Source organism: Diadema setosum, chromosome 19 (assembly GCF_964275005.1).
Source record: "Diadema setosum chromosome 19, eeDiaSeto1, whole genome shotgun sequence".
Lineage (NCBI taxonomy): Eukaryota > Metazoa > Echinodermata > Echinoidea > Diadematoida > Diadematidae > Diadema > Diadema setosum.
Window position 1 is genome coordinate 31,425,482 of NC_092703.1, and position 72,089 is coordinate 31,497,570.

The 72,089-nt window shown below is 38.4% G+C and overlaps 3 protein-coding genes across 4 annotated transcripts in view; 1 reads left to right on the top strand and 2 right to left on the bottom strand.

Moving 5' to 3' along the window:
* Positions 1-279: 279 nt before the first annotated feature.
* Positions 280-46,465, bottom strand: LOC140243144 (aminopeptidase N-like). Its single transcript, XM_072322872.1, is given in 19 exon segments — positions 280-872; positions 1,999-2,080; positions 3,975-4,118; positions 6,579-6,746; positions 7,466-7,573; positions 11,394-11,470; positions 12,967-13,170; positions 14,393-14,499; positions 15,684-15,820; positions 16,646-16,827; positions 17,186-17,251; positions 17,754-17,819; positions 22,204-22,338; positions 27,212-27,325; positions 31,098-31,252; positions 34,733-34,853; positions 39,118-39,391; positions 42,756-43,325; positions 46,298-46,465. Coding segments are annotated over 19 exon segments (3,006 nt in total). The 5' UTR covers positions 46,444-46,465; the 3' UTR covers positions 280-722.
* Positions 46,466-61,629: 15,164 nt separating this feature from the next.
* Positions 61,630-67,384, top strand: LOC140242947 (S-adenosylmethionine-dependent methyltransferase Rv2258c-like). Its single transcript, XM_072322690.1, has 5 exons — positions 61,630-61,693; positions 63,026-63,226; positions 63,902-64,113; positions 66,224-66,346; positions 66,707-67,384. The coding sequence occupies exons 2-5, from the start codon at positions 63,036-63,038 to the stop codon at positions 67,276-67,278; spliced, it is 1,098 nt and encodes a 365-aa protein (XP_072178791.1). The 5' UTR covers positions 61,630-61,693; positions 63,026-63,035; the 3' UTR covers positions 67,279-67,384.
* A 2,080-nt stretch (positions 67,385-69,464) lies between these two features.
* LOC140242265 (creatinase-like) overlaps positions 69,465-72,089 on the bottom strand; it is an 11,436-nt gene continuing 8,811 nt past the window's right edge. For both annotated transcript variants that reach the window (XM_072322008.1, XM_072322009.1), the window contains exon 5: positions 69,465-71,720. In XM_072322008.1, coding sequence (XP_072178109.1) covers positions 71,521-71,720 — 200 coding nt within the window. In that variant the 3' untranslated portion in view covers positions 69,465-71,520. The remainder of the gene's footprint in view (positions 71,721-72,089) is intronic.

Below are 72,089 nucleotides of genomic sequence, written 5' to 3' on the forward strand. Positions count from 1 at the left end.
ACACGGGACTAAGAACACTTGGACATCGCCCGACAAAGAGTATTGCAGATGTGTCTGAGATACAAATGTTGTGGCATCCTACCACAAGAAGTGTTGTTTGATGTAACAAATATCACGGTTTTGTTTTTGTTGCACCTTGTCTCGCACCACCAACTACTGTAAAAGTGGAAATTTTCGCGGTGTTGAAATTTTTCGCGCATTTCGCGCAACCAGAAACTAGTGCGAAAATAAAATCACGCGAATATTTTGCTTGCCATACGTTCGTATGCATGATGTCTTGATTCCGCGGAATTAAAAACAAGCGAAACTCTTCTGACCCGGCCAAGCGCAAAAAAATTGGTCGCGCGAAAATATCCACTTTTACAGTCCTTTGAATTTGAGAGAGACTGTGCTTTGAACAAGAGTTCATTGACTCTACTTTTACTGTAAAAGTGAAAATTTTCACTGTATTGAAATATTCGTGCATTTCATGCAACCAGAAGCTAAGTCGAAAATAAAAGCATGCAAATATTTTTGCTTGCCACATGTTCCAGTAGTTAATGTCTTGATTCTGCGGAATTAAAAACAAGCGAAACTCATCTTAACCAGACGAGCGCGAAAAAATAAGTCACGCAAAAATATCCACTTTTACAGTATCATCCAGTGACCTTCTGGTGCACTTCTGGTCAATGCCATGCTTAAAGTGGTGGTCCCGAAGAGGAGGTGTTCAAAAGGGGCATGCATTAGGCACTGACCGCCCAATCGAGCCATGCCATGATCTCTTCCTCGTAAGTCTCCATCCACCTGATGTTGGCCCTCGTCTGGTCCACTGCCTGGGCGAAGGCACGGGTCCCCGTCCCCTGCTCGGGATGCTCATCGATGAAATCCACCAACTGCGAGAAAAAGAGGAAAGTAATCACAGAGAGAGAGAGAAAAAAAAAAAAGTTTGTTAGACTGGATGTATCATCAATGAAATTGGCTTCTGGATGTGGTGCATTCTTGCTTTCTCTTATTCTTTCAAACATATTTCTATCTAATCAAAGATGCATACATGAATATGTGAAACCAATATGTACAAATAAGATGTGACAATAGCTGCAGTCACACTGACAAAAGATAACTGGTGAAACAAACTTATTAAGTGATAACGGTTTGCCGCCTTTTTCCATAACAAAATTTTGCTTCGCACTAACAGATGCTCATTTCAACAGCTTAAAAAAGGTGAACATGTGGTTATGACTGGCTATGACAAAATATTTTTCTACATCTATCTCATGATATACAGTGGACTCCCATTACAACGAATTCCTCAGGAACAGCAGTTTTCTTCCGTTATATCGAAATTTCGTTATAACTGAACAAATAGACAATAAAAATAGACAGAGCTGATAACGTGGTCTGAATCTTTATTTCGATGTACTAAAATGAAAGATAAATGAAAGAAAAATGTTTTTCCTCCACAATATAACATGAACAAAAGAGAAAAAGTTAAAAGAAAAAGATACAGTGCTAAAACCAGAAAAAATACTGTTTCTGGGATATAATGGTTGGAAAGCAAGGAGGAGGAGAAGCAGACTTTACATGCCAGCAGTATGGGGGCAGTGTGATATAAGTGGATAAGACTCTTGACTTTCAAATTGTTATCCAAAGTTTGAGTCTTGCCAAGTATTTATGTCCTTAAACAGTTTTCTTCTCTCTCTTTTTTTTTTTTTTTTTTTTAAATATCCATGATGTCCCTCAATAACTCAATGCTGGGGTAATGAAATAGGTAGAGTCCTTTTGACGATCAGTATTAAAGCTGAAGAGGCTACCCTGGACAAAAAGACCTCATTCCTATTACTACAGTGCACTTCCGTTAAAACAAACATGGTTATGACCAGATTCCGGTTACAACACAGTAAAAATTCTGGCCGCAATGTTATCCATGTTTTTATATTGCTTATCTGTTCAATTAAAATGGGAGTCCACTGAGGTGATAGTGTGCCTGCTTCTGGTCAGTATGCACTCCAGCAAACCTACCTCTTGTAGATCAAACTCGGTGTTGAAATGGGCCGTCACTGCTTCAATGAGGTCTGCAAAGGCAAAGAGACTGCTGCCATACCTGGGATGGGAAAGCAGCAATTGGAGCAAAAAGACTCATCGTCACGACGACATGCAAAGAAGCGTCTTAAAGTGATGATTATTTTAAGAACTAATCATGCCAACAATGCTGACATTGATGACAAGGATGACTAGTAGAAGAGCTACACCAATGACTATGCTGATGGTGACGACAAAGATAATGGTGATTGAAGTGACAAAGATGTTTGTAGATGAAGACATTATGATGGTAATGATGAAGATGATGATAAGAGTGATGATAAACGTGATGATAGTGAAGCACCAATGATTACAATGACAAAACGTCTTAACAGATGGCTCGTTGTGCCAAAGGTGAAAACTGAACACTGAATTCTCAACGAGTAATGTCCGTAACTCCGTTTGTTGAACACATTTGAAAAACTGGTCCTGGCATTCTGAAATCTGAGAAAAATAATAACAATGGAAAATCTAGTTAACTCAATTATGCAATGTAACATCTTTTGCTCTGAAAACTTGCTGCACAGCAGCACTACATCAATCAAGAACAAGGAAAAGTAGAAATTACGCGGTGCGTAATATATGTCCCCGCCGGAAGTAGCATTTAGTAGCAAAATGTACAATATAGGTAAAAAGATCAAGGTCAAAGGTCAAAGAAGTCAAAGGTCAAAATTCTATGTAGAAGTTTTGAAGCCCTCACCTAGTGCCATCACATAAAGCAAACGGAATCGAAATCGGGTTAGAAATGGCGAAGGAGTAGCATTTTGTAGCCAATGTACAATATAGGTAAAAAATCAAGGTCAAAGGTCAAAGAAGTCAAAGGACAAAATTCTGTGTAGAAGTTTTGAAGCCCTCACCTAGTGCCATCACATAAAGCAAACGGAATCGAAATCGGGTTAGAAATGGCGAAGGAGTAGCATTTAATAGCAAAATGTACAATACAGGTCAAAAATCAAGGTCAGAGGTCAAAGAAGTCAAAGGTCAAAATTCTGTGTAGAAGTTTTGAAGCCCTCACCAAGTGCCATCACTTAAAGCAAACGGAATTGAAATCGGGTTACAAATGGCGAAGGAGTAGCATTTTGTAGCAAAATGTACAATTTAGGTCAAAAATCAAGGTCAAAGGTCAAAGAAGTCAAAGGTCAAAATTCTGTGTAGAAGTTTTGAAGCCCTCACCTAGTGCCATCATATAAAGCAAACGGAATCGAAATCGGGTTAGAAATGGCGAAGGAGTAGCATTTTGTAGCCAATGTACAATATAGGCAAAAAATCAAGGTCAAAGGTCAAAGAAGTCAAAGGTCAAAATTCTGTGTAGAAGTTTTGAAGCCCTCACCTAGTGCCATCATATAAAGCAAACGGAATCAAAATCGGGTTAGAAATGGCGAAGGAGTAGCATTTTGAAGCAAAATGTACAATATAGGTCAAAGGTCAAGGTCAAAGGTCACAACTGAAATTCTTTATAGAAGTTTCAAAGCTCCCATGTAGTGCTATCATATAAAGCAAACAGAATCAAAATCGGGTTAGAAATGGCGAAGGAGTAGCATTTTGAACATTTTGATCACACACGGACGCACGGACGCACGGACGGACACACGGACGCACGGACGCACGGACGCACGGACGGACACACGGACACACACACGTACGGAGCCCGTTTCATAGTCCCCTGCTCGAACTCGTTCGGCGGGGACAAAAATAAATGCACCATCGCATCAAATTCTCAGGAGAAAATGACTGTAAAAATAAAACTGTTTTCTCTGTTATAGATAAGATAGCAGCAAACACAAAATACTTATGAGAAAGGATTATATCTACCTCTTTAATTATTTTAGGCACTAAAAATCTGTCAACAGGTTACTGTGCTTTCATCATCGGCATCAGCCGAGATGAGCAGGTGTTTCTCCCAGGCTTGTACTCACGTTCTGTAGAAGTAGTCCCAGTTGGACCTGAAGAAATCCCAGGCTAGGCCATAACCTACAGGATTGTAGGCTACGGAGCTGATCACACGCACTGTGTCCTGGGAGCGTATGGTCCCGTTTGCCTCGATGCTCATCTCAAGGTACCTGCGAGGACATCAAAGGAGAAATGTGGTAACCGTAGCAACAGATGAGACTACAATAATCTATCACCTACTATTACATTAATATGATACTAATTAATTCAAAGTGGAAAGTTCAAAGGTCAATTTCTTCGAGCTTCTTCTTGATGAAGTTAGAAATTGACATTACTTCAGAAAGAAGCAATGCTATTTTTCAACATTATCATGATATTGCCAACATTCTTAAGGAGCTTTTTCAACAAGTTTACCAAAAATGGTATATTTGAAGGAACATGCAGCAACACTTCAGATATTTTGATTAACAGAATCCTGAACCCAACAGAATCCTAATCACAACTCCATATTTCATTCTTCCTTGCTGTCAGTATTGACATTAGCATCAAAACTTAAAAGACTGATCCTTTCTTGTTCTCCTTGTTTCTCTACTTTTTGTTTTTTCTCATTCTTTTCATATCCATACACAAACTTCTTTGTCTTTTTCCCTGTCGTACAATATCTCCCGAGTCATATTAACACCACTTTCTGTAACAGGCTAAGTTCAGTCTGAGCGCACAGAATGGGGTTGAATTATAAAATTATGGATTTCAAAATGTAAACAAAACTACACCTCTTCTCCTCTTTCTGCTCTGTCTGATATCCCTTTGCCACAATCCTCCTCCCCCATCATTACTTGGGTACCTAAGGGGGGGTCACCGTGCACCCCCCCCCCCCCAGGACTCCTCGAAACTTACATTTTCAGGATCCTCATGACATACCAAAACATAATCAAGATGTTAACAGGAACGAAAAGTGGCTGTTCTAGGTGAAATTTAATGTATTCTATTGTTTTTCATAACTTCTTATGTATTTCTTTGTTTTTCAACTTTTTCAACTTTTGTTTTTTCTTTGTTTTTCTATTGGAAATTGTCACTGACCACTTTTCTACCATAATTAGCACAAAACTAATCAATGAAAGTGATTAATTGTAAAAATAATCAGGTTTTCATGACCTTCATGACTTTCATGACAGAGCACCTGTTTTCCATAGGAAATGTACACAAAATCACAAAATTGTGCCCGTTTTGGGGAGACATACCATTACAGTAATGGGCGTGACTTCGCAAAAGTATACGCGGATGTTGCAAATTTGGTCTCAAAAGTTGTGCGTGACTTGACCAAACAAAGTCAAGAAGCCTCGCGACAGATTTATAGCGCGAAACTTTGAGGGGGGGGGTGGCGGATCCCCCCCTCCCCCCCCCCCCCCCCCCGTCCTTATGTATGTATGTAATATATATGTGCTTACATGGCATACCTAAGGGGGGGGGGGGGTCACCATGCACCCCCCAGGACTCCTCAAAACTTACTTGACTTTGTTTTGTTCAAGTCTCACGCAACTTTTGAGACCAAATTTGCAACTTCCCCGCATACTTTTGCAAAGTCACGCCCATTTTTGTAACGGAATGTCGTCCCAAAACGGGCACAATTTTGTGCTTTTGTGTACATTTCCTATGGAAAACAGGTGCTCTGTCATGAAAGTCATGAAAGTCATGAAAACCTGATTATTTTTACAATTAATCACTTTCATTGATTAGTTTTGTGCTAATTATGGTAGAAAAGTGATCAGTGACAATTTCCAATAGAAAACAAAGAAAAAACAAAAGTTGAAAAAGTTGAAAAACAAAGAAATACAGAAGAAATTATGAAAAACAATAGAATACATTAAATTTCACCTAGAACAGCCACTTTTCGTTCCTGTTAACATCTTGATTATGTTTTGGTATGTCATGAGGATCCTGAAAATGTAAGTTTCGAGGAGTCCTGGGGGGGTGCACAGTGACCCCCCCTTAGGTACCCGACTACACGTTCAACATGAAGACTGCAGCTGAAATTATGTCTATAGCACAATAAGAGCTTGCTTCAAAGCATGTGACAAGCTAAACTTGAAGTCTTTCAGAGTAGCCTTCTCCTTCCCCTGCATCTATCCTTATCTTTCTCTTTCACCTCTTAATTCTTCCTCCATCATCTTCTTTCTCTCTTCATCTCTTCTTCCCTCCTCTCTCTAAACGGCCTTTTTCAATGTTTCTATCCATTTTGTCCTGTCTATGACCTCCCTTCATCAATCGTTGTGTGTATTATTGTGGCTTCTGTGTTCTCCCTTTTCTTTATCTTTTTTCATGTACACTTGCAATCGATTGAGTGACCCACATCTCTACATACTTGTCTATATGTGGGACTGTCTATCCAAAAATCCAACAGTCTTGTTTGCACGATTTAATGCAGGTGAAACATTTGTCTCTCTTTCTTTTCTGTTATATACTTTCTATTACACTGACATTTTGCTCTCATTGTTCTTATATCTACATATTTTTGTATTACACTGACATTCCATTATCATTGAATTTGAAAGAAATTGTGATCTTGGAAATAGATCTGAATCTGAGAAAGAATTAAAAAAAAAAATCTTTGGGGAGGACAAACAACTTACGTCTGAAGGATCCAAGGAAGTTTGCTGCATCCCATGGCTGACAGCAAGATGGTTTTCTCCGTGGCAACCAGAGTGTTGACGTACTCGGTGTAGGCATGATACCACTCCTCCTGGCCTCCTTCAGCAATGGCAGTGCAGTACACTGTGCTCCTCTGATTGGCTGGAACACTGTCACACAACACCAGAACAAAACAGACTGATGTGTGGGGTGCCGTTTGTTATTCAGAAGGTTCGTTAATCCGAAACACACAAATTCCCTATGCCTAGAGGTTTGTTAATCCGAAAATGAAAAAGAGTTCATTAATCCGAACATTTGTGGCGTTATTCTGAAGGTTCGTTAATCCGAAAATGAAATAGGGTTCGTTATTCCGAAGGTTTGTTCATCCGAAAATGAAATAGGGTTCGTTATTCCGAAGGTTCATTGATCCGACAATGAATTAGGGTCCGTTACTAACCTTAGGAATAACGAGCTTCGTTTCACTTTCGGATTAACAAACCTTCGGAATACCGAACCTTACTTCATTTTCGGATTAATGAACCTTCGGAAGAACAAACCTTATCACATTTTCGGATTAACGAACCTTCGGAATACCGAATCTTCAGAATACCGAATCTTCGGAATAACGAACTTTCAGAGTAACGGACGTTTGAACTAAAGAACCTTCGGAATAACGAGCTGTAACCTGATGTGTGTCGTATCTGGGCAATCAACCCCCCCCCCCCCCCCCCGAGGACAATTACCGAATGGTGCCAATTCGAACACACTGAGATCCTACGGATGATGGACGACAGACAAAGAGCAATTGCAATAGCTCACTTGAGCCTTTGGCTCAGGTGAGCTAAAAAAAGATGATTAAAGAAAAAGAAAGAAAGAAAGAGAAACTTACGCGTTATTGGGATCCTGCATCCACATTGCATACTTTTCAGTAGCATTTGCGACACAATTTGGGTTGCTATAGTCACATGAGAGGCCAATTGCAATCACTCGTCCAAGCCTGGAGAAAAAAAAAGACAACAAAAATAGATTTTGTACCTATCCCTTTGCCTCTGTATGGTACATGTCTTCCTGGAGACTCAAGAGAAAGACAAGAGATGAAGATGTCTGGATATATGTTCCAACTTCATCATGTCATTTTTTTTTTTTTTTTTTTTGACATGGATTCAGCTCAGTTTACAGTGAGGTGACCACCCAGTGAGCAGTATACAGGCAACAGGTTTGAACCTCATTGAAGTTCTGTTTTTTTATTCTGTACATCCACTATTTACACAGATCAGCAAATGTAGTCTCTCTTTATACAAAGAAGTATAATAAACTAGAGATGTCGCTATGGCGACTGGTATGCCTCCGCCATGATGCATGATTCTCCTAATAGGTCTAGATAGTACATGTGGACAATGTGTGATGACATTTTCACAAAATTGGCTAAATATTAAAATGACAAGTTTGTCACAAATGTGTTGAATGTTCACCTTCCGTGACCTAGGTTTAACCCTAAAAGGGCCGGGGGGGCGCGGCGGAATCCGCCCCCCCCCCCTCGACGTTTCGCGCTATAATTCTGTAACGCGAGAAGGCCTCGTTGCGAGGCTTCTTGACTTTGTTTGTTCAAGTCTCGCGCAACTTTTGAGACCGTCCGCGCATACTTTTGCGAAGCCACGCCCATTTTTGTAACCGAATGTCGCCCCAAAACGGGCACAATTTTGTGATTTTGTGTGCATTTCCTATGGAAAACAGTGCTCTGTCATGAAAGTCATAAAAACCTGATTATTTTTTCAATTAATCACTTTCATTGATTAGTTTTGTGCTAATTATGGTAGAATAGTGGTCAGTGACAATTTCCAATAAAAAAACAAAGAAAAAACAAAAGTTGAAAAACAAGGAAATACATAAGAAATTCTGAAAACAATAAAATACATAAGAATTGAAATGAGTTTTGAAAGTTTTTGTGATGTACAATTGTTGAATATGCCAAAACAGATTTACAGATCAAAGATTAGACTCTCAATGCTTTTAATTAGGCTAAAATATGATCTTGAGCTTAATTTGCATAATTAATTAATTAAAATTAGAAATTGCTTGTTTCAAAAAATCTTATGACACAATATTGTAGATTATGACGCGGATCTCACGCATGCCAAATTTCATCGCGATCGCACCACCGATGGCCGAGATCTCGGGGGGGGGGGGGGGGGGCGGAATCCATCCCCCCCGGTCTGAGCATAGCCAAAAAAGCCCGGCCCCTTTAGGGTTAATTGGATGAATAGGAGAGCATACGTATTTGGGATTTAAGGACTTTAACTTGACTTTGACCAATTCATACATTTATGCATTGAGTAATTTCCAAGGTATGGAGAAAAAGTGCAATTTCTGTATTGAATAGTAAATTGTTACCATTTTCATCTGGCCTTTGACCCTAAAATTCATAAGATAATCACTGTCAGGCAGAACATGCATAAATATGTAGAAAGTTTAAAGATAACTTGAGCTACTTCTGAGATATGGAGGAAAAACTTAGTTCAGCACTTTCACTTGATCTTTGACCTTTTGACCCTTGAGGCAAAAAAAAAAAAAAAACTTTCCACAGAATCTCTATTAGGTTATACATGCATACACCAAGTGTAAAAAAAAAAATTAAAAAAATAATCCTGCTGGCATTGCATAAACATGAGGGAAATAGTAAGATTATAAAGTGTTGCCCTTGACCTTTGACCCCATGAACCCTAAATTGTCTAGATAATCACTGCCAGTCACAACGTTCCATGGAGATACCTCGAACAATTTCCAAGGTACGGAGAAAAAAGAGAAGTTTTAATATTTTACTTGACCTTTTGACCTTTGACCTTTGACCTCATGACCCCAAACTTTCATCAGAAAAAATCTTAATTGGGTAATACATGAATACACTAAATTTCAAGAAAATATCTTTAGGCATTGCAGAGATATGGTGGAAATAGTGAAATTTTATGTATTTGACCTTGAGCATGTGCACCCAAAAGTTGATCGGCACAACTTCACCCCCTAATACACATACATGCCAAGTTTCATTAGGATACCTCAAAAGGTTTTTTAGTTACGCTTGCCACAAAATTCATTACGTACGGACGGAAGGACGGATGGACGGACGGACAACCCGAAAACATATTGCCTCCGGCACCACTTCGTGGCGGAGGCATAAAAATATCTAATCATCATCCATTTGCATTGCTTCAGCTTCTGTATTAAGTGATCCACATTTTACAAACTGTGCCTTTCAGTGGACCACTTTTTTCCAGTGTTATATTCACTTTTTTTTTGCCAGTCTTCCAAAGTGTACATTGCTATTCTTAGTTATTTTGCAAAATTGCATATAATAGTTAAAATCATATACTTTATGATCCGTATATTATGTATTCTTACAAAACGATGAAACAATAATTGTGTAATGTATGCTTTGTGTTTTGTTTCAACTTTTTTTTTGGATCGACAGAAATAAATGCCAACTGAACTGAGAACACAAAAATGGCATTATAATGACAACTATAATGATCTTTACTCTGCTGTGGTGATCAGTTAAGATGTCCTGAAGCTTATTGTTGATGAGTAAGACTTATGATTGACCCTCCTCAAGAACCTTTTGGTAAAACAATGGTCTTCTTGCATTCTTATATCTAATCTACTTTGTCTGTCAAAATTACATTGTGAACAACTTTCGGGAGATAAAAAGTATGGCCGCTTAAGGGTGCCTGCAAACTTTGGGTGTTAAGGACATTGATGTCATCAGTGAGCTTAAAGGACAAGCTCACCCAAATATATTTCTGGATTGATCTAATGCATCATTATTATTATAGATCACACCAGTGGAGGTTGATGAAAATCAAATAATCCCTTCAAAAGTTATGACTGTTTGAAGTTACAGTCCTACCACAGCTTGATGAAAAGACTACAACAGTTTGTAATATCACTGCAAGTTAAGTAAATGTAAAGAGAATTCTACAAAATTCAATTTTATTATGAAAAGTGCACATTCCCTTGACTTGTCACTGACATATATCACGGGAATTATTCCCCCTGCTTTCTGAAAGAGGTACGTCAAGTGCTTTTAATTATGGTAGAAAAATGGAAATATGTTGAATTTTCCTGATATTTTCTTCAAATCATTCTAGAATTGCATGTGAGAACAAAAAAATAAAACGTCGTAACTTTGGAAAAGATTCTCTGATTTTCACTCAAACTTTCACTGATGTGTTCTACTAATATTGCTGCACTCACTCAATCCACAAATATATTAGGGTGAATTAGTCCTTTAAACTGCATAACTATGTAGCTTGGCAAATCAACAGTGGTAGACCACTTGATAACTACATCTCAAATGGGAGGTGGGGAAGGGTGGAGTCATTTCTGACATCAAGTAAATCGAAATTTGAAATGCTTAAAGAAAACCCAAACCCAAAGAGAAATGTGGATTGAGTGAAAGCAGCAACATTAGTAGAACACATCAGTGAAAGTTTGAGGAAAATCAGACAATCGATGGAAAAGTTATGAATTTTTAAAGTTTTGGTGTTGGAACCGCTGGATGAAAAGACTACTAAAAGTTATGATGTATTTGTGGACAAAAATATACAGAAAATATAAGGGGAATTCTACAAAAATTTGCTTTTCTAGCATAATGAAAGAGCATTTGACTAACCGCTTTCAGAAAGCAGGGGGGATAATTGCTACCCCTAAATTATGTCAATATCAATTTGATGGAATGTGTAATTTTCATGAAAAATGAATTTTTCCACATTTCTCTTTAGGTTTGAGATTCCCTTTAAATACAGCAGTAGCTTCATACTCACTGGTCAAGATGAGACCCTGTACCGTCATCCCAGCCGACGTAGTTGTAGAACGGCATCACTTGCTGCATCATATAAGTCTGCCGACAATGAAATCAAAATAACATGACATATCACTATGGCTTGAAGGTCAAATATCCCTCATGCAAAAGTCACAAAAGTGTGCATGGTTGAAGAAAAACATCTCCCAACATCACATATAAAATCTTATGGTAGTACACCTCAAAGATTATTGTGGCAAGAATAATGGCTCTGTTTTACTTTGTTTTTTTGAGGTCCGCATGAATTGACGAGAATCTATGCTGGTAGTATTTCTTCCCCCTCCATCATAAAGATGATTCCCCCTTTATTATTCTGATTATTATTCTGATGACAGGTCTTTCTTTGCATGGTTGAAGAAAAATGTCTCCCAACATCACATATAAAATCTTATGGTAGTACACCTCAAAGATTTTTGTGGCAAGAATAATGGCCCTGTTTCGTTTTGTAGGGTTGTTTTTTTTTTTTTTTTTTTTTTTTGGGGGGGGGGGGTATCTGCATGAATTCACGAGAATCTATACCTGTAGTATTAATTCAACCTCCATTATAAAGATGATTCACCTTTTATTTTTCTGATGGAAGGTCTGAATGAAGTACCTCAACAATATACCATCATATGAAAGGAATCTAATATTCAGGGTTGTTAAAGGGACACCTACGTTAGATTCTAACTCTGCCATATTGCCTAGTGAGAATTAAATTTCTGGGCTAATTCAAGGTTGCCGTGGCAATACCCATCATGTATGCCTCTTGCAAAGTTCATTGAAAATGCATGTTTCAGAAAATTGTGAATGTCCATCATCAGGGCAGCATTATTTTATAAAATTCTACAGTTTTCCTTCACTTTCTTTTTGCCTCTTCGGCATAGAAAACATTCTACAAATCCTATGCAGACTGTTGGAAAGAATGTCTGAAATATGATTTGCAGATTGCTGGAAGTAATGTCAGAAATCAGAAAATATGTAATAATGCCCTAAAATGTAGCGGAAAACAAAAAAAAAAAAAGCTGCTGAAAACTGCTTATCTACTAGTGGCAAGCCAATGGAGTAAAATGGAGTCAAAAGGGGGCCCAAGCTTTTGATCCTAGCAGAATCTTTGTCATAGGCAAAATGACCAAAATGAATGCCCTTAAATGAACGAAAACACTCTCTTGCCAGCCTTGAAAAGAGTGTGACACACACCCTTGTCTATTTAATTATGTTTAATACACATGTACAAGTATTGCTCAAATCCACCTAAGGTACTGTAAAGTGTTAAAATTTATTCTTTTATTTCTGAATATGAATCCGAGCTGGAGTGATGGCTGTATTCAAGCTTCACATATTTTCCCTTTATAGTGATTTCAATATATTTGCTTAAGTCATTGCATCACTCCTGACTATACAAACATATACATACATTTTTCTTTTTTGAATAATGGATTCATGAAATCATGAATTCATTATATGAAATTCTGGGTGAGTTTTGGAGAAAAAGGAAAACAACCATCCTCATGTTGACTAATACAAGTTACTGTGCCACACTGAGAGGTACTTACACTGAACGAGCCATAGGCAGGGGACCTGCTGAGCATGAGGTCAACGTATCCCATGACCCTCTGCAGGACACGCCAAGGCACGTAGGCCCGCTCGTCCTCCAGGTAGGAGGTGAGGTTGAAGGCAGTCACCTGGCTCAGGCGGCCGGCCTTGGCCAGGCTGAAGGCATCGCTGATCAGGGCTGCGCGGCTGGAGACTGAGATGTCCTGCAAGATGATCAGGATGACAACATGAATCGAAGACAAAGATTTCATGACATATGTTCTTTTGCATATGTAGCATTCACTTATTCATCAATCAGATAATTCATTAATACATTAGCATAAACAGTAATTTTTCAATAGAAGAATGTAGCCTCCACCACCAAAGCTAGACAGGTGCTAATACCACAGTACCACTGATGCTGTGATTTTTCAGATTATCAAACAATGTTATTAGCAAGTCTCTATGCCGGACTCATTTCAATGACCACATCTCTGTACACATAGTTTTACTGTAAACACCACTTCCTCAAGTCTCTACAAGCCAACATCAGCAGCTGTATCATTTTTCAGAGTACATTGGGGAGTGTCTGCTACGACACTCTCACTCTAGGCGCACTCGTCTTTCATCATCCGTTACCTTTACACAACCACACACGAAAAAACTAGCCGAAGATGCAGCTTTCTCTTCTTGTGCTCCTAGGCTGTGGAATAAGCTCCCTCCTCTTCTCAAATCTTCACCCACACTTGATCATTTCAAACAAAACTTGAAGACTTATTTATTTTGATGTCCCTCTATGTGCACTGGACTTATACTGTCACTGCCTGGTATTTTGTATATATTTTATCTCCTATGGCGACCGGGGATGACATGTCATAGCGCTTTGCATCCAGTGGAAAAAGCGCTCTATAAATGTCTATTATTATTATTATTATTATTATTACTATTATTATTATTATCATTATTTTTGGTGAGGATGTCATTATCGGTCATCGTATACCCAAACTCCTTACTTTCACTGCTCAAGGTGCAATATCTCCAGAAAACACTTTTAAAGTAATATTACCACCATCAGGACAACCTCAGGTAGTAGACTGTTGCAATCTTCACAACATACTTCTGTAACCAGTATCTATTTTAAAAATGAATGCACCTCATGGACAACCCCTTACCACATGGACCATCCCCCCCCCAAAAAAAAAAAATATATATATATAAATAAATAATTACAATAATGGAAGATAGTGGAAACTTTGCCATTTGAAGATAACTTGGTGTTGTATTAAACATAGTCTTGAGAAGTAAATTCAAATAAAAATAAACTGACCACTGATCATTTAGAATGCACTGCCCAGAGAGCTACAAATCTTTGATAATGAGGGAAGAGCGAGATGATTAAGGTGGGGGGGGGGGGGGTGGTGGTGTTGGTATGGGTGTCCTCCTAACCTCGTGATTCTCCCTGAGCTGCTCGCTGAGCATGTCCCAGTTCCTCTCGTCGTAGTTCACCCGGTAGAAGCCGTACGCATCCACGTTGGCCAGCATCCAGTCATCAGCTGTGGTGTTCAAGTCCTGGGCACCTGATGGTGGGAGTGGTCAGGGGAAGGGGGGGGGGCAGTGAGAGTAAGACAAGGAGCACAAATTCAGAGACTCCAACCCTAAGCACCTTCTGATCTGGAGACCTACAATGTGTTTTAGAGATGCTTGTGATATAAAGAAATTGGTAGCATCACTCCCACTCCAATGTGGGCTATTAACCTTATGGGCAACCAAAACCCACAGGATAACCTTGGTCCAAGTGTTTAGGCCCTGTTAGAAATTCCAAATATGATTTTTAATGACATATAAGAGGATTTTGTAATTGGGGAGCAGAGAAACTAATTACTAGTGCTTAAAGTGGAACTTAACAGGCCAGTAAGTTACATCATACAAATAGGGCATACTCTGTGATGCACTATAGGCCATACTGGATTGTAGAACGACAAATACTAAATTATCCCGAGTGCTGGTTTGTTTCACCATGCCTGCAAGCTTCGGTGAATAGAACTGCATAAGGGTAATGTAGTATTTGGAGCTCTATAGTCCAGTACTGGTGCATCAATAGAACATGACCTAATTGTTATAGTAAATATGCCCTTTCGATTTACATGCAATCTCCATACGTCTAGGCCCTAGAAATAGGCCTACTTGAACTAATGTTGGACTCACCGCACCGATCTCTTGCACGCAGAGCAATGATAACTTTGTTAATGTACAGCTAGCACAGCCGTGTATGCATATTGCTGAACAGTGCGTACGATAAACTGCTACGATATGTGCTTTCTGCATCCTGTGCTCTAATATGCGCGCATCCGTTGCAAGGCTTGGCTTTGTCCTACGTCCCTTGCTGTGCAAATCTCTGCATAGACAAGACGTAAGTGCGCTGTAAGCGTTCAGTATAGTGGCACACCCATGCGACTATGCACTGAAGTTTTTCCACAATTACATGACGCAATCCAATTACACACAACGCATATTTTTACTCTACCTAATTACTGTAAGCCCCTATTATTTCTTGTGTGTTGAACAAGAAAGAGGTATAACTTTGTGCTTCAGCTACTAAATCCTCTTATGGGTTAAATTCTTCGTGAAACATCCCCCTCCCCCACCCCTAGAAATTTCAAATTAATTCTCACCACAACAGTGCAATGTCCATGGACTACTGGAGTGGCACATTTGAACACATCACATAACATCAAACAACCCATGACTTTTCAAAATGTGATGGTCGACTTACCCAACTCCTGGTTTGGATCCAGCCAAATAAGTGGAGGGCTTACAAAGTCTAATTCTCCCCCAGTGGTATACTGCAGTGGCACATACCACTCATAATTGTAGCTGTCACAGAGAGAGAGAAAAAAAAAGAAAGAGTTATCATATGCATCTACCATTTGTCATATATGTTAGTCTGGCTAGACAGGCAATTACAATAAGACGATGAGGTCATCAAAGCAAAATCTTTTTACTGGTATGTCCATTAATATTCCATAAAATCACATTTTCAGTCAATTAATATTCTATAAAATCACATTTTCAGTTGATTAATGTTCTATAAAATTACATTTTCAGTCAACTAATTTTCTATAAAATCACGTTTTCAGTCAATTAATGTTCTGTAAAATCACATATTCAGTCAATACTTGATAAAATCACGTTTTTAGTCAATTAATATTCATAAAATCACATTCTCAGTCAATGATTCAATAACCATGACCCTTCTCCTACAAAAGTTGTCCTCACAAGACTTCCATAACATGATGCTAAGTATACACTTTTTTTTCTTAATTAATTCCCGGACAAAAAAAGAAGATTTTGGTAAAGATCTAAGAAATGCGTATAAGGGCATCACGGAGACTTAAAACGCCATGGTATTATTACCAATTGTACCAAATCTAATTCACATAAGTGCTTGCCAAAAAAATCATGATCTCAAAAAAAAATTAGGTGTTGTTTTGTTTTGTTTTTGTTTTTTGTCTTTTTGCAGAAAATATATAAATATATGTACTGATCATAGACATGAACATGTTGTTATTATTTGCTTCCTGCGTATCATACTAGAAAGTGCATATCCAATATCCAATAGAGCTTGTATATTCTGTTGAAAAAAAAAAAATTCTGAATGTGAATTTCAATTAAATTTGATGTCACTATGGGATAACGTACCCACGGCCATCATAGGGAGAACTTGTGTTAGCCTCGGGGTTGATGAGGAATCGGCTCTGATTGAGCTGGAAGGAACCGCCCACGTAGTCCCGGGTCACGTCGACGCTGGGGTAATTCATCTGCTCCGTCCAAGTTCGCATGATTTCCTCGACTGGAACGTCCTTGCCATCCTCCACAGCAGTCTGTAGGGGCAGTTTTAGAGCAAGTCCAGAAAAGGGGTGCGGGGGGTGGGGGGGGGGGGGTGAAACAGGTAGAGGGGAAAGCAGTACATTTATCAAACATGATTCTAAACACGATTCATGTGTGAGTAATTTCTATGAAAAGTTTCTATAAGAAACTTCAGATGAAGGCCATTGATCATGGAAATTTTCAGGTTGATTGGATAATGAAAACTCGCAGAATTGGGCGGCACATAATCTGGACGAAAGAAAGAAGAACCAACAACAACAACAAAAAGAGAGAGTTTGACAATCACAAGAGGTGATACGCTGATGGCGTATCTCCTAATTAACAGTCATGAGAAGAGGCGTGCATACTTACCTCTGTCAAAACTCTCCACAAGTCAGAGTTTTCTGCATTCTGGTACTCATATTCATCCAGGTATTTCTAAGAAAAAGAGAACATAAACAGTTAAGCCTAAAAAAAAGATAAGCCTTACTGTTGCACTAGAAAATACCAAAGAAAAATATTTCTCTTAGACCATGATGGTAATAGTGAATTTCCAGCCAACATCTCGCAATGTAGATGACAAGATAGAGCTCTTATATTACACTGCCATCATTTTAGGATTCAAAGATAGATCATGATTTTTTTTTTCTTTTAAAGGTTGTTGACAGGATATCCCCTAAAAACTACATGCATATGCACGAACTAGTCTATTTTAAGCACAATCAAGCACACACCGTAGGAAAATCAGGGCATCAATAAACTCACACCTTTGGGGTTATGCCTTGTACATTATTCTATTGAACTGGACAAGATTTTTTTGTTTTTTTTGTGGGGGGGGGGGGGGAGGACAAATTTGAGTTATCTAAATGCCACATGTGAACAGTACTCTCAGAAAATACTTTGCATGCATGACGATCACTAAAAGGAAGAATCCACTCACTGCAAGCCCTTTCCGGAATGTGCTCTCTCCAAGGAAATTTTGCAACATCCTGAGAACAGAGGCACCCTGCAAGGAAGAAGATAATGAAAGACCTTTGGCAGAAGCAATCAGACATTAAAAAGCTATTTCAATTTGTACACTGTATATGCCATATATCTAGCGAGTCTATATTTTCACGAATCAGAACTTCCCGATGATTTTGCAAGTGTTTAATTCGCTATCGTGGAGTACTGTACTGGACGGAGAAATGTATACGTACGCATCATGTTCATATGGGGATCAGAGTCGTTATTTTCGCGTATTTTGATTTTGCAAATAGCACCTGACTCGCAAAATTTGCAAAAAATAAAAAAGCTCGCGAAATATTTGGCATACACAGTAATCAATCAATCCAATTTTCCCTCATATCTCATGAATAACAAAAATGTATCAAAGACATTATTGCTCATATTTTTAAAATGTCACCACTGGAAGAAGAATATATCAAACACCACAAATTGGTAAAATATATTGCACCATAATCATACAATTGTGATATATCGATACTGCATGGTGACATGATGTTATTTGACTAAGAATCAGTTTACTGTACATCATGCATGGACAATTATACACAGAAAATATAAAAGAGTATTCAGCAAACCTGCCTTGTTTATGAACAAGAGACCCGCGGGTCTAGCGCTCACCTGAGTATCGTAGGTTCATCTTTAACGCAGTCACTAATCTAAAGTACACACAACTCTACCAAAATTTGACCAGTAAGTTCACCTTTAACGCAGTCACTAATCTTAAGTACACACTGCTCTACCAAAATTTGACCAGGCATTCTCAAGTAAAAGATGAACATGAACAATTAGGGCCCACATTGGGACCCCCCCCCCCAAAAAAAAAAAAAAAAAAACTAAAAAACTAGAAATGTCGCTTTGGCGACTGGTATGCCTCCGCCATAATGCATGATTTTCCCAATAGGTCTAGATAGTACATGTGGACACTGTGTGATTACATTTTCACAAAATTGGCAAAATATTGGAATGACAAGTTTGTCACAAATGTGTTGAATGTTCACCTTCCTTGACGTAGGTTTAATTGGATGAATAGGAGAGCATGTCTCTAGGGATTTAAGGACTTTACTTTTAAACTTGACTTTGACCCATTCATATATTTAGGCATTGAGTAATTTTCAAGGTACAGGTGTGGAGAAAAAGTGCAATTTCTGAATTGAATAGTAAACTGTTACCATTTTCATCTGGCCCTTGACCCTAAAATTCATAAGATAATTACTTTCAGGTAGAACATGCATAATATGTACTAAGTTTCAAGGTAACTTGAGCCACTTCCGAGACATGGAGGAAAAAGTTAGTTCAGCACTTTCACTTGATCTTTGACCTTTTGACCTTTGAGGCAAAAAGAGAGAGAAAAAAAAAACTTTCCAGAGAATTTCTATTAGGTTACACATGCATACACCAAGTGTAAAAAAATAACCCTGCTGGCATTGCATAAATATGAGGGTAATAATAAAATTTTGAAGTCTTGCACTTGACCTTTGACCCCTGACCTTTGACCCCATGAACCCTACATTCTCTAGATAATCACTTCCAGTCAGTACATGTATATACTGTGTTCCATGAAGATACCTTGAACAATTTTCCAAGGTACAGAGAAAAAAAAGAATTTTTAATATTTTTACTTGGCCTTTTGACCTTTGACCTTTGACCTCATGACCCAAACTTTCACCAGAGAATCTTAATTGGGTAATACATGTATACACTAAGTTTCAAGAAAATATCTTCAGGCATTCAATAGATATGGTGGAAATAGTGAAATTTTATGTATTCGACCCTGACCTTTTGACCTTTGACCTTCGACCTCATGACCCAAACTTTCACCAGAGAATCTTAATTGGGTAATACATGTATACACTAAGTTTCAAGAAATATCTTCAGGCATTCAATAGATATGGTGGAAATAGTGAAATTTTATGTATTTGACCTTGACCTTTTGACCTTGAGCATGTGCACCCAAAAGTTGATAGGCACAACTTAACCCCCTAATACACATACATGCCAAGTTTCATTAGGATACCTCAACAGGTTTCGATAGTTACCTTGTCCACAAAATTCATTACGGACAGAAGGACGGACGGACGGACGGACAACCCGAAAACATAATGCCTCCGTCACCACTTCGTGGCGGAGGCATAAAAATACACAAACAAACAACTCATAGTATCAATTTTAGCTCTATCACTTCTGGCTCTAGAGAACACTTTTATTAAGATTCCTTAACCCTAATCCCACCGGGTTTTTTGAGGAACTTGAAACCACCGGGGGGCCTTTTTGGCCCCCCCTTCAGATCTCGATCGTGGATCGCACGATCCTCGCGAAAATTTGCACTGAGGTAGAGGCCAATGCAATCTACAAGACTGTATAGTTGGATTTTTCAAATTTTAATTTATGTATTTTATATTAATCAATTTATGCTAATTTATGCAAAATATTTTTTTTGCTTATAAATCAAAAAATAAAGCTCCAAGACTTAAACAATATTGAAGAAAAATTTGGCTCCATAATCATTTCTTATGTATTTCATTGTTTATTGAATTTCTTATGTATTTCTATGTTTTTTTACTTTTTGTTTTTGTTGGTTTTTTCGTCAATATTTGTTGCATTACTTTTTTAAAGCATAATCAGGCTAAAATAAATCATTATCAGCCATTGAAAGTAAAATTATTTGTTTTTATATGAATTAATTGCAAAAACACAATCTACATTGGATTTGTACACAAAATCATGTTTTTGAGCAATTTTTGGGTCGACAAATTTTTTTCAAAGGGGCGTGGCTTCAAAACGGTATGCCCGGGAGCAACAAATTTGGTCTCAAAAGTTGCGCGATACTTGAAAGAAAAAAGTCATAAAATATTGTGGCGAGAGCATCACGCGTTGTGGAATAATCACGCGAAACGTCGAGGGGGGGGGGGGCAAAATGCCCCCCGTGGGAATAGGGTTAATTTGGGGGGATGGGGGGGGGGGGAGCAGGAGCATGGTGCCTATTTCAACAAATTGAGATCCTAACCCCCTAGGGATGCTACCTGCCAAGTTTGGTGAACATTCATTATGAGGTTCTCAAGAAGATGCACAATTTAGGCCCTAATTTGGACCTCCCTACCCCTCCCCCTGCCTGCGAGGGAGGCACCCCTGGATCTGCTATCATACAAACTTGAGACTGCAGTCATTAATGGACTAACTCATAGTGTTAAACTTAGCTCTATCACTTCTGATTCTGGAAAAGATTGTTAAAGATTCCTTAATTTTGGGAGGTTTGGGTCCCTTGGGGCCCTCCAGGTGGGACATGGTGCCCATTTGAATACATTGAGTTCCTACACCCCTAGGGATGCTACCTGCCAAGTTTGGTGAAAATGGGTAATGGGGTTCTCAAAGAGAAGATGAAAATGTACAATTTAGGCCCCACTAGGACCCCTCCCCACCCCCCTCCCCTGGGTCCCAAGGGGGGCACCCTGATTCCGCCATGAACAAACTTGAAACAACAGTCACCAATGTACTACCCCCTAGTATTAACTTAGCTCTATCACTTCTAGTTCTTGAGAAGAAGATTTTTAAAGATACCTTAATTTTGGGGGGTTTGGGCCCCCTTGGGCCCTGGGTGGGGCATGGTGCCCACTTTAACAAATTGAGATCCTAACTCCCTAGGGATGCTACCTGCGAAGTTTGGTGAGAATCCATCATGAGTTTTCCATGAGCAAACCTGGAACTGCAGTCATTAAATTGTACTAACTAATAGTATTAACTTAGCTCTATCACTTCTGGTTCTAGAGAAGAAGATTTTTAAAGATTCCTTAATTTGGGGGGGGGGGGGGCCTGGGGGCCCCCAGGGTGGGGCATGGTGCCCATTTTACCAAATTGAGATCCTAACCCCCTAGGGATGCTACCTGCCAAGTTTGGTGAAAATCGGTCTTGAGGTTTTCAAGAAGAAGATGAAAATGTAAAAAGTTTATGCACGACGCACGACGGACGAAGGGCTCAGGTGAGCTAAAAATCCATTCCCTCTGCATATTACTGATAATATGTAAAGGGTAATATATATTTCTCCCCCTGTTCTCCAATGAGGAAAGTTCATTTAAGTGCTCTTTCATTATGCTAGGTAAGTGAAAATATGTTTAATTTTCTTAATATCTTTTTAAATATAATTGTTCGTGTAAGACTTCACAAAACATCACAGTCTTCCAATCCTGTGATACCAGCATACAATTTTTCAAAAATGTATAAATTTTCAATGGATTGTCTGATTTTATTCAAACTTTGCGGATGTTCTGCTTCAATACTGCTGCATTCCCTTAATCCACATAAATATTTGGAAATTCTCTCCTCCTCTGAGGTAATCTGTGATCTAAACACTGTTCCATAACACCTCTGATCTGCTGTAAGGGGCTTACCTTCTGGTAGGAGATGGTGTCAAACTGCTGGTTGATATCATCTGGGGTCTCCACGTCAACGATGATGGGGCGTGATGTCACAAGGGAGTCGTAATCCAGAGCTGCTTGGAGGTCAGCTGACACAAACTGGTCCAACTATAAAAGACAAAAAAAAAAGGGACCCAAAACAAAAGAAAATACAATTGTCTTCTTGAGCACAATTAATGGAAAAGGATGTGTATTCCAATATCCTAATTTGAGGAATTTTAAATGTAATGAAACATTATTTTGTGCCTTTCCTGTCTGTCACAGATACACAGGGCTACACTTGCCCAGGTCAACATCATGATAGGACACTCATGAATCATACAGCCCATGAGTCATACAGCATATGAGTTTGACACTGAGCAAAGAAGGTCCATGAATCCAACACTAGGCAAACAAAGCCCATGAGTTTGACACTAAACAAACAAAGCCCACAAGTTTGACAATATGCAAACAAAGCCCACGAGTTCGACACTAAGCAAACAAGGCCCACAAGACTGACACATAAAGCCTGTGATGTAAAGTCAACTTGTGGGTCATTTTGACCTAAGTGTTGAACTTGAGGGCCTTGTTTGCTTAATCTTGAAGTTGTGGGCCTTGTTTGCCTAGTGTCAAACTCATCGGCCTTCTTTGCCTAGTGTGGAACTCACGGGCTGTATGACTAAATGGTGGTATGACTCATGGACCTTAATTGAATGCTGAACTTATGTCATATGACTCCTGGGATGATCCCCATTTACCCTGGCTTGTGAATTACACACACACATACAGCTAGAAACAAGGAAAATACACCAAATGGTTGGTGATTTTGGCCTTGTTTGTTTTTCAATGCAAATTCATGCAACTGGCTATTGTAACTGTTCATACACCTGGAACACAGAAGACTTTTGGGATGAAAATTTTTACTTTCTTAACCTCATGATGGATTCTGTTTATAAAGCATCATGTATCTCCTGATATTGGTAAAAGTTATCATTGTGCCTCGATAGATAAAACTTCTGCGCACAGCTTGCAAATGCTGACATTTCACATAAACATGGTAGGTATAAGCTTCATTTGAACTAAAATAATTCTCTTGACACACAAGCATCCATGAAACATTGACAAAAGTACTGTAAGTCTGGAATATTTTGTGCAGGGTGGAAACATCTTCCCTGACACAAAACAAGATAACAGTGACAGTTCAATTTCTATATATCCACTATATTTTTTATGAGCAAATTTACACTAACATCAGTAGGGTATCAACAGTAATCAATATCAAGAACATGCAAAATTCATATAACAGAACCTAGTGCACAGATACTCCCTTTCAAAGTTACCTATAGACTAGAAATGTTGCTATGGCGACTGATGCCTCCGCCATAATGCATGATTCTCCCAATAAGTGTATGGTACAATGTCTTCACAATGTGTGATGACTGGCAAAATATTGAAATGACAGGTTTGTCAGAAATGTCTTGAATGTTCACATTCCTTGAACTAGGTTATCTATAATTGTCTAAGAGTGCAGGTACATGCATTTGAGGAATTGAGGATTTTTACTCGACTTCTGACCGACCCTTTTATAAGTTTATGCACTGAGTAATTTTCAAGGTATGAAGAAAGAGTGTAATTACAGTATAAAATAGATTTTTTTTTTTTTGCATTTAAACCTGGCCTTTGACCCCCCATACCTTTGACCTTTGACCTTCTGGCTGGGAATTTCCCAGAGAATCTCCATTAAGTAATACATGTACATATCAAGTTTTAAAAATGATAATGCATTGCATACTAGTATATGACTATGAGGGAAATAGTAAAATTTGGAGGAGTTGACCTTGACCTTTGACCCCCTGACTATGACCCATGACCCCGACAATCCCTAGATAATCCCTGCCAGTCAGTAAATGCGTATGTATCAAGTTCCATGAAGACACATGTCTACACTAAGTTTCAAGAAAATACATGGTACCTTCGGACATTGCATGGATATGGGGGAAATAGCAACATTTTTAGCATTTGACCTTGACCTTTTGACTTTTGACCTCTTGCCAATGTCACTAAAATCTACTTAACTAATTGCCCCATCATACATCATCCTTGGATCAAGTTTGGTGAAAGCTGCTTCATCCACTTTTGAGTTATCACGTAAACAGATAAATTTTAGGATTTGACCTTGATATTTGACCTTTGACCTCTGTCCAATTTCACTCAAAAACTAATCAAGTAATTGTCCCATCATACATCATCCTCGGACAAAGTTTGGTGAAATTTGCTTGATCCAGTCTTGAGTTATCGCGTAAACGGATACAATTTCATGATTTGACCTTGACCTTTGACCTTTAGCCTTTGGCTGATTTCACCCAAAATCTAATCAAGTAATTGCCCCATCATACTTTATACTTGGACCAAGTTTGGTAAAATTCCAGTTAATATTACTCAAGTTATCGCGTAAATGAATGCGGACGGACGTATGGACGGACGTACGGACAACTCGAAAACATAATGCCTCCGGCACCACTTCGTGGCGGAGGCATAAAAATCTACATATACTGTATCTGCCATATATTTAGCGAGTCTATTTTTCCACAAATCAGGACTTCCAGATGATTTTACAAGTGGTTAAATTCTTGATCATGAAGTGGATATTGAACAGAAACAGTGTGCGTGTCATATTCATGTCACGATCAAGAGTTAAGATTTTCCTGTGTTTTAAAGTTCGCGAAAGCATTCCATCCAAGAAACAAGGAAAAGTAGAAATTACGTGGTGCGTAATATATGTCCCCGCCGGAAGTAGCATTTAGTAGCAAAATGTACAATATAGGTAAAAAGATCAAGGTCAAAGGTCAAAGAAGTCAAAGGTCAAAATTCTATGTAGAAGTTTTGAAGCCCTCACCTAGTGCCATCACATAAAGCAAACGGAATCGAAATCGGGTTAGAAATGGCGAAGGAGTAGCATTTTGTAGCCAATGTACAATATAGGTAAAAAATCAAGGTCAAAGGTCAAAGAAGTCAAAGGACAAAATTCTGTGTAGAAGTTTTGAAGTCCTCACCTAGTGCCATCACATAAAGCAAACGGAATCGAAATCGGGTTAGAAATGGCGAAGGAGTAGCATTTAATAGCAAAATGTACAATACAGGTCAAAAATCAAGGTCAGAGGTCAAAGAAGTCAAAGGTCAAAATTCTGTGTAGAAGTTTTGAAGCCCTCACCAAGTGCCATCACTTAAAGCAAACGGAATTGAAATCGGGTTACAAATGGCGAAGGAGTAGCATTTTGTAGCAAAATGTACAATTTAGGTCAAAAATCAAGGTCAAAGGTCAAAGAAGTCAAAGGTCAAAATTCTGTGTAGAAGTTTTGAAGCCCTCACCTAGTGCCATCATATAAAGCAAACGGAATCGAAATCGGGTTAGAAATGGCGAAGGAGTAGCATTTTGTAGCCAATGTACAATATAGGCAAAAAATCAAGGTCAAAGGTCAAAGAAGTCAAAGGTCAAAATTCTGTGTAGAAGTTTTGAAGCCCTCACCTAGTGCCATCATATAAAGCAAACGGAATCAAAATCGGGTTAGAAATGGCGAAGGAGTAGCATTTTGAAGCAAAATGTACACTATAGGTCAAAGGTCAAGGTCAAAGGTCACAACTGAAATTCTTTATAGAAGTTTCAAAGCTCCCATGTAGTGCTATCATATAAAGCAAACAGAATCAAAATCGGGTTAGAAATGGCGAAGGAGTAGCATTTTGAACATTTTGATCACACACGGACGCACGGACGGACGCACGGACGGACACACGGACGGACACACGGACACACGGACACACACACGTACGGAGCCCGTTTCATAGTCCCCTGCTCGAACTCGTTCGGCGGGGACAATTATACTTAAATAAAAACCTCATGAAATATACAGAATATAGAGTAATACTATGTTAACATTGGAAGATCACTTGTCAACATTGCAGCTATGTTCATGAAATTTACGTTATTTACGTCGATGTAGGGCAATTTGTCAATCAGTTGCAATAAAAACATCTCGACGGAAGAATTTACTCAGTAATAAATTTGAATGATTATGCAGTACCCGCTGCATGCAATGAGGATAAGAACCAACACTTGCTGCCGGGCAGAAGCTTGGTGGTGTGGTGGAGATGACGCCTGTCGGGAGATCAGGAGGTCATAGGAGGAGGTCTTGCTTGAGCATGTACTCCCATGATTTCTTTCATCATGGCTACTTGTCAGTGCTTACTAATGTCAATGTAGGGCAATTTGTCGGTCAGTTGGAATTGCAACTAAGTATTTGTCTGAAACATGCACAGCCAATGCGCAGAAAATGCTCCCAGTATTGCCACAAGAGGGCGCTTCCACCATTATCCTAAAAAAATCAACAAACCCCAGCATATCGTGGTTTGATCGCTTCAAATCTTCTCTCGTGATTGTATCTTGAGCGTTTTAGAAGCTTGAAGGGTTGCAGCCACCATAGCTATGGTCACCACCAAGTTTTGAACATGTCCAAAACTTTTGCAGCAAACACTTCATATCGGTTTCATTTTATATATGTATTTTTCTCAATCCCACAAGAATGAAAAAAAAAATGTATCAAAACAAAAAATGTAAAAAAATGTAACAGCTCTAAGCTGTATAATTTGTCATGGTGGGAGATATTATTATTCCAAGTTACACAAATGTATAGTCTTTTGAGTCTGAAACCTCTGAAGAAACCATGACAGCACATTGGTCCATATTCATGAAGGTGGTTTAAATCAAAACCGTGGCTTAAATTAATTACCAGTAGTCTATGGACCGATATACGTGTGAAATAGGCATACCTTTCACATCTCTATATCAACACACAATTATTTTATTGAATATATCTGTTGGCATGATCAATATATCACATGCACTTATGCAGAAAGAATTTGCATAAACCATGGACTAAATCTAAACCACCTTAGCTACGGACCAGTGTGCCTGGCTGATAACATAGTAAATCTCAATGCCTCTTACCATTCCCCATTCCGGTTCCGTGGCGTTGACTCCAAGGTACTCAACGTAGGAAGCAAAGCCCTCATTCAACCACGTATCATCCCACCACTTGAGAGTGACCAGGTTGCCAAACCACTACAAAGAACAACAATGACAGAAAAACAACAACCAAAATTGTAAACAATGATACAAATGAAGACAAAACAGAAAATAACTAGAAATGTCGCTACAGCGACTGGTTATACCCCCGCCAAACAACATTTCATAAGCTTTGGTCAAAACAACATTTCATAAGCTTTGGTCAAAAAACTGAGGAAGTAGTTAAATCCGCAAGATCTTTCCTTGATCTTCTGCCATTAATATGCCGTTACCATGGCAACGTACTTTCGGGTACTGTCGAAAAATGCGTCTTGCACATCTACAACCAAAGGCTCACATCTGTACCAAGTTTCATGGAAATTGGGCAAAAACTGAGGAAGTAGTTTGCAACACAAAATTTTCCATCATTTTGGCTCATAATATGTGAGCTGTTACCATGGCAACATACTTTTTGTCACTGTCAAGAAATGTGTCATGCTGACCTATATCCTAAGACAAACATTCAATATGAATTCAATGAGAATTGGAAGAACACTGATGAAGCAGTTTTGCCATGAAGCATTTTGCCCTATATTTTACCAATAACATGCCGTTACCATGGCAACGCACTTTTTGCCACTGCGGAAATATGTGTCTTGCACATTAACATATTCAGATGAACATCTGTACCTAATTTCATAAAAATTGATCAAAAACTGTGGGAGGAGTTCGCGACGCAAGATTTGTACCCATTTTTGCCCATCATATGCCGTTACCATGGCAACATACTTTTGGGTACTGTCAAAAAATACGTCTTGCACATCTACAACCCAAGGCACACATCTGTGCCAAGTTTTATGGGAATCGGTTGAAAACTGAGGAAGTAGTTCGCAACGCAAGATTTGCAACGGACCGACCGCTCGACCGCCCGCCCGACCGACCGCCCGACCGACCGTCCGCTGATTCCTATATACCCCCTTCAAACTTCGTTTGGCGGGGGTATAACAAAAAACGACTATAAGTACATCTATATGTAAATTCATTACTCATCCATTAAGTTTGTTTTTCTTTGAGGGATCCAGTGCATTACAAGTTTCACTTTTCAGTGGGTCTTCCATTTACTACTGAACATGATAGATATTTGTAAAGTCTTGTAAGATTAAATGCACATTACCATACTACTACACATACTCATGGTACTTTATTCTCTGGTACCGTTGCACATATATACATATACAAATAAATGTATGGAATATAAACTACAATATATTATGACACTACAGTATGCTATGCCATTTATGTAATTACACTGCCATCCCTCTTCAAATGTTCTCTAACTACCTTAGCTATCGACAAGTTTCAGCAGCATTTACTTGACACAGTGACCAACAAAGTTACAGTAAGCAGGTCACTCTGCTGCTTTGCGGTCAGTGTGCACACCTGTCAGGCGTCCAGTGGAAACTAACTCAGTGGTCACTGGTCGAGATTAGACAGGTGCTCGCTATACACTCGTTCTGAAGTGCACACTTTCCATGTGGGGGATTTGCATGAGGTGCACAGACTCCAAATCTCCTGCTTTGAGGCCATTTTCTCCAAATCTCACACTCTTTGGTTGAGGTTTAATTCCTTCCACTCTAGCTGCATGTTTCCCACTCAAGTTGTATTTTCTCTTGCTCAAAATTTAGATGTGTCCCTCCCAAATTTAGTTTTAATTGTCGTATATTAAAAAAAATAAGGCTATAGGACAAGCTAGCACCAGAGACCATCTACAACCCTAGAGCTTTCAGACCATAACTACGAGGGATGTTTTGCTTCACATTCGTGTGAGTATATGTTTCCACACAATCAAGTCTACAGTCTAGCAACTAGGGGATTTCGGTGGAAGAATCTCCTCTTTAACCCATATCTGCCGATCTACAGGATATCCTGTTGTTCATGCAAATGCAATGCTGCAAACACCAATCTACAAGATAATCCATACTCGAAACAGCTTGGATGATGATACATCTAACAGAATAAGTCTACATCTACATAAGATCAAACACTGCCGTACACATGCGTACTTTACTGTAGTCCCATCCATAGCATTTAAGAGTTAGACCACACTAGCCCACAGCCATCTATCTGGATCTGGATCTGGATCTGGATCTGGATGAATACGCTGAAAAACTCTTGATAGAGTATCACTCAGCACTGTGGTGTGATGTGCAGCTAATCACAACGGAGGTGACGCTGGAGCGCTTCTTCAAATGTGTCAAATTTATGAATCTGCTTTATATTACTCGGCAGATTATTCAAATCCTTCGCTGTTCTATGGAAGAAGGAGTTGGCGAGAGCAGTTGAAGAACCGTGTGAAGTAGAATAATCATCAGGATGATAACTTCGGGTTGTCATACCTCTCGGTGCTTGAGCGGAGCTGATATAATCCTCAAGCTTTAAATCTGTTTTCATTCAATATATCTTCACATTTGTAAGCATATTATAACGTACGAGTTATATATCATTGGAAAGCTAATATTAAGAAGATTTCAAAATTGATAATTGTTTACCTGTATAAACACTAAGACATACCTGCCAACCTTGAGACTTAATAAATCTGAACAAATATAGAAAAATTATTTAAAAATCTGACCTTTTATAAACTTCATATACCTAACTACAATGTATTATCAAATATTTTCAAAAAATCAGAACACACTGAAATTAATGCATTTTCTTTCAGTGAAAAATCTGAATATTCAGACTAAATCTTAACAGTTGGCAGGTATGCTAAAAATATTTTTCATACTTGGTTTCTTAAATAAGGGATATGATTATTTATCTTTTAGTGATCGTGAATTCTGTAATCTCATTGGTCAATCAACCACTGAATATATCCCGTATTCGTGATGAGGTCATATTGTCCGCATGCGCTAAATCCGCCACTAAATATTTTCCGTATTCCGTAATGTGATGACCATGATATCACATAGCTAGCTGCGCGTGAAAGTGCGCGCTAATCCTGTACAAAACAAATAGAAAGCATGTGGTCCTCAAGAGTATTATGCACATCACCCGAGACCACTCAAACACGCTTGATAAATGACAGCACCAACAACAACTTCAAAGACAACGCGTCTCAGGGGATGTGCGTCTTTGCCTGAGACGTGCTGTCTTTGAAGATGTTATCTGGCTACTCCTATGGCACGTAAATTTGTATGTATGTGTGCATAATCAGCTCACAAGATGTAAGTCAACATGGCTGACAGCCGGCAATTTCAACATCATTCACGAGAGGAAATCAGCAAGAAGGATAGCACTTACACTTAAAAAGATAAATTCGTTACCCCCTGCTTGTTCTTACGAAATATCTACGGTCTGGTGCCATATTCCATTCGGCCTCCGGCCTCATGGAATATGGCACCAGACCGTAGATATTTGCCCGCAATTTCGTGAACAAGCAGGGGTAACTTCTATTATAAATGTGTAATTCAAACATAGATATTCATATCATCTGACCTTAAAAATCATCACATGACACTGATTTACATTTTATATCAAAGACTATCAATTTCTCTTTCAATCGATATATAAAATATTTTAGTTTTCCATGGTTTTCTTCTCATAAGTGTTGGTGACATCACCTTGAATTTGAGACTGCACAGTTAAGTGAACTTGCATGAAATAGCCTCTGGTACCACCAGCTTATAAACTGCATTACGGAACTAGCGGATGTGGCTTAAGAGATACTTGAGGTTGGAGTCTCTGGTGATGGGGGTTATCATGGGCAGGTGGATGGTAATAGACAGGTGGTAGCTACAGAACAGGTTTGACGATTACTGATTATCACCTGATGGGCCAACTCGTGAGCAACGATGGCACAAATACTCTGCTTGTCGCTGGCCGAAGTTTGCCCCTCCGTGTACAGCAACCTTGCCTCACGGTATGTGATGAGTCCCCAGTGCTCCATGGCTCCAGCCGAGAAATCAGGTAGAGCAATCATGTCTGTACATGCCAACATGGAACACGAAGAATGAAAGATGCAAGTAAAATATGACGGTACTGTAAAACGACGAATATTCGTGTGCACTTTAATTTCGCGATTTTTGCGAGACTCAAGATTCGCAAAATCAAAGTGCACGTGAAAGTTCTCATCTACACTACACGCATTGAATGTTAGAGGTATTTCATAAAAATTTCATGTCGCTAAAAAGGCCGTCGGCTCCAATTTGTGAAAATTTCATGCTGCGAAAATATCATGCTTTACAGTTTGTAAAATACGACGGTAATCAAAAAAAAAAAATGAAGAGATAAGAGTGAGCTAGAAACAGAACACTGGGATCGATAATGCTAACCTGAGAACAGGCTGATTTTCTGCAACATGCATTTTCCATCGACACCTGCCAAAGCGTATTCAGGACTAATCTTCAAAAGGTTAAACACCCTAACTAGCATATCTGAAATTGTTCCTTTGTGTGTGTGTGTGTGTGTGTGGTTCTTGAAATAAGAAAACGGATGAAGAGTAAAGCCGAAAGAATATAGACTTGTTCAAAGACCATGTCTCAATTAGAAAAACAGTAATAAACAAAATATGCAAAACAAAGCAAACTGAATTGACATACTTTGCAAATATAGAATAGCTAGAAATATATGTTTAGTGATGCATGATGCAAAAGAGTCATCAAAATACAATATCAATACATACAGATATCCCTAAAACAAATGACGAAACACACACAAAAATATGACACAACAACCAATGCAGAGATCAGAGGGATTTCAATTTTGTTAACAATGACAGACAAATGGACACACAGGACAAGCAGAGATGATAAGAGAGAGACAAGTACAGACAGATACGGACAATGCACAACAGCCAAAGTGTGAAATACGAAGACTGTAGATTGAATGTTATATAATGAATTCAAGAAGAACCACATTTATATAATTTTTCAGGCACATGAGTGGTAACGACGATATGAAATGAAAGTATGAATTATTTGAGGAAATGCTAAACATCACACAGATCAGATATACTGAATGTTACATTCTCTACAGCATATATTAGATGCAAATCAAGGCTTGGGGGATTTTCATCTCAGAAATCATCATCTTGCCATCATTAACCGTTCCATAATGAATTCTGAAATGCTCATGGCTTAATACGTAGGCCACCAGGTTCCCATAAGAAAGGGTTAAATTGTCAACTGCAAATTTCACCTCAAGGTCTATTATGGAGAAAGATAGCACAAAACTGGTCAATACAATCTGCTGGACAACCCCCCCCCCCCCCTCCAAAAAAGGAAAAAAAAAAAGAACAAGACTTTGCAAATTAGAGAGAAAAACACAAACTTTAATCCTAAAAAATGAATAAAATGTTGCCTAAATTACTGACTTAGCAGATTACATTCAGAAAATTCTTCAGCGTAAAACAGTCAATCACACACACACACACACACACACACACACAAAGGCAACAATGGCCCAAATATGAAATGCTATTACAGTTCTTGTTTGTTTTATTCCTCTATTTGTACAAACAAAATGATGACAAATCAGCAACATTTATATTTTTATGAGAGCATGGCTGATTTTTTTTTTCACAACGATCTCATTTGAACAAGTAGAGCAATAAAGCAAACTGGAACTAAGAGTGTTGATGAATAGTACGCATTCAAATAAAAAGACGCAGAGGATTGCTTCAGGGACTCATTGTATATTGAGGGACATTTCTTGAGGTTTTCATTTTCAGGAATTTTGCAAGAAGGGAGCTATCTGTGAATCTGAATGGCAAAATAATTTACATAATTCTTATATTTCATGAGGTTTTTATTTTCAAGAATTCTGCACGTAGGGTGCTATTCATGAATCTATGATGTACTGTGTATGTATACATCTGTTTTATGGTGATTGGGACACAGGTGATATTTGCTGAATGTGCACTATATAAACAACAACATAATGACATTAGAGCTTACTCTGTCAAAAACTATTTGACTACGACTATGATGTCTGCACAGTATGGCCTCTGCAAAAAGTTTGCTTGATCTGATTAACCGGCAGCAAAACAACTCTTGAGAATGCAGCCAGATGCCAATTTCTGCTTGTCATGATTTTGTTAATGATTTGTGGCATGTTTGCCCACGCATGATAAGCTTCCATTATTTTTTTGCTAACATAAAAAGCCATACGTCGGGGCGCGTATCTAATGGTAATATCTTCAAAATATGCTCAAATTATAAGCGAGACAATGGAGTACACAGTGAACCTTGGCATTCAGTGCTAACTACCGTAGATTACTAGTACTATCAAAGTTCTTTGACTTGGGACAGTGTGTACAATGCTACGCAAATTTGTTTGGCAATCACCTCTCAAAGTATACAAGGGGTTAAATCATTCAATGAGTTATACACACATATTTGTACACAGATACACAATGCATTTTTCAAATATATATGGATTAACTTTCATTGGGTGAGTCTAATAAATACTAATTCTAACTTTTGTTTTGAATTGATTTTCTGCAGTGTCCTGTTAATGAGAGTAAGAGACATGAGCTTGCTATGAAAAATGAAATCTAATTTTTCCAACTTTAAGGTCAGCACTAAATAACATTGAAAACTAAATAACATTACCAACAAGGCCCCTTCCATTCAAAGAGAAACTGATCACGATAGCAATCTCATGTACTAGTATTCAATTATCTCTCCTTTACTGGAAAAATACTGACCATAATTATACTTCTTATCTTTTTATGTTTTGTATACACAGTCTATTGTATAACATTGTTGCCTATAGATGTTTTTCTACTTGTGTAATATTTTATGATTTTAATCATTGTATTTATCACTGTTTGTACATTTTGTATTTGTTTAAGTGTAGAAATACATCATAAACCAAACCACACCAAACTCTCCAACCAGAAAGCTTAAGATGAAAGTTCTAGATGAAGAGTGTTTTAACAAAACCGCTAACAAAACATATCTATTTGTCAAACTTGTACAACATGCCAATGTACTAGTGCATAGATGCCAAGTTCAAAAAATTTCGCCGCGTGCGCACATGCGTGAGCGAGGGGAGGGTTTGGGAGGGGGGTGTCCGCCCTCCCACGGTAGGGAGCTTCTTCAATTTTTAGCTCTTACTGGTGCAAGCTGGTGCATACCTAAGTGACTATCATTTACTTATTTTGAAAGACAAAAGGGAAATATGCCTTCAATTGCAACTCTCACTTTAATCCTTTAGGCTATGCTCCCAATGCATCAGAAAAATGGGTGTCATGCATGAGATCGTGAGACAGAGCCTAAATGCTTGAGTCTCACTCACAATGCGTGAGACTTGGTAGCTCTGACTTGTGATGGTTCAAGATTACAACATCTATGCTTGATTTCTTTAGATTTTGCTGTCAATTATCTGTTCATGTTAATTTGGCTGAGAGAGTAAACAGATAGAGTAAACATCAAGAGCACACAGCTCAATGAATCTTACCCATCTTAGGAAGCGGGAACTTGGTTCCAAAGTATTCGTCAAAGTAGTCCAGGACTTCCACACCTTTCTGCACAGCATACTGAACAGAGTCCAGGGCGTCGGGCCTGGCCCAGACTCGCAGCTAGAAACCCCAGAAAGAAAGTGAGAAAAAATGGAGAAAAAATTTGCTTCACTGTCACAGGCTAAACAGGCTAAACTGTCACACACACACACACACACACACACAAAATCCCAACAACACACATTTTGACAAAATAGTTATATGTAACAAGTAGAGTAGCGAAAGTCTGAGCAAAATTGAACATTTATGACCCAGGCCTCGAATTACACGGGAGGCAAAAGGCAATTTGCCACAATGCCCTATCTACTTGCCACAATGCCTCTCTCAAAATTAACATGCTTACTGCAACTTTTCCTTGCTGCCCTTAAAACATTTTGAGAGAGAGTGCCCCTAAAACCAAAAATTGCCTGTCCCTAAAACTGGCGAAATTCGAGGCCTGATGACCCTGCACCACAAAACAAACAAAAAGTCGCCAGACATGGATTTTAAGTTTAGGACACATTCTGAAAGAGAAGATTCTAAGCTTTAAAATGATGCATAACTCAATTCAAATGGACTCTCCGAACCTATCTAAATATTGGAAAGAAAGCGCACACTCTGGAAAAGTGCAAACCGAGAAAAGAGGCTCTTAAGTACAAGGTCTATCTGTCTATTCAAGCATTTAATCTTTAGCAAACCTTGCTAGCTGTGCGACGAATGGGACCAAAAAAAAAAAAAAACCCAGTAAGTACACCACTGGAGCAACAACAATGAAACGATTACCAGATTAAATTGAAATTGAAGATGCTCCATTAGCACATTTTGTCCATGATATTAATGCCAATTTTCGAAGTAGTAGCATTATCCTTTCAAAAGTTATCAGACTTGAAAGTGAAGAGTGCGCAAAGGGTTATCAAGAAATGAAAGGGGCCTCTATTAAAGACATACCTGATCTCACTACTCTATTAAAAAAAGATCGCAGAAAAACTACTGAAAAAGCACTTTCCCATTCATTTTATGATCCCAAACTTAAGAATAATGTAGAAGAAGGGTAGCTCTTAAAGAAAATATGAAAAATTGAATATTGACTTGATTGACCCATTTCACCTTTTTTGAGTCCTCATATGGAATCAAGGGGTGCGACTTTTTGTTCGTTTTGTGATGCACGGTCACATATACACGACAAGATTATTTCAAATGTTTTAGTATCAGTGCATAATCTGATTCCGCAGAGGTATTATTGTATTACATGATGAGAATTATAGTCATGTCACTTATGACGAGATTTCACACTTTAGTACCAGTATCATATCATCTGATACAAGTGGAGGTACCATGGATGCTGTGTGGAGTACATGCTACAATTCCAGCATTCTAGAGTTCAAGCCTTTCCATATCTCAATGGCTTTTGTGCTTTTGAGCAAGACAATTCATTGACAATGCCTCTTTCAACCGAGCTTTAAATAGAAATATATAGTCATCAGCTTGAAAGATGAATGCTAACTGTGTTTGGATTTACCATATGGGCACTAAAGGGTGCGTTCGAGCGCTCTAAAGCGAACCAAAGCGAACTGAACTAAAGCGTACCGTACCGTACCATGCCAATTTTGGAGCGTTCGAGCGCTCTGTGGAGAAAGCGTACTCACGAGTTATTTTTAGAAAGGTCACGCTTGTTTGTAGCAAGAATGTCATTCACCCCTGGCGCTTGACCTACTTACAGCTGTCCCGAACAAAGAGAATGATGTCTTTGTATTGTGACGTATGCGCATAAATACGCGCATGCTTTACAACGAACTTTTGGTACGCTTTGGTACGCTTTTGGAGCACATTGGGAAGTGGTCCACTTTTGGCTCGGTACAGTACGGTACGGTACACTTTAGGAGCGTTCGAATGCTCCTCTGGCGCGGGTACGGTACGGTACAGTTCGCTTTAGGAGAGCGCTCGAACGCACCCTATGAGAAAGCTCTTCAAGTATGGGCTTGATTCCAGCGACTAAAACAACTAGAAAAGCACTCTTAGAGCACAGAACTCCACCAAGAATGCAGCTCATTTCCATCACTGATCTTGTTCTTCCATAGAGATATCAGTGATTTCCACCAATGCGTATTTATACTTCATGCTGAAAGTGTTTATAATAGTGTGCTGAAAGTCTCCCGATTTCTCAATATAGAAGCCTTTGCTACGTCATAAACCCTCAGCTGCACAGCGCGCCTCGCCCTAGCAGAAACTAGAGCACGCACTTTAGTGCGCGCATGCAAACCTCAAATACGCTTGTACACGCAGCCTGAACTCCCAGGTTCATTGACCCTACCTGCCAAAATATCAAAAATCCTTCATAAATTCCCCAAAAATCTGGGATCACTACCAAAAGTTAATCGTTTGTTACTTGTATCAATCTAAACCTTTCCTGCAAGTTTCATCCAAATCCATTCACTACTTTTTGAGTTATTTTGCACACGGACAAACGGACAAACGAACAAACGAACGAACGAATGAATGACCAAACCAATGGTAATGAAAACATAACCTCCTCCCTTGGCAGAGGTAATAATTTGTTCAGCTCATTGGGCACCACAAGAGGTGGCTTTTAAAAGTCAACTATTATTCCTATCACATGCATTTGGACCTTTCAAATTTGCTGCCTTGGTCACTATACTTATTTATGTATTCAGATTGTTTTTTTGTTTTTTGTTTGTTTTTTATTTTTTATTTTTTACTTCATTCAGAGGAGAACAGAGAATAAAGGAGGCACAGGAAACCAGCAACATGTTGGTTCTAAAACAGTAACCCATCCAGCCCTAGGGCAATTTTTGCTGCAGAAATTATCATCTTTTCATCATTAACCCGTTGAGGACGAGTCCCAAGTATACTCGGGCAAGGGTCTATGGGAAGTATGTGTTGTAGCAAAATCAAACCGTCCTCAACGGGTTAAATTTCACTACAAATCACTGTAATAGGCCATGTAAGAGAAGGTCAGATGGAAATGGTTGAATCTTCACATACTCAGAAAGACATTTACAAGTAACTGCAAACGTGAGAGATGAACAGAAACTATAATCTTTGAGAATATGTCATGAGTTCCAGGATGAATTTGTGCATCAAAGAAAAGGATGTGTACAGTTCTGGTCGAGGTGAGGATTTAGCTTTTAACTTTTTGCAAGATATTCAGAAACCACTCAATGAGATGTCAAAGAGCATGCAGTTCTAAGGGGTATCAAAAGTTTATTCGATGAAAATCGGTTTTGAAATGGCTGAGATATCCAAAAACAAGGTGAAACAAAGAGATCATAATAAAGTTGTGGCATGTCGCCTTTTATTATTGGCACTTTTTGGGATATCTCAGCCATTTGAAAACCAATTTTCATCAAATAAACGTTGAATCCTTCTTAAAATTACATGCTCTTTCATATTTCATATGAGGTTTCTCATTATCTCACTTAGGAATGTTCAAAACATGAATCCCCACCTCAACCAGTACTGTACAGTCCCTTTAAGCGACCACACAAAACCAGCAAAGTGCAGTTTCTTGAACTTGATCTATTGACTTGTACAAGAGGATAGGGTCACTCAGCAGTAGTCAATCGAGCAGTACACACGGAAGGTTGTCATGATCTTGCTTGTGTTGCCAATTTGAATACTAACTGAACTGAGTTACGAACTATGATTCCTTGCCCTCCTGTGTACAATTCCTCGTTTCATCTCTGTACAGAAATGCATACACACACACACACACACACACTACACACACACAACCACCGACAAAACATCAGAGCCCAAACTGGATAATGTTTTGATGTACTTGAAAATGAACTTCCTCAATCATTTGGGGAATGTACACAGACAGCAAGATATACTTTTGGCAAAATCACTTCCTTTAGAGGAAGAAATGGACACGATAACTGCTGGTAATAATTCATTATTTGGCATGCAAGCCCATGCATCTGCTACAAGCACAAAATTTTATAGTCCACAGGATGCAGTGATACAGCTCCAAGTCCAAGTTTCACTTCCCATAATATCAATCTCCTTTAAAAAGCTTGTAAACACTTTAAAATAACATACACGTACACATGTGCATGCAAAAAGCGAACTAGGCATAAATTCATCAAATGTGTGCATGAGCGAAATCTGACGTCAAATATGGACATTGAAGGTCAAGGTGAAAAAGGTACAGCGGGATGGTCAGTGGTAAAAAAAAAGATAAGATCGCTCCGACTGCCCCCACACCGTGGGACCTGGTGTGAGCACCAATAAGGAAAGCTTCAGGAAGAATCTTTTGTAAGAACTCTAAAGATATATTTGAAAACTGGTCTGCAAAGAAGCAGCATGTGTCTGGACCACTTACCGTGACACCATTGGTTGTATTACCCTCACCATAGACGAAGTCGCAGACGACAAAGCAAATGAGGTACGTGGACATAGGCACACTCTTGGTGAAGGTCGTTCGGGTCCAACCATCAGCAATCGTCTCGTTGCCAAGGACAGGCATGTTGCCAAGAGCGATATACCCGGGCGCATGAATCAAGGTTAAATTGAAGGTCACCTTCATGGCTGGCTCATCAAAACAGGGGAAGGCCTTGCGAGTATCAGTCGGAGCAAAGAGTGTCGTTGCTAGGTACCTGTGTGGATCATTTGTCCAAATTATACCGTAAACGATAAAAGTTGAAGTAAAACTTTAAAATTCATGCCGCTAAGAACTTGAACAGGAATGTTCTGTGTGCTTTAAGACACACAAATGCATTGGTGGTTCTAAATCAGAAAACAAGTTGGAAGATTTCACAACAGTTTTTGTTTCGTAAAATTATCACTTCAAGGAGCTTGGTAGCCAAACTCTGATTACAACAATTGGAATGGCACACACCTATACAGAGCCTAGCTTGTTTGGCACACCAGTCTTTGAAAATTCTATGCGAATGCCAGATGTAGCTGCCATATATGTGATTCAAAGATGGTTAATCCTTTGAGGACAGTGTGATTTTACTACAATGCGCATTTAGCATAGATACTTGCCCAAGTATACTCTGGTCTAGGTAGTCCTCAATGGGTTAAAGGTGCATGGTCCCGGTGTTTTAGTCAAATGCACACGCAGGCGCACGACGCAAGTTTCCTATGGAGACCTACGCTATCAACTCCTCTTTAGCGCTTACGCTGTGGCCCACTTCCCCGAGCCCGAAGAAGTCCGATTCACTGTTGTCAGTGGACGATCACAGTTCGGCTCATGATTCGGCTGAAGGGGATGACAGCTTTAGCAAACTTCTTTTGTGATGTCATAATAACAAGCACATAAGCACGCATCCTGGCATTACTACAGGCTGCGCGACCCGCAGAGAAGACAATGAAGGCAATGTTACTTAGCAACACCTACACACTTAACTCTTGATGACAGCTCAACTTCGGTAATCTTCGTATCAATGCCGACTGTGATCGGCAGTATCAACAGCGCCCTCTACACTACCGGGACTATGCACCTTCAAACATCCAACCACTAGACTGTGATTTTGGACACCAGAATGAGTGTTACACTATTAAAGAAATGATGCCCCTCTCACTCACTGGCTACACACAGCCCACCGAATCATACACACAATGACATGGGATACATAATGCATTTATAACCACCAGTTGTTAATCATGCACATTATGTACCATGCAGACTACATGTATGCATGGTCATTGTTAATTTTTGTTTTTGTTTTTGTTTTTGTTTTGTTTTTTTGAGCCCTGAAGTGGCTTGCAAGGCTGTGGTATACTTGCTTTGGTGCTGAATAAACTCCATAAATTTAAGTTTATTATTAAACTTTACATTTTAATCAAACTTTTATAAGTTATTAAGTATCATCAGTGTAAGGTTAATTATGGATCCATGCTGAAACTGATACTAGAGTTAATACAAAATTTGACCGTATCAACAAAGTTGTTGATCGAGACTTAATATATGCTGTTTTTCCATAGTAATAGCTTGGCCATGCTCAGGTAATACAGCAACGCAAGGTTTGATTTATGCAAATTATTCAAAAAACTAGAAATGTCGCTCTGGCGACTGGTATGCCTCCGCCATAATGCATGATTTTCCCAATAGGTCTAGATAGTACATGTGGACACTGTGTGATTACATTTTCACAAAATTGGCAAAATATTGGAATGACAAGTTTGTCACAAATGTGTTGAATGTTCACCTTCCTTAACGTAGGTTTAATTGGATGAATAAGAGAGCATGTATCTAGGGATTTAAGGAATTTAACTTGACTTTGACCCATTCATACATTTAGGCATTGAGTAATTTTCAAGGTACAGGTGTGGAGAAAAAGTGCAATTTCTGAATTGAATAGTAAATTGTTACCATTTTCATCTGGCCCTTGACCCTAAAATTCATAAGATAATTACTTTCAGGTAGAACATGCATAATATGTACTAAGTTTCAAGGTAACTTGAGCCACTTCCGAGATATGGAGGAAAAAGTTAGTTCAGCACTTTCACTTGATCTTTGACCTTTTGACCTTTGAGGCAAAAAGAGAAAAAAAAAACTTTCCAGAGAATTTCTATTAGGTTACACACGCATACACCAAGTGTAAAAAAATAACCCTGCTGGCATTGCATAAATATGAGGGTAATAGTAAAATTTTGAAGTCTTGCACTTGACCTTTGACCCCTGACCTTTGACCCCATGAACCCTACATTCTCTAGATAATCACTTCCAGTCAGTACATGTATATACTATGTTCCATGAAGATACCTTGAACAATTTTCCAAGGTACGGAGAAAAAAAAGAAGTTTTAATATTTTTACTTGACCTTTTGACCTTTGACCTTTGACCTCATGACCCAAACTTTCACCAGAGAATCTTAATTGGGTAATACATGTATACACTAAGTTTCAAGAAAATATCTTCAGGCACTCAATAGATATGGTGGAAATAGTGAAATTTTATGTATTTGACCCTGACCTTTTGACCTTTGACCTCATGACCCAAACTTTCACCAGAGAATCTTAATTGGGTAATACATGTATACACTAAGTTTCAAGAAAATGTCTTCAGGCATTCAATAGATATGGCGGAAATAGTGAAATTTTATGTATTTGACCTTGACCTTTTGAATTTTGACCTTGAGCATGTGCACCCAAAAGTTGAGAGGCACAACTTCACCCCCTAATACACATACATGCCAAGTTTCATTAGGATACCTCAACAGGTTTCGATAGTTACCTTGTCCACAAAATTCATTACGGACGGACGGACGAAAGGACGGACGGACGGACGGAAGGACGGAAGGACGGACGGACGGACGGACAACCCGAAAACATAATGCCTCCGGCACCACTTCGTGGCGGAGGCATAATAAGGAATCCAGTGAAATCAATTGCAACTAAATGGCGTATCAATACTATTGCTCCTTCCAAAGTAAAATATGAAATATTAACAAACAAACAAACAAACACACGAAAAGAGCTGATATGTTTGCAAAACTCTAAACTTTAACTAACTTGATTTACAGAGACTCCAACTCTCCCGTTTGCGACGGGAGATCTCCCGCCGAAAACCCATTTTTGCCAAACCTCCCGTTCTCCCGTTTGAGATTTAATTTCTCCCGCCCTGGCTCAATGTCTCCCGTTGTGAAGGATTTCTTACTTATTGCTATCGTATGTTGCAAAAATAAGCCTTAGATAGCACCAGAGAGCATCTATAACCCTAGGAACTTCGCACTTGGCACACATCAACTTGGAGTCTCCCGTTTGCTAGGGGTTTCAGGCAGGAGAATCTCCAGATCAGAAGGTGCTATGGATTGGAGTCTCTGGATTTACTTGAAAAGAGGTTGCATGTAATGCATTGTCTTGTTGACTCTGAGCCACAGTTCTAAAATCACTGAATGCCACCATTTTTGGCCACAAAAAGTCAATAAGGTATTAAGTTCAACAGAAGGATAAGATAATCCCCTTCTCAACAACCAGCATATAGCATTAAAAAAATTATCCACTTCCACTTACCTTCGCTCATTGTTTGAAGTGAGGTACGAGCTCCTGTACAATCCATACAGTCCATCTTCCAGAGGAGCGCTGAATGAAATGGTGAACATATACTGTCCTCCCTCTGTGAGTTGGTCTATCAGGGGCACCACCAAGTATTGATTTTGTGGATAGAGCCAAAGCTGGTTCATGCTGATGACCGTTCCATCAGTGCTGACCAGCTGCGCTGAGGTAAAGTCGATGTTCAGTTCCTTGCTGTGCAGGAGGAGCAGATTGGTGTCTTTAGTGCAGTTCATGTGGATGGTGATATTCCCGTAAAACATCTGCTGGTCGTCGATGTCGATCCTGATCTCGAGGTCGTAGTGATCCGGGATCACGTCACCCGGGAGGCGAAGACTGTCCCAGGGACCGGGCGGGTGAGTGGTCCCAGTCGGTTCTGTCCTTGGATTAGTGGGTTCTGCTGGATCAGTGGGTTCTGCTGGATTAGTAGGTTCTGCTGGATTCGTAGGTTCTGCTGGATTCGTGGGTTCTGCTCGATTGGTCGGTTCTACAGGTTCAGTTGGTTCTGGCTCACGAGGATCAGTAGGATAACTGCAAAGATATCACAAGGGTCATTCTCTGTAATTATTTTGTTTAGTTTGGTTTATTCCTGCATTCAATCAAATTCAAATTCAACACAGCTTTCAAAGACACAAAGAACAACAAATGCAATGATTAATATGGTAGCAACACACTACACAAGTAGATATGAAGCATTTAAGCGATAGTATTGTGCACTATATACAAAACATACTGTAAATATATAAAGATACAAATGTATCTTTCCATCATTGTGATTATTCACTATTTTTGTTGCCATGGCAAAGTGCATTGTTTCTTTTTTTACGACATCATTCGTGTATATACTTTATATTGTATTTTAAAAAATCCTTGATCAGACGAGTGTAAGAGAAATGAAAAAAAAAATTGTATCACTTTGGATCATGTCAACTTTTTCTTTTCTTTTCTTTTTGATGATGGAAATAAATAAACTATTGAATTGAATTGAATTGAATTGAAAACAAATGTACACAGAGTAGATATTTTTCCAGTAAATGACAGAGAACATTAAACCCAGGAAACTGCCATTCTGAGCAGTGGGTCTGCAAATGGATGGGGCCCTATTAAAAAAAAAAAAAAAAAAAAAAATCATGAGAAGACAAAAATCTACCTTTACAACCATTTCAATCTTTGTAATCTCTGTCTCTTTTTTTTTTTTGATGTCTTTACTTGTAAATAGTGATATCTCCTTTATATATTTTAGGCTTTACTGCCATTCTTTTTTTATATGCTAAGATGTTTTCTGATACAACTGGCCTACACATATGCATCAAACTTGATAACTCAGATTTTTTTTTTTAATCACTACTCCCAATGTTAAACAGTACCTTTAAATGTCATTTATAAAACTTATGTAATATCAGTATGAATTATTTGTCTCTGTAAGATCAGAGTATCGTAGGACAGGGTAGGGGAAGATAGTCACAACAATCTCCTTGCTGGAGACTGTCCAAAAGCAGTATACTGCATCCTGCCGTAAACCCCATTGTGGCCCCATTCATACCTGTGTTGTTAATTGTATCAGTTCACAGAAAGGGGAAATGGCTAATGCCCATTGATCACATCAATTATGAACTTCCCATAAGCTTTTTGTTTTTTTAGCACTAATGACTGGCGCACACATCCAAGCAACAGAAGGTGCCTATGGTCATAAATTTTTCTCCTAATTGAAGTAACTTGACTTATTGTAGGATTCTGATGTATACAAAATTGTGATAAAGTTCTCTTTAGTTGATATCTTTTTATCACATACGTATGAACTCAGTAAGCTTCAGGGGAATTTTGCTTACAAAACAGTCATCATCCTCATAATGTTTGGACCTCTGAATCTAACTGCATATAATTATGTATATTGGAGAAAGATCACAGGAAAAAGCTTTATTAAGCACAAGCTTAGAAAAAAAAAAAACTTCCACAAATTTGAGAATGCTGAGAAAGACAAAGAAACTAAATTCTTCTAAAATGTGTTGGCAATTGAAGAAGAATTAGTTATGCATTTGGTAATGAGGAGGCTTTTGAAGATTCTGTGACAAAAATGCAACAATTATATAAATGCAATTAAGGGTTCAAATGAAAGAAGATAATGCTCTTTTTTAACCCTAGCTGCTTCCTTAAATACTATCAATAAACAATGAACTTACAATCAATCATAACAAGATCCAGCAGTCTTGTGGTTTTGGGGACTGGAAAGGGTTAAGTAACTAAACCATCACCTCCACGTCAACACCGTCAAATCATCTTTGATTTATTGCTCCAATTACTGATCATCTTTATTATGTGCCTGTTTTTATGAGATAATATCATCTGAATTCCCAAATGAGCTTACACTGGCTCAGTTTAAAAGTTGATACAAAGACATATTAATAACATGTCCATGGCACTGTTTCCATCTACATTATCTGTTTTTATTCCATTACATTGATGGCAGATAACTCATCCAGATTAAAGGTCCTGTTTACCTTTGGGAGCAGTGATTTAAAAATTTTTAAAGATATCACATTTGATACAAATGTGTAGGTCTGTTGTATCACAAAACATCCTACCATATACAATTTTTGCAATACAGCTTAAAATATAAGAAGATATCGGTATTTTTCTCAATAAACCATAACTGTAGACGGTTTAGTGTGGAAACATTTTTATTATAACTATTGTTCACATTTTGTGTATTTAACAATACTTAACATCAATTATACAGATTCAAATTTTTATAGTGGTCTTCCTATCCATAACTCACATTTTAGAACTATTTTTGAAGCACTGAAGCTGGTTTTTTGTTTCATCTGCAAATGGTAAATTATGCCTTTAACTGGAATCCACTTTATATTTCCAGGAACATTTTTCAGATAGCAGGTAAAATGCCTGTTTTTGTTCCCTGTATCATGCAGTATGATATGCCACCAAACAAGTTCAAAATGTACAAATCAGGGGCGGATCAAGGAATTCCGTAAAGGGGGGGGGGGGGGGGGAGGCGCAAACAATATTTCTGGTGCTACTTCCGGGTTTCATCTCACTTTTTCTCATTATTTCTTTTGTTTTAACAACAAATAATGAGGGGGCGCGCGCCTGGTGCGCCCCCCTCTGGATCCGCCACTGCAAATGAATGTAATTTGTGGTTCCTACAATTTTCACCTGGCCATACTACATAATTTTATAGACCTCTTTTGTTTGGGTGCTGTTTTTCATGTTAAATGTCTATTTCAGCTATATATCAGGGGGGGGGGGGCTTTAGTATGCCTAACAATACCCATAAGTGATTCATGATCTGACCATTTAAGCAACGCACCTGAGTCATTGCATAACCAATTGAATCGTCTTTTCTTCTTGTTTTGAGCCTCTGGTTGTGGCTGACATTTAATAGTTACAGTGTTTTATAATTTAATAGGTCTATATGGTGCTGTACATGGTGTGAAAGTTTTTGTCTGTCTGAAAGGGAGGGCTGTGGTATTGGAATGAATACTCACACACAGTTTTGGGCGGAGGGCAGCAGACCACACAGCAGTCCCACTAGTAGAATAGAGGCAGCCACAATACAGGTCACCAGTATCAGCTGCACCTTGGATATATAGATCCCCGGCTTGCGGGGGTACTCGCCTGGCATTTCCAGCATGTTTGTCTGATGTTATTCCAGCCCACCTGCTGATGGCAATTCAAAGGGAGGCAGAGCTAGTGCCTTCGAGGATGCGATGAAGGAAGAAGGAATGAGACACAACTGAACAGAGAAGACAGACAACAATGATGCATTATGTGAGGATATTTGGTCGCCTTCATGTAGGCACCTACTAAGACTTCTGAAAAGAATTCTATGGCTACGGTTCACCTGTAATGGAAACTGTTTTCCTGTGCAATGCAGTGATTTATAATACACCCTCACAAAGATATTAATGCATGCTGAAAATAAAAACAGTGCTAGATCGGACTTTCCAATAATTGATACAAATTAGTGTCCTATTATATGCTCAATAATTGATCATAAAACTGCCAAATGTCAAGATCTCAATGTTGGGCTAATCAAAGTGTGATGGCCTACTGCAATATCTTCATTATTGTAATTTCCAGATATTCATAACATATATATTTTCCCCCAAAGATACAATATTAACACCCAAATTTTATCTGAGATTACTGCAGCAGCTTTAAAACTAATTCATTGTGTTATTTCCAGCTCACCATCAGTCAACTTCCTGCTGTCACTATTTACCCTCCTTACACTCTCCCTATATCACTGAGAGCTCCTTTACTCTTTTCTTTCTAGGATCTCGTTTAACCCTTTTATGGACTGCATACACATGGTGTTTCCACAAACCTCCCTCCCACAGCTTTTAAGACTGTTTCATCACATTGTCTTTCTTTACACAGCTGAGGTGCATTCAATATCAGAAATGCCCTTTCCTTTTGGAACTCAGTGGCTATTGGAACTCAGTGGCTATTCAACAGATTAAAAACAGATTTTTCTGACAAAACATTTCAGGGCCTGAATTCACGAAGGTGGTACGATCCTGTCCATGGTTTAAACCATGGACAAAGACCATTGGGCACCAAGTGTCACACAAAATATTTTGTTACAAATCATGGCTTAAACCATGGACAAGATTGTACCACCTTCATGAATTCTGGCCTTAGTGTCCCGTGTTGATGCGAAAAGAAAACTCTTCAACACACGATTTGCCACTACTGCCATTAAATTAAAACCACCTTTTTCTCAGCTCATTGCAAAAGAAGGCCATTACTAACCCTCAAGGCTCCATGCAATGTAAATATCACTCTGACTCCAAAGCTTACCTTGAATTATCAATCCCTCTGAAGACTCCTAAAGTAATTGGACCTTACACAGACAGCACTCAGTTGAGAAATGGCAAAAACACTCTATCTCTCTCAGTCATATTATCATCCATAAGGTTTGGATATTAGCTCAGCTGTTTGCCCAGCATCTCACCATGCCAATATAAGAGATAGCAGGGGTAACTTCACTGAGTGTGTACACACCAAAGTATCTTTTTCTTCTTTTCTTCAATCATTTACAAATTGGATGTGAATGGGGGGCAAAGGTAGCATCTGGGTGGAGTATCATGGTGGACCTTGAACGCACTGTTGCAATCCCCATAGAAATTACTGGCAGTCTTAAAGAGGTATTTGTAACAAATGCATTTAATCATCCTGATTTGGGGGAATGTAGAAATGTCAGTAAAAACACATCAGTGAAGTTTGAAGGAAATAGGGCAATCGGTTCAAAAGTAACAGGAATTTGAAGGTTTGGTCAAATCCATGCGCTGTCATCACTGGAAAGGAAGACTAGAATTTGTGAATGTCACAGCAGTGGAACAATCTTAAGAAAATATGACAAGAATCCCTCAAAATTTCATATTTTTAAATGAAGAGTACATATTCCTCACTTGTCACCAAGTTGTATGTTAAGGGTATAATATCATTCCTTCTGCCTTCTGAAGGAGGTCAGTCAACTTTTAGTCAAGGCTCTTTCCTTAAATGCAAGACAAAAAAATTAACTACATGCAATTCTCATCAATAATTGCTTTTGCTATGATATTCATTACTACTATGACATCACAAGTTACTATAGCTCCCTTATTCAGGAGCTCTGGAACGGAATGCCTTCTTTTACTTGAACTTCACTGAGGTGTTCTACTAATATTTTGTATTCACTAAAATATAGACATGGCTATGTTTGGGGTAAGTCTCCTTAGTTTAAATGCATGGTATAATAGGTGCACAGCAGGGCTTCAAACTAATCTTTGGATTTTTTTTTTTAAAATTATTATCGTTTCACTTAGTTGAGGCCTAGTTCAATGTGTTGTTCTTCACACACTAAATCCACAAAATGAGAATACCTAATTTGTATGGAGGATAACATTGTGTGCTATAGTCCTTACTAAAAATATGTTGAACTGGAAAGCCAACACACTAGAGAGATCAAAGCAAAGCCATAGAAAGTCAAATATTTACTACTTCAGGAGTTAGATAAGTTTTGTGTGTCCTGTCACTCATAAAGAACAGTAATGGAGAAAAAATATTGACAATATTCATTGAAAGGATGGGCACAGTATACAATGTACAGGTGCAATACTCTAAATATCCTACCTTTTAAAATCCAGGACTTAGATTTACTTTTGAGGTGGATTATTACTAAAAGAGCACAGCAATGCTGCAAATTATTGACTTCAAGCTGAAGGGTGTAGGATTTAATACAACAAAACACACAAACAAAGGTAAAAATAATACCCTGCTTTCATGTTTTAAGAAGAACATGTCATTGACTGAGAACCAGATTGGGATTCTCACTTTTTTTTTCTTTTTTTTTTTTTCTTTTTTTTTTTTGGGGGGGGGGGGGTGAATTATTGGTATCACATGTCGTAATTCTTGATCTCCTCTACATTATGATGTCAATTTTGAATTATTTTAAACCACAAGGGAATTATTTCACCTGATATTTGGGACAATGCTTAAAGATCTACCTACTTTTGATTAAAGCAAATTTTTATTCCCTGAATGTTGATAGACAATGTGTTGATTTTATTGTATGAAAGCGATAGTGACCACGCTGGTTCTAAGCTGATGATATAATAAGTGGCTGTTGGGTTAACATAATATTCATGATTACAAGGGAAACAGTGTTGATACTTGATACCTGATGGAAAAGTAACCTCTGTCCACAAAGAGTAAATAGAGTACATAACATGAATTCTGAGTCCAAGGTTCTATTGCTACCACAAGCCCTGATACAACAGATTTGACAATTTATCACTTTTTTAATTTGTCTTAAAATAATTATTGGTCGTGTTGCACAATCCCCCCTGGACCTGCAATTTACTGTGAATTCTGGGAGGAACATGGATGGAAAATCTGAATCCTACACTTTTCTACACAAGAGCTCACCTTATGGCAGCTTATTCTCATCAATTCTTTAAGCTCATTAGAATTGCACACTTTTTGCTGCTCAGGCTGTGAACATTTTGCAGAAATTTCATCTGCATTATCCATCACATTCACAGAGAACTTTCATCCCACGTTCAAGTGGACTTGAAAATATACAGCACAAGAGAGAAAACTTAAAGGGTGTGTACAGTTCTGGTTGAGGTGAGGATTTAGCTTGTAACGTTTTGCGAGATATTCAGAAACCACTCTATGAGATGTCAAAGAGCATGCAATTCTAAGGGGTATCAAAAGTTTACTTGATGAAAATCAGTTTTTAAATGGCTGAGATATCAAAAAACAAGGTGAAACAAAGAGATCCTAATAAAAGGTGTGGCATGTTGCCTTTAATATTATTATCACTTTTTTGGATATCTCAGCCATTTGAAAACCAATTTTCCTCAAATAAACGTTGAATCCTTAAAATTACTGCTCTTTCATATTTCATAAGAGGTTTCTCATTATCTCACTTAGTAATGTTCAAAACATGAATCCCCACCTCAACAAGCACTGTACAGTCCCTTTGAACAAAAAAGGAAATTTTCAGCATTTTACCACTGATCTCTGACTTTACATGTTGTATCAAAGTTAATGTAATCACATGTTGGAGTTTCTCTTCTATCTTATAAATGTGACTTCAACGCTTCCTTGGACAATAATTAGCCAATTAGTCAGGTTAACTTTTTCTACCTTTTCTTCAGACACCAAGTGTCTTATCTAGTTACATTCTAAAAACTGAAATGTGAGAATCCCCCCCCCCATTAAAAAAAAAAAGTGCCACAATAGTCGTAGTAAAATGTTATTTACCACTGTCTATCACACTTCATGCATAGTCATTAAAGGGAAGGTAAACCCCAAGAGCAATGTGGATTGAGTGAAAGCAGCAGCATTAGTAGAACACATCAGTGAAAGTTTGAGGAAAATCGGACAATCGATGCAAAAGTTATGACTTTTTAAAGTTTTGATGTTGGAACCGCTGGATGAGGAGACTACTAGAGGTTATGACGTATGAGTGGACAACAATACCAAGAAAATATAAAGAAAATTCTGCAAAAATCCATTTTTCATGAAAATTACAAATTCCATCAACTTGATATTGACATATGTTAAGGGTAGCAATTATTCCCCCTGCTTTCTGAAAGCGGTTGGTCCATTGCTCTTTCATAATTCTAGAAAAGTGAATTTTTGCTGAATTTCCTTTATATTTTCTTTGTATTGTTGTCCACTCATACGTCATATCCTCTAATAGTCTCCTCATCCAGCGGTTCCAACACCAAAACTTTAAAAATTCATAACTTTTGCATCAATTGTCCGATTTTCCTCAAACTTTCACTGATGTGTTCTACTAATATTGCTGCTTTCACTCAATCCACATTGTTCTTTGGGTTTACCTTCCCTTTAAGGTTAAAAGGGATGGTATGGTTTTGGTTAAGATAGGGTTCAGGTATCCAACTTTTTTGGCAAGATAGTGAAAAACCTCTTCTGAAATATGAAAGAGCATATAATTCTCAGAGAAAATTTCAAAGTTTATTCAATAGAAATTGGTTTTGAAATGGCTGAGATCCCAACACAAATACACATGTAGGCCCTAATCAAAGGTGGGACCCCATTTTGTTTTACTTTGTCTTTGGATATCTCAGCCATTTCAAAACTTGGATAAACTTTGAATTCCTCTAAGGATTGTAAGCTCTTTAATATTTCATCAGTGGTTTCTAATTATCTCTCAAAAAGTTAAAATCTGAATCCACCATCTCAACCAAATCTACCATATCCCTCTAAATGAGTCTATTCTTATTGCTAGATCCCAAGATATTCTTCCCAGAGGATTCTTCCCTGAAGTTTTTTTTTTCCTCTACAGAGGTACTTTATTCATTTATTTCCAAAACTATACATCAAACAATTTCTTTTTTCAAACAATGTGGGCACATACTCAAAAAAAGTACAGATACGTCATTGGTTACTAAGTAAATGATTTCATCATGTTTGATACAATCTCAGAAACATTATCTAACAGTATTTCATTTCTAAAACTAATCCATATTTTCAAACTATTGTATGAATGCCCTTGAAATAAATGCATCATGTATTGTTTATAAATTGCATACTGCGCATATCAATATTTTATTTATATTCATTACATTTGGACTCTTTGATTCCACTCCAATAATCAATAATTTCTTATTTAATGAAATTGTTTCTAAAAGCGAACTGAATAAAATCAGTGATCTTTTTCCAAAACATAGACACTTTAGATCACTCCAGAACATGACTAAAGGTTTCTGTTTCAGAGCAAAATGTACACTTCCCTGAAGTTTTATAAGTAATTCATTCTCGTCTACTGTGCGAGTTCTCAAAGCAAGACACAACATGGTTATTTGATATGAATAAATGGGCATCATGGGCTCAGCAGCATATGACCAATTTATGACCCTCAATTTTGTTTACATGTACCTCATTAACTTTTAAACACTTCCAAAAGATTTTTCCAGCCTGGAAAGATGGTAACCTTTGATAACTAACCCCCTCCCCCTTCACCTTGTGATGTCAAATTAAATTCTTTAGAGTTGTTTCGATGTATTGCTACTAGGTTGGTCGTCGTTGTTTTTTTGTACCCAGTATTACATTTCTTCCTAGCAAACGTGTTCCAGTTTTGTACTAGTCAAAATAATCAGGAAAAAGACACATAATTACAAAACATTTCACAAAAATTATAATTGAGGGCAAAAACAGCATAACATTTCAAACAAGTAAATTGATCATCATCATATTCACTCCTGTTTGTCAGGAACTACTGAAATGTATTCCAGAGAATAATCTACAAAAGATATTAACTTTTTGATTGGCCACAAAGAGGGTATTATGTGCACAATGTCTTTGTATATTAACATAGCTATTAAAGCACTCTGCACACCTCTTGACTTTGACTGAAGTTCAACTTACTCAAAGGCGCATATGCATCAAGACTCTATTTTTAAATATGATGTCTTTTGTAATCAATAATATCAACTATCAGCCCATTTACATTGGCAGAGTCTGAATCCACAAACAACAACTCTTTCTGTTGGGGTTTCTTTTTTTTTTATCTACTTCTTTGTACATTATTTTTACAGAAACAAAATGGTAGTGTGAGCTTACTGCCTTGATTTTTGTTACTGTAAAACATATATTCACGGCATGATTTTTTCACGAATTTGAGCTGACGACCTTTTTTGAGGCATGAAATTTTCGCGAACTGCCACTGGCATTCAATGCACATACATGTAGTGTAAACAAGCACTTTCGCGTGCATTTTAATTTCACGAATCTTGGCGCTCGCGAAATTAAAATGCACGCGAACATTCCTCGTTTTACAGTATTCATTTGTTGTTTTGGGTTTGGTAATTAGCGCCCATAACTGCTCAATGCAGTGGGATCTTTAGAATCCCCAACATGTGTAGGACATAAATCATAAAAACAACCTGTCACATGACCTGTATCACTGCACCAGCCAAAATCAAAAGAGCTGCTGCTACCAAAAATTAACCAATATTTGCATCACTAGAACAGGTTGTCAAGCGTTGGCATTCACAGCAAAACCATGGAATACTAAAGGTATTAAAATGAAATTTCCCTTTCAGGGTATGAAATTCATGAAAAAAATTCTCAGGAAATCTTTGGGTAACTGCCTTTATAATATAGCAACTTCTGATGAAAATGTTCAGGATGTAGGAAAGCACTGTTTGTTTGTTTGTTTTTATCTTTGTTTGGCTGACATTAAAAATGTTCCTTAACACATTGAGATAAAAATCAACATTGCTGGTCATGAAGGAACTAAACAAAAAGTCTAGTGTACTGTAGAACTGACTCCAGTATTTACTAGAAATTCAACTTACTACCTTCTTTTCAAAGTTAATTCTGTAGTCAATGCTTGTGCAACTTTCAAGGAAATAAACATAACAAACTGAATGTTTTAAAAATATATTCTAGCATTTGGCTGTCGTGTTTATGGTGTGTAGGTAGTAAGCTTGACAGATAGAGAAATAGAGAAAGAGAGAGAGAGAGAGAGAAAGAGGGCAGAGAGATAGGAGAAGGAGAAATTCTTTCAGCTTTTGCTGACTTCTCTGCATGTACACAAATAGCTCTCTCGCACATCTTGAAAAAAAAAAAATTATACATGTGACGTTTAAGCAACTGCCACGAATTATTGTTGTTTCAATGTGTATGTTTTGGGTGCTTCACTGATAATAAAAGATGATGGTATAAACATGTATTGCTAACAAAAGGTGCCATGTCTTCAAAAAAAAAAAAAAAAGGAACAAACTGGTGAAAAGCGACAGATGTAAATCTAAAGAAAAGAGCCGAGAAGAACAGACAAAACAGAAGGGTAAAAGTCAATAGTCTATTTATGCCCTAAAAGCTCCAAAAAGAAAAAAAATGGTTGGATTAAACAATAACAGAGCTCTGCTTATCTAACATGGACACTTGTTGGTACAATGAAAAAAAAAATCATGTTTGTATTCAGGAATGATCTAGGAATTCAATCAATTGAACAAATAGTCACAATCACATGAACAATTCAATAAAGAATCACAAATCAGCCAATGTGATCCAGGATTGTAGCTGCTTTATCACCAAAGTAAGATTCGGTGTCTGGAAATCCTACCTAGTTTACTCCTCTAACAGTTACAGATTGTACAAGTGGTGTAACAATTGCAGTTACTTGACAAAAGTACATTGTAGCACTACTAGTGGCTGAATGATGACCAATCAGTTGCAAGTATCAGAGGTGTGTTCGATCCTACTATGGTAAAACCACAATTATTGTAATTTGCAATAATCTTTGTGAAACAGTCCAATGATTGCAAATATATCACTTGCCAAAACTGGGAATATACTATTACAAACGGAGTTCTGCCAGCAACATCAAAATTTAGAAACTTTTCATAGCAAGACTTTAGAAGTTTTGCACCATGTGGTGCAACATTCAAACTGGTGTTGATATGTTTCTAGACCTATCTGGGCCGGGTATAGACAGTTCATATCAAGTGCAAATGACTGTGTCTGTGCAGTGTAGGATCCCCAACCTCTGTACTAAGCAATGACCTGAATGGGATTACTGGTAGGACCTATCTGGATTTTATGAATCTAGACTGTATCTGATACAATTAACCCGAGTAATAAAACCCTCATTAGGACCTACCGGTACCTAAAACGATCTGGTTGGATACACATTTCAAATAGATTGGCACAATGAGTAAACCCTAGTTTTCACGCCCTCTTTAGGAAAGCCATTTAGACGTGTGTAGACTGTACCGTTTATCGCAGGGGATCGGGACGAGAAAGATATCATGAGCAGCTGACAACACAACCAGACGGGTCATCAGGCGACTTTTGGCCCGGCCCCAAGTCACGGGTCAACATTGTGTGAATGTTTGCTTTTAACTTTATACACGCTTCCTCTACACACCAAGGCATTAAAACTTACGAGGTTAGCGAGCAGATTGTAAATCATTGTCAGAATCTAGTGTTCTACACTAGCTACTACTAGTATCTTCGTCGAGAACTGCAGAACTGTAAATCAAATAACAATACGAAGAGATGATTTATAGGATGTGAAATGATGCCTACCTTTCGTTATCGTTCCTCGTTGTTATTGTTCTGCTCGTTTAATATGCTCGGAACGAAAGTCCTCGTTGTGTCCGTCGTACAGCAGTACAGCACGCGATCCTCAAAACACTCGCGATCAAACTCCCTGCCGCTGTAATCGTTTGTCCAGAGGGCCCTAGGGCTATAGGAAGTGGGATGAGTTCCCAGTGTATTGTACAGGTACTCATCATCCTCGTAACACCGCATCAAAAAAGATCCTTCCTTTACCGTCCTCTCACAGACTTCTCACAACCAATCTGTTCTCGGTATTTTGACAGGGTTTTTAGGCTCCAAGTCTCGGTCGTGATAGTTGTTGAGACCTGCATGAGTGGGAGAACATTCAAATCCTCGATCCTCATTCCTTGTGATAGAAATCACAAATTGAATTGCGGATATTTTACTCAAGAACACAGCTGGCATGGTTTAGCTAGCGCTATAAAATCTGTCTAGCTACTGGAATGCACACAAAGTATAAGAAAAAGCAAAAAGCAAAAGAAAAAACACTAGACAACAACAACAACAACAACAATTGAACAACAACAACAACAACAATCAGGGAAAACGTTCATTTATACCATTTGTCAACAAGATAGCGTAAGGAATTCTCTAAAAAAGAACCTTGGGCCTACACCGGTGACGTATTTTTTTCCTTCTTTTTTCCCCCGCTTGTTTTACTAGTTTCTTTCCATCCCCATGTAGGTTCCTATAGTGCAGACAACTTCTCAAGGAATCATGACTGTTAGGTTCATGGACGTAACTAACTAAAGACGAACGGTGCACCCATCTTTGTTACTTTCGACCGGAAAAAGAAATACAAAACCTGGGAAAAAAGAATGTGATAAAGAAATTTGTAGAGTCCTTCCTTCAACGATCTATCTCTGTGCTTTGCCCTTTATCATCTTGCCGTATTTTCATTAAACTTATTGTTGTTTTTTGTTTTGGATAGTGAAGTATTTTCAGACGTATAATGATGCTTGAATGACTATATGTTAATGATTATTCTTCAAAATAATGGCAATTCCAAACCAATCAAATTTTTGTTTGCCGTATAGAGAAACTAAGAGAATCGATGTAATATCTCTATCTACAATAATTATCTATCTATCTATCTATCTATCTGTCTGTCTATCTATCTATCTATCTATCTATCTATCTATCTATCTATCAATTGCATGGAGCATATCTTGTATCTATATCTATCTATCTATCTATCTATCTATCTATCTATCTATCTATCTATCTATCTATCCATTATCTATCTATCCTCGATAATTCAAAAAGAAAAAAACCTTGATAATTTTCTTCCCACATTATTTTTCCATATTCCTTGATTGCAATGCACATTATATCTATCTTTCCTTGTCATTATTTCATAATGCTCCCCTTTTTTTCTTTGTTCCCCCATAATCAAGTAGCACATGTTGCATATATAATTATGTTGGTTCTTGCCTTCAAGACAGAAAAGGGATGCGAAAGAGATCTTGTATTGACCAAAAGTTGAATACGTGAGTGATGTAAAGATGACAAGAGCAAGAAGAAGGCTGACATTCGTTCTCATCAGTTTGAGAACTTAATGAGTTTGATGATCTATTTAGATATCATTAAAGGGATGGTATCGTTTTGGTTGAGATCTTCGGGTTTTAGGTTTCCAACATTTTTTGATGATGATTTTTTTTCGAGGAAATGAGAAACCTGTTATGAAATTTGAAAGAGCATGTAATTCTACGAGGTATTCAAAGTTTATTTAACGAAAGTTGGCTTTAAAATGGGCACATATCCAAAACAAGGCAATCCTAAATAAAAGGCGGGACCCACCTTTTATTAGGGATAAGTGGGACCCACCTTTTATTAGGGTCGCTTTGTTTTACTTTGAGCTATTTCAAAACTATTTTTCATCAGATAAGCTTTGAAGTCTTCTTAGAATTGTAAGCTCTTCAGCATTTCATGTTAGAGGTTTCTAATCATCTCGCAAAAGGTAAAGCCTGAATCCTCACCTCATCCAAAACTATAACCTATAAACACTGCATGCTCGATCACAGTCGCACATTGTATGATTTTGCAGTACCATTGAAGACATAAATATAGCACGTTAGAGCCTATTTATATGGCTGATAAGACAACGTTTTACTGCAGTTGTAATGAACTATTAAGGCTATTCAAGACCGTAAAAGTAGAAGAGGAGTGCACAATTTAGGAGATGGTCAAAGTCTCAATTTTCAAACATATATAGGTGGTATAATCGTAAACTTGTCATTAGAGCAGTTCTTCTAAGGTCACCAGAAGAAAACGTTAGATAGGTAGCCTATATTGTTACAATTCCTTTCATTGAATGTTATTGACACACTTTGAAGACACCATATAGGCCCTACTCAGTAACTCTACCCCGAGCTAAATAATAAGAGAAAAGAATCAAAGAGAACAAGGCATATAGGGAGAGAGCGAGATACAGAGAAAGGGAGAGGGAAATTAAGGAAAGAAAGTGCAGTGTCAAACGTCACTGGTATATATCTGAATTTAATGTAGAATGGGGTACTTTATAGAAAGATTATTTCACTGTATCTTCGAGGTCGCAGTAACAATTGATTATACTGGAAAACGAAGTTCAATACGACCTATGAAGTTTAGGAGACAACGCTCTGACTGCAACTGTATTGACAAATTGGGGAATTGACAATATCGACGTAAATTTGTCAATTTCATGGATTTGAATAACGCTCTGACTGTAAACCCCTCTTGGCACCTGTCAGTTGAAGACTGCCCTCACTCATCAACTGCTAGCATTATAGCGGACGTAACAAAGTCCCCTATTGTCAGTGTGGATTGATTGATAAGGCCTACTGATAGTAATTGAGTCCGTTCCAACTATAGGTCCATGGTTCCAATGTAAGTATCTATACGAATTAATGTAACACTATCATCAAATATATCGGTGCGGTGAGATATTGTAAACAGCAGATGAATGAACAATGTATTGCAGTTACACTGATAGTCTCTCAAAATGTATGTTAGTTTACGAAGACATTCACATTTATATTCTTTATAATTTTATATTCCTATGGGGACCTACGGGCAGTTCAACCACAGGCCCCATGCATGGTTCAACCCACCATGCATTTGAAGTTTGGTTTGCATGCATTATACAGTTGTTACTCTGTAAAGGGTAGGCGGCAGGCATTCACTTGCTGGTTGTTACATTAGGATTCATAAAGATTAAATGATTGCTAATAGAGACACAGAGCTACGCAGTGTGATATACTATAGTTCACAGGACTGGTAAAAGGGTCCGGTGCCCATTATCTCCACCACTGAGGGGTTTCAAGAGCTTGAGTTCCAACTGCATGACTATCCCCCCCCCCCCCCCCCCCCTCTGTCAGTTTTTAAGCGATGGGGAAAAACAATTCTATACATAATTGGCCCTTTGATGATGATTGGAGTTAGAAGCCGCCGTCTTTCTGAGTAATCTTCAAAGATTCATTTTGAACTCCAACAGTTACCGGTGGGTATTGGACTTACTTTTAAAAGAAATGAAGTTTAGTTTAATGATAAAGAATATAAAAAAAGTCAATCCCTTCAAGAAATGATATGCGAAAAAGTGTAAATCACCGCTGCCCGTTGTAAAAGTCATTGAAACTGCACCCTCCTGCAAAGTCGATTTTATCACTTTTTGGCTTAATTCTGACAAATAAAACTAATATAGTAATCTCCAAGTATAGGACTTATACATCTTTATAAATCAATATGTGAGATTAGTGTTCAGTCAAGATTTTTTTTTTCCTTTTTAATTTCTTTAATCGTCGGGCAATTTCTCTTCGCGCATCCCCGTGTCTTTCTTATTGCTCATCTTTTCCAAGCAGTGATGGTGAAAAGTGATTAGGCTAAATACCATCAAAGAGAGTGTATAGATATCTTCCTTAGCGGCTGGTCATTTTGCATAGAAACAGGAATCATCATTCCGTGATCTGTGAGCCAGATCCAGTTTGGTACATGCTTCAAATATTTTGAGTAGCGGCATAAAAAATGAGTTCACAGAGATAAAGACAGCACACTGTTACGACTCTATCTCTTGAACCTCCTTGGCATAATACTGTAAAACACGATATATTCGCGGCATGAATTTTTCGCGAATTGGAGCCGACAGCCTTTTTTTGCGGCATGAAATTTTCGCGAACTGCCACTGGCATTCAATGCATAAAGTGTAGACAAGAACTTTCGCGTGCATTTTAATTTCGCGAATCTTGGCGCTCGCGAAATTCGCGAAATTAAAATGCACGCGAACATTCCTCGTTTTACAGGTAGTTGATACTAATATACACGAGCCTATAGTAATGGATATTAATTTTTCTCTCCCTCACCAAACATGCCCAAGCTTCTCTTTCTCATTATCTCTCTTTCTAAAATTACCATGGCTATCTACAGGTCAAAGTCAAACCCTTGAAGTGACAGAGAAAATCTTAAGTATATGGCCTAACATTATCGCTTTATTGTGCCATTAATGACGCGTATAATACATCATGACGATACAATAATGGTGGAATTAAACGCATAAAAAGAATAGCAATCATGTACAGGCGTATCCGCGTATATAAAATTATGTGTTCAGGTTTCGCCTACCTGTCTCCTCGTTTATTTGTCTGTTTGTTTGTTTAGGCCTATTCAAATTGTGTTATTACAGAGGGAGGGTGAGAGATGAGCACTTCTAGTATAAATTTTACCATTTCCAGACAAGTTGCAATTTTTCTGTTGATGTGCGTGTATGTTCGCTAGTGTTTGTTTGTTTGTTTGTTTTTCACGGCATGTTTGAGCGAGAAGAGCGTTGGACATTCCTTCTCTTTTCAGTTAGGCTATACAAGCATACACATCCAACTTCTCTACGTATGTATGTATGCATATGTATATTGTATTCTAGGCCTACATGAAATATGAACAGTTTGATCGCAAAACGGGTTGAGCGCCATTCCTTAACATTAAAGGGAAGGTAAACCCAAAGAGCAATGTGGATTGAGTGAAAGCAGCAACATTAGTAGAACACATCAGTGAAAGTTTGAGAAAAATCGGACAATCGATGCAAAAGTTATGAATTTTTAAAGTTTTGGTGTTGGAACCGCTGGATGAGGAGACTACTAGAGGATATGACGTATGAGTGGACAACAATACAAAGAAAATATAAAGGATATTCAACAAAAAATCACTTTTCTAGAATTATGAAAGAGCAGTGGACCAACCGCTTTCAGAAAGCAGGGGGAGTAATTGCTACCCTTAACATATGTCAATATCAAGTTGATGGAATTTGTAATTTTCATGAAAAATGGATTTTTGTAGTATTTTCTTTATATTTTCTTGATATTGTAGTCCACTCATACGTCATAACCTCTAGTAGTCTCCTCATCCAGCGGTTCCAACACCAAAACTTAAAAAATTCATAACTTTTGCATCGATTGTCCGATTTTCTTCAAACTTTCACTGATGTGTTCTACTAATGTTGCTGCTTTCACTCAATCCACATTGTTCTTGGGGTTTATGATCGTACAGTTTTGGTTGAGACCTAATTTCAGGTTTCTAACATTTTTTTTTTTTTTTTGGGGGGGGGGAGGGAAATAATGAGAAACCTCCTATGAAATATGAAAGAGCACGTAATTCTATGAGTAATTCAACGTTTATTTGATGAAAATTGGTTTTGAAATGGCTGAGATATCCAAAAAGAGTGATTCTTAAAAAGTGTGGTACCCATCACACTTAAAATGGTATGCTCTGTACTGTATCATAAGTGTTTTCTTGGTATCTCGCAAAAAGTTAAAAACCCAATTCTCATCTCCACCAATACTGTACCATCCCTAAAGTTTAGAGAGAACAAACCTTTCAAATAATACCAGTTCTCACTTGATGCATAACAAGTGATATTCCGGAAGTTAATAACAAGAATAATCCATTTTCCTTATTTTTAGCGGGTCTTATCGTGATTATCTCGAATTCACAAGAATGGACTGTTAACTCGTTTTGCAATAAAACTATAAAATGCAGGCCTAACAACGCAGAGACATCCGATCTTTGATCTCATACTTCCCGACCGTGAAATAATACTACCGTCATGACCGTCCCTTTCTTCGTAAAGCGTCCCTCAGAATTTAGTCCTCTGAACTTTAATCTGACCTTCTCCGTTGCACACGTGCCCGCCCGTACAGCGAAATCAATGCAAAACACCTTATTTGACTAGGGATAGAGTGTATCGTATTGTAGACATTTTGGTACATGACAAAGCAGTTTGGTTTGATTTTAAGGTGACAATCTTCTTTGCACGGTCTTGAGGAACGGTAAGTCTCGTGCACTCACTCTGCCAAGCTATAGATTGAATTGTATTGAACACCGACATCTGTTTACAGGACTAGTGGTTATGCCTCATGTACAGGCATTGCACATTATGCTGCGTGCCAAATGCATACTTGCATTGCAGTACTTATTATAGTATAAACATGGCGGGTAAAACTGCCGAGTATGAAGTAGGGGTTGGGGTCCTGTAGCCAACCATGGCTTGTTGTTTGTTGTTAAATTCTATGGCGTTTTCCATTCAGTCTAAATACTGTCAAATCAGAAATTTTGGCATGCATGTTATCTTCAAGAATGAAGCTTTAACGAAGAAGAAATTAAGATGCACGCGAACAAGTTCTTGTCTACACTGTGCATTAAATGCGAGTGGCAATTCGCGAAAATTTCATGCCGCAAATATTTCTGGTTTTACTCGGGTTTTTTTTTAGCTCGGGGGAGAAGTGCGGCTATACGATCGCTAATCGGAATCTCGTATATATACTGTATCAAGTGGATACAGCATAAAACGTTTTTGTACATGAACATGATGGAATGCTTGTTCGTCGATAATTGTCTCAGGATTCTGTAGGGTCTACTATCATGTCGTAAGATAACTATTAATGAATAGCCAATAATATGCATCAATGCATGATTGATTCCCTGCCACAGTAAAGTTCTGAGAGTTTTGTACCACGAGTAGATCACACTCCATCGCAATCATCATGCATTTCGTTACGGAATTTTCGTACCAGTATACACCTAAGGAATAAGACCATGCAGGAATGGCTCACGTAGGCCTACCCTCTGGCGAGCATGGGGCCAACGAGGGATTTTCTTGGTTAAACTTTGTCACGGATTCATAGACGTTTCACCCTCCCCCATCGGCCACCTCAAAACTCCATTGCTTTTGTGTACAATGAGATTACCGTTGGTAGTGACAGGGTTAAATCGTTGAAACCCTCTAGAAGTACTTAAGCGATGCAATCGATGTCTTGTCTCCTTTCTGAATTCGTGCTGAGAATTAACTGGTGAAAGGTCCGGCCAAGTAAGACATACAGAACATTGTAGATGTAGATGCCGAAGCTCGTTCCTCTTCCTACGCCTCTTCTTGTCGGCACTGGACCGAGGAGCCCTGGCAGCTTTCTTGGAACCCTTCTTGGCAACTTGTAATTAAGATTAAAGGAAGAAGCTCTGAGGCCTAGACACCATTTCATTTGCATGCTTTTGTCGAGATTTTTGTTGAGATAAATCGGAGTTTCCTTGAGATGTAGGCCTATTTGTTTTTTGTTTTTTTGTTTTTGTTATTTTTCGAGGAGGTTTTTTCACTTGTATCTGACCAGTACCCACATAATGGCAGAGGAATGTGCGAACGAAACCACGGAAGACTTTCTGAAGCAGATGAAGCACACGATGTTCGAAGGATTTAAGGCCCTGGGGATTGCCTTCGGTATCCAGTCGGGTCTCTTCGACACGTTGGTCGGCTTTCAGTCGAACCCGAAGACAAGTCAGGAAATCGCTGATGCGGGCAACTTCAAAGAACGGTACGGTGTGATATGCTTTTTAAATATTAACTTGAAATATACAATGATTACTTATTCACGACTTGCATTTGTATGCTTGTGATTGGCTTGAACGTTGTTATATTGCTTTTGTGCGTGAATATTCGTGTGCGCACGTCGGGGCATCCTACGTTCTGGCAGCAGTTCTTAGAGGACGATCCGCCTTGCTTTGAAAGAACTTCAATCTATTTTAGTTTATTCAATTTAGAATTTAATTGATTTCTTCTCAATTTCAATAGGCAAATGATATTCATCATGTATTTATTAAACGCCTCTTACGATAAGTTGTTCACTAGAAGATTTGGGCTTCTACCAACCTTTAGTGACTTGCTGGCTAGCTTTCGTCCACTCCTGTGGACTTCTTCAGGCCAAGTAATTATTGTACCGTCTCTCTGACAGTGCCTGCTTGTTTATTGATCATTGAAGAAGTCCACAGGAGTGGAAGAAAGCTGGCCAGCAAGTCACTAAAGGTTGGTAGAAGCCTAAATCTCCTATTGTACGATCTCCCCAACTGATGAAAGTTTTCTACATCACAATAAGTTGTTGTTTGTCTGATACCACAATAACGTCTCCTCAACAATATGGAAAATATATGCATGCAGGCTCTGAGCATAATAAAAGTAGAGACCGTTGTGTCTGGGTTCAATTTGATTGCAGGTACGTCCGGGAGTGGCTCGGTGCCATGGTGTGCAGCGGAATCGTCGAGTACAACGCTGTTGACAAGACGTACCACATCCCCGCTCATCGAGTGCCGGCCTTCAAGAAGGACGAACTTGTGGGTCGCACTGTGACGTGGTGCGCCGGGATTCCCATTATGTCAGAGGCCTACAACGCCATGCTTGAAGTGATCAAGAAAGACGGACCACGAGGTGAATCGTCGATTTGTGTGTGTGTGTTTTTTTCCAATGATAAAAAATTTTATCAGGATAAATGTGGTATGCCCATCGTAAATCATATTGTTCCGTTTTATAATGACACGTTCACGTATATTCTATTGTATTTACCCGTTGTTCTGCTTTGAACGAAACTCAAGCCAATCGAAAAGGGTTCTTTTACTTAGCCTTAATTATTGCGTCCATAAAAAAGACATTACACATAAAGTTAAAAAGTCGCGAAAGTTATATGAAGTCGATTCGGATTGGACAGGAAACAAACGCAAAAAAAAAAAAATATGAGAAAAGGAAAGAAGACTAGAAAAAGGGAAGACCATGAGATGAAAATACAAGAGGACGAGAAGATGAAAATAGGCGAAGACGATCAGACGAGAGACTGGAGACGAGAAAACGAGAAGACGAGGACACGAGGAAACGAAATGAGACAAGACGACGAGCAGACAAGAGGAGTAGAAGACAAGGAGACGCACCGAGACCACGAGAAGACAAGAGGAAAATGAAACGAGAAGGCGAAATGACGAGATGACAAGACGAAAAGAAGACGAGAAAACGAGAAGACGATTACACGAGGAGACGAGAGGACGAGAAGACGAAGACACGGGGAGACGAGGAGACGAAACGAAACGAGAAGACGAGAAGAAGATAAGACGAGAAGACAAAGACACGAGGAGACGAAACGAGATGAGAAGACGAGAACATGAGGGAACGAAACGAGATGAGAAGACGAGGAGACAAGGAGACGAAACGAGATGAGGAGATGAAGACACGAGGAGACGAAACGAGATGAGAAGACGAGGAGACGAAACGGGATGAGAAGACGAGGAGAAGAGGACACGAAACGGGATGAGAAGGCGAGGACACGAGGAGACGAAACGAGATGAGAAGACGAGAACACGAGGAGACGAAACGAGATGAGAAGACGAGCAGACGAGGAGACGAAACGAGATGAGAATACGAGGAGACGAGGAGACGAAACGGGATGAAACGAGATGAGAAGACGAAGATACGAGGAGACGAAACGATATGAGAAGACGAGAACACGAGGAGACGAAACGGGATGAGAAGACGAGGACACGATTGCACGAGACGAAACGGGATGAGAAGACGAGGAGACGAGGAGACGAAACGGGATGAGAAGACGAAGACACGAGGAGACGAAACGAGATGAGAAGACGAAGACACGAGGAGACGAAACGAGATGAGAAGACGAGAACATGAGACGAAACGAGATGAGAAGACGAGGACACGAAACGAGACGAGAAGACGAGGACACGATGAGACGAAACGAGATGAGAAGACGAGAAGACGAGATGATAAGACGAAGAGAAGACAAGAAAACGAGACGAGAAGATGAAGACACGAGAAGAATAAAAGACCGTTGCATGAGAAGACGAGGAGACGAGGAGATGAGAGAACGAGAAGACGAGGACACGAGGAGACGAGAGGACGAGAAGACGAAGACACTAGGACACGAGAAGACAAGGACACGAGAAGACCAGAAAACGAGGAGACGAGGAGACGAAACGAGACGAGAAGACGAGCGGAAGACGAGAAGATGAGGACACGAGGAGATGAAACAATACGAGAAGACGAGAGGAAGATAAGATGAGAAGATGAGGACACGAGGAGACGGAAGGAGACGAGAAGAAGATAAGACGAGGATACGAGAAGACGAAACGAGACGACAAAAGACGAGCGAAAGATAAGACGAGAAGACGAATCGACGAAATGACGAGACGAACAAAAGACGAGAAAACAAGACGACGAGTCAACGAGAGGACGAGAATACGAAAGGACGAGAATACGAGAAGATGAAAATATGAAAAGACGAGAGGATGAGACGATGAGAAAACGAGAGGACGAGAAGTCGAGATTATTGAAACAAAAAGACGGATGGATGTGGAGATTACAAGATATTCCGGACCGAGTCAGCAAAAGGCTCTCGTATGAAGGTAATAGTGGCGTATGCCCTATAAATGAACTGACATATATAATCGTGTATATATTTCGCCTACCCAATATTATATGAACTTTTTAATGCCAATTAAAAAACGTTAAAGTAACAATTCCTCCTTCCGCTTGGCAGGTGTTCCCTACTCGAAGTACACACAGTTCCACCAGCACGAAGACAACATAAGCAGTATGTGGTTCAGAGATCAACTTTGTCAGTCATTCATAGCCTCGCACCCAGCTCTCAAGAAAGGTCTAGGTAAGTTAGTGGGATTTCTCATGCAAATGATACTTGAAAAGACTCATTTTAATCAATGTCCGCTGTGATGCTTAGAGTACAGCTATCGCGACCATCACGTTTGTTTTTTTTTAATCTTCGTTAATGACAAATCTCGAAGGCTCGTTTAAACACCGTATCCTACAATGCAGATGATTGATGTAGTCCTTCGCAAGTTCAACTGTGTAACACTAACTTTTCATGCAATTCTCATACTAAACACTTGGCCTTACTGTCGTGATGTTTATAAGATGATGAAAATATTTTGATGAAATAAACGTCATATGTTATGATGAGTAACAAACAAATAGCGATATGGTGGGTATGGATTTCTCTTTTCAGAGAATGGCTTTCGTGTTCTGGATGTTGGGTGTGGCCAAGGTGGCGCCGCCTTCAATATCGCATCTCATTTTCCCAATTGCTCCGCGGTGGGAGTGGACATTGGAGAGGAGGCCATAGAATACGCCAACGAATATGCCAGGGCCAAGAACGTCGGCAACGTCAAATACGTCTGCGCCGACGCCAGCAAAATGCCGACCGAGTGGACGGATACCTTCGACTTCGCGCTCTTTTTCAAAACCTTACACGACGTCCCGCGTCCCGACCTAATGCTGTCCGACATCCGACGCGTTCTCAAGCCTGGGGGTATGCTCTCATGTCTCGACCCAAACATGAACTCGAATCTGGAAGACAACCTGACCGTTGCTCACGCACCGATGTTCTATACGGCCAGTCTGCTACACTGCCTGCCCGTGTCGTACCAGTTCCCCGGAAGCATGGGACTGGGAACGTGCTATGGGCGGGAAAATACCGTCAAATTGCTGGAGCAATGCGGCTTCACAGTCCACGCGGTGGAGGCCACGCGAAACTACGAGGACACCTTACACTATTGGTGTATTGCTAACCCAGAATAGACCACGACAGCTAAAATCATAATGGATATGATCAACTGCAAACGCATCCAGACGTAACGTTTTTAATTCCTGTAGTTTGGCTCTTTTGAAAATGTTGCCTTTCTGTGACCAGAGAATAAATGCGGGGGGGGGGGGGGGGGGAGGGAGGAAAAAATAAAGATCAAACTTTTTGAAGACATCAAAATTTCCCATCCCAGGTATGCGGGTTTATCACATTGTCCACTTTTGTCTTACTGTAATCTATTGTGCGTTCAGGACACTCATATTTACTTGCAGTATTGTAACACTTTCGTCGTAAGTGAATTGTAAACTTTTCTCATACCTGATGACCCATTATGCAAGTAGGTCTACAAGTTATAATGACATGATTGAGAGGTGCATGTCTGAATGTCTGTTTTTCGATTTGTAGCTCAATCCCAAGATCACGATCAACATATGATTTTTCATCCTACTGGCTAAATAATTCGTTCAAGCCTTTACTTTGTATTATACTCCAGTTTGATTCATTTTCTCAATTCCGTGTTTTAAGGTCTTCTTGCCTTCAGTTTACATCTGAAATAAGTACCAGTATTATATAATGTAACGATTTCCTTAATGCCTATTTATTGACTAATAGTGATTTCGTTATCATGGTTATCACGAGGAGGTTACATAGCTGGACTATGGTCTATGGTTATTCAAACAGTTGTCAGTTTTCTAGGATGTACAAAAGCACTCCTCATTTACAGTTATACCGTTTATCTGGTCGTTTGATGCTGTATATTATGTTTATTTTTTCGTCCTAATGATAAAGCGTATAAAACGAAAGTCAATCCCGTCCAGAAATACAGCATGTATGCGCAAAAGTGTGAATCAGAGCTACGTGTTGTGAAAGTGTTTTGAAATGTACCCTCCTATAGTTTGGTGCCGAAGTCAGATTTTGGGCGTAATCGTGTTTTATCGTCCGCGAAACCTTGCCCATTTAAAAAAAAAAAAAAATGTTTTTACTCTATTTTGAGGGAACTAAATCTGAATCTGGATGATGCAATGCTTCCATTATACTTGAGGATTCTGAGATATTAAAAAGATGGCTGCCAAAATCTGACATATCTATACATGTATATCCTTATAAAGGGTTGGCAAAAACAAGATGATTTCAATGTATTTCGGGGGTGCTAAATCCGAATCCGAATCTAGATGATGCAACGTTTGTACTCTTGAAGTTTTTAGATAATATTCAAGATGGTGCCCAAGATATGACGTGTCCCTACGACGTCAAATCGAAATGTAGACCTACTCTTGATTTCAAAAGGTATTCAATGACGATTTGGAAACAGATCTTTATTTTGATAAATCCCTTGTTATATACATACTGATTGAAATCACGATGAGTGCAAATACGAACACCAGGTAGGTGGGACGTGCCCCTAGTGGGTCAGATGGTAACAGAGACCACGTTTTAGCCATTACTTTGTCCCTGAATAAAGTGTGTCATTTTTTTTTTACTTTCTGTTTGAGTGCACCACAATGTAAAAAAAAATGAAAAAGCTACTTCAAATAGCAGGGATATACTATACCCCTCCCATCTTTTGCGGCCATTTTGGATGCCATTCTTGCTGAATTCGATCAACGGAAATAATGTGAATTAAATGCGAATTGTTGGTCTTCCTCTTGGGTTCAATAACCCGTATCACTTTAGAGCACAATATTTGTCACCATTTATTAGACAATATAGGCCTAAAGGAATTTCAGATTTGGGCAGCCATTTCGATTATCTCACAAATTTCAAGGTTGTACAAGAGGTGCGTCATCCAGATTAGATTCAGTATCCTTGAAAAGGGGAAAGACCATCAGTAATTTCATATACTGGCGTCATTTTGGCGGCTGGTTCATGGCGTCGGCCAGCTCGTCGAGGAAAGCTGAAAAAATGAGTAACCGTTAACTATATTGTTCTATGAAAGTGAGAGATTTGTGTTATTACTAATAGTATTTTAATTTGTCAAAATGTATGATTCATAGCAAATTTCAAGTTTCAAGTTTTAAATACCTTATTTACAATACACTCCGTGTATTACTCGTCATGCGTATATCCCATTGGAAAAAGGGGCGGTTAAATCCACTTTACCTCAACATACATCGACAGTTCAATAATACTCAAACAGAATGAATAAACCATAAGAATATAAGAATTTTTATAAAGTTCCAGAATTTTCAGTATATTATCAATAGTTGGTGTTTTTCATGTATCTTTTTTTTTTGTACGAAATTTCACAAAGAGTTTTGACATTGGCAAATTTATACAGACATATTGTATGGATTGTTATCCCATTACCTAACACGGAGGGAATTTTGTTGAAAAAATAAACATACATAACACACGAAGCAACAATATGCCTTGTATGAAGAAGGCAGAACGGCAGAAAGCAACAATAAAAGTACTGTGATAGAGCAACGCCAAAATGAGTTTTGTCGACTCCTATACCATGTATACACATACATACATACATATGTGTGTGTTTTTGTTTGTGCGTGTGTGTGTCAAAATTAAAAAATGATGACAACACTAGTAACAAAAATTTACTTTGATGATATCGGTTTAATGGCCGAAAGCTACAACAAAAGTACTGTGATATAGCAACGTCAAAATGAGTTTTGTCCCCTCCTTTACACACACACACGCACAAAAGCAAAAAGTGCAAAACTTGGCTGTTTGCCATTCATTTGCAAATGCCCTTCAATATAGCAATGATAACTAATAAGAAACATGAATGAAATAGCAAAAATAAGCTTTCGTTCCCTTGTATCACTTTATATCCTCAAGAAAAACAAATTAGGAAACTTATGGGGAGAAATAAGAGTTTTCTGTCGAATCAAATTTGGAATGACACAGGGGGTAAGTAGCAAAGGTGATAAAATGGACAGAATTTCTTTATAATTATCATTCTTTTGATTTTGAAATTTAAGAATTCATGAGACAAATTTAGAGACAAAATATAATTTTCAATTGAGTTTAATTTGAAATAACACTTGAGATTTCTGTCATTTTTTTCTTGATATTGCCTCTCTAATGTGAATCTTTAATTTGAATTTGGATTTGAGAGAAGATTTTTCATTTACCTCCATTATTTTTTTTTTTCATAGGGTGATTTTTGCAAATTAATCTGTATTTTATATCGTGTTGAATTGTCTTTTGTTCTCATTGTCACGGATTGTTATATGGAAAAGCACATACGCAGGAATCATAACTTGTCCATTATTGCAATTTTACTTTTCTGCTTTGGAAGAGTAAAACGTTTGTGTTCACTCACGCGTAAATTTACCTTTTTATTGACCTACCAGGTTGATAGTCAATTAAGTTACCTTTAACATGGTATATAAAACATTCATATTTAGAGAGAAATGAACTTGAAAAAGTGTTTACTTTTTTTTTCTGATGAGTGTATATGTATACATACATATACATAAAGATGACAGCACAAGTAATTAAAAAGTTCTGTTCAACGATATTTCCATTTTGAAAATCTGCGCTTTTTGCCCAACGCATGCTGTTTAGTACAGTCTCTGATATTGCGTACACACAATATACACAATCTATTTGGGGCTGAAAATAATGTAAAAGTCCGTGAGTAAAGTTTTCTCATAGACCGTACTGTTGAAATAAACCATTCACTCAACAGTTGACTAGAACATGATATCTGTATATAGATCTCTTTATGGTGACATAATAATTTTCAATCCTTCTTTATGTATGTATTTTTATGATTCAACATCATCATTAAGCTCAGTCTTCAAAGTAAAAAAAAAAAAAAAAAAAAAAGGTTTATATTTAGCCACCACAAAGTAAAATAATATAGACCTATTTTTAATACCACGATGGACCTGCTAAAAGAGTCAGAGAATGCAGGACAAAGATCATTAAGTTTATGAAATTCATATCCCTTCTGCTTAAACATATCTCTGCAGTGACAGTAATCGATCATATGACTGAATTATGAAAAAAAACTTACTGAAAAAGTACTAGAAAGAAAGCAACTAAGAATAATATGAAAAATTATTCATCATCTTTACTCCTTAGATATAAATATGAAGAGTTTAGAATCCTCTCCGTCTATGTTATCATACTTCTCGTACTGAGATTAGAAGAGAAAGCAAAATGCGAACTTCTGAGAACTGCAGAGAAGTTTAATCTCTTTCTGTAGTTTACATTATGCAATTCATAATTATTATGATGTAATCACACAACCCCGCATGTTTCATGGCCTGTTACGATTTAATCACATTATATTCGGGACCGTATGGGAAATGTGTTATGTTGCGCGCGCCATCTTCGGTCACAACGAGTATATTGTGCTCCCTGTAGCCTCCTGCCCCAGGCTCTCCTTCCGGTATTGTGATCATTGGTTCCATGGACACCACCATGTTTGGTTCAAGCACCGTTTCGATGTCTTCTCGCAATTCCAGAGCTGGGAAGGAATGATAAAGATAAGTGCGTTATTGCTTGCGTTATTATTTGCTCTTTAAACACGTTGTTTTATATTGCTGTCTTGTGTATTTTTCCGAGGGTCCCATACAAGCTTTGCTTCTTAGTGGGACCCTCCATTTATATCCCCATCCTTACTTAACTTGTATTATACGCATTATGTATATACAAAAATATAATTGCGTGTTTTTTTTTTTTTCATCTGCTACTCATTTTCATATGTACTTTGTTAAATCACATTCTGCAATTATTACAAATATCCTGTGCATAGTATATAATTTCTTTGTTTATTTGATGGAAGTGAAAATAAATCTGAATCTTGAATCTTGAATCTTGAATCTTGAATCTTTTA

Bases quoted from the DNA above. Each gene is read 5' to 3' on its own strand.
- LOC140242947 (XM_072322690.1), top strand. From the start codon at position 63,036: ATGGCAGAGGAATGTGCGAACGAAACCACGGAAGACTTTCTGAAGCAG. The intron at 64,114-66,223 runs GTGAATCGTCGA...TCCGCTTGGCAG, and splicing joins CAAGAAAGACGGACCACGAG to GTGTTCCCTACTCGAAGTAC. The intron at 66,347-66,706 runs GTAAGTTAGTGG...TTCTCTTTTCAG, and splicing joins AGCTCTCAAGAAAGGTCTAG to AGAATGGCTTTCGTGTTCTG.